At 39.2% G+C, this 72089-nt stretch overlaps 1 protein-coding gene, 1 long non-coding RNA gene and 1 other non-coding gene across 14 annotated transcripts; 1 reads left to right on the top strand and 2 right to left on the bottom strand.

Moving 5' to 3' along the window:
- Positions 1–41620: 41620 nt before the first annotated feature.
- On the bottom strand, positions 41621–42181 carry LOC145013959 (histone H4). Its single transcript, XM_078972312.1, has one exon. The coding sequence runs from the start codon at positions 42096–42098 to the stop codon at positions 41787–41789; it is 312 nt and encodes a 103-aa protein (XP_078828438.1). The 5' UTR covers positions 42099–42181; the 3' UTR covers positions 41621–41786.
- A 552-nt stretch (positions 42182–42733) lies between these two features.
- On the top strand, positions 42734–46525 carry LOC145015574 (uncharacterized). Of its 12 annotated transcripts, none has more exons than XR_013665950.1 (10): positions 42734–43351; positions 43486–43574; positions 43821–43920; positions 44369–44420; positions 44813–44902; positions 44985–45110; positions 45193–45270; positions 45365–45454; positions 45842–45971; positions 46052–46525. It is a non-coding gene; the product is annotated as an uncharacterized LOC145015574 (long non-coding RNA). The 12 variants fall into 12 exon arrangements; XR_013665949.1 differs by having other exon boundaries at positions 44809–44902; XR_013665947.1 differs by having other exon boundaries at positions 42735–43031; positions 43247–43351; positions 44369–44902; positions 45020–45110.
- A 12098-nt stretch (positions 46526–58623) lies between these two features.
- Positions 58624–58730, bottom strand: LOC145019013 (small nucleolar RNA R71). Its single transcript, XR_013667333.1, has one exon. It is a non-coding gene; the product is annotated as a small nucleolar RNA R71 (small nucleolar RNA).
- Between the last annotated feature and the right edge of the window lie 13359 nt (positions 58731–72089).

The following is a 72089-nucleotide window of genomic DNA, read 5'->3' as shown; positions in this document are numbered from 1 at the left end:
CTTCCTGTAATGCAAATAAGACTGAGTGGGTCGGGCTTAGGAGCCTGGTGAGCATATAGGGTTTTCAACCTACAATAAATAATTATATTTAATTTCACCAACCAACATTAACCCGATTACCCATTCCCGTTATCCTCACTTTATGTCCCTAAAACAACATCTATCTCAAGGGATCGAATCTAGGATTTTCATCGGGACGGACATTATTGCTAAGGGGTTTCCTCAACAATAGATATCCTAAAGGCAACCATGAGGGGGATAGAGTACACCGGTGAACACATCGTTCACAACACCTACAGGTTATGAACCTGCTAGCGTTCCACAAGACTGTCTAGAAAGAGTCTGTGGTCCTTATCCATACTCCGCTAGATGACTAGGTCAACAACAACAACATCGAGGCCTCTCATCTGTTTATCACACATCAACTATCTACCCATGTTCTACCCAACATATTAGTAGATAAAAATATATATTTTTATACATAGTTTAAAACCTGTATAGCATGTTCAATCAATACATATTCCACATAATAGATGAGGCACACACACATAACACATATTTCACAGAGAATAAATCGAATCCATGAGATAGAAGAAGGTGAATATACATTCACGCATATAACAACCAAATATACATATAACATGTATTTCGTATAAAATACTTCATAATTATGCGTTAGAAGAAGGTAACTATACACTCATTTGATTAGAAGATGATCGGACATCACTATGACTTGTAGAAGTAGTATTCTTTAGTAGATCTGGAAGATCTTCACAAAAATCGGGCTTCTCGCGAGCAGAGCTTCGGCTCGGGAATTGCACTTCTCGGGATCTTCGGGGCTTCGAAACTTGCTTCGGGGCTCGGGAATAATACCAGGGCTTCAGGATACTTCTGGTACGCAAAACGATGCAAAAAGGTAGAAAGAAAAGAGAATTTGGCAAAAGAATAAGGTTGCCCTCGCATGCCCTTTTATAGGAGGCTAAGGCCTCGCAGTACGTTGGGCGTACTGCTTTACGCGGGGCGTACGCCTCAGATCGTCACTGCATGCGTCATCGGAGCACTTGAGTCCGAGGCGGTGCATGCATCGGGGTACGCTGGGCATACTCAACTATGCTGGGCGTAGTTCGGATCGGATCGATGACTCCCCCCTTCCTTTGGATAATATTGGAATTTAATAATTAAATTTAAATTTTAATTATTTAATAAACTTCGAAAATTCATATCTTCTTCATACGAACTCCGTTTTCGATGTTCTTTATATCCACGCGTAGGTGAGACCATAATCTACAACTTTTCTTTAGACTCCGTTGGCTAATTTTGACTTTATTTTAATTATTTATTTTTAGTAGGTCGGGACAGAAAAACTCTGTTATAAAATCATAACTTCTTCATCCGACGTTCGTTTTCGTATGACTTTTCACCAATGCCCTACTATCAACGAGATCTTCGATTCTTGTTTAGATTGTTTTAACCAACAATCACTCGATCTCGAATCGAGTATTCGGGTTGCATACTGTTAAGTCGAAACTTCAGAAAATCATAACTTCCTCATACGAAGTCAGATTTGGGCGTTCTTTTTATGCACGCTGTCGGTTTAACGAACTCTACAAATTTCATTTAGATTACTAAGGCTAAATATCGCTCTAACATAAATTTTACTTTTTACGTCATTCAGCGTTGTCGGTTTTGTCGCAAAACTTTGACATGTCATAACTTATTCATTATAACTCGGATTTCGGCATTCTTTATATATTCGGAAACCTCAATTCAACTACTACAACATTATCCATAGATATCGGCTTTATCTAACATTTCATTTTGGCGTTTATTTTTATTCTTAATTAAATTAAGACACACAATTAAACACAAAACACATAATACACAAATAATACACTTCTATTATTTCAAAACGGGTTACAAAGGTTAACCTAGACTATTATATTAACATTAATGACAAGCCCAGAAACACAGGCATTACACTCAGCATCTGTACTTGGACTTTGAGTCTTACTCAATTTGGTATTGTTTTGGATTGGTAATTCCCCTTTCTTGGAATTTTCTATGCTAAAACGTTTCAACACTTTATCCAAGTAAGTACTTTAACTAAGTTGTACTAGTCTTTTACTCCTATTTCTTAATATCCTTATCCCCATAATATAAGCATCTTCTCCGAGGTCCTTCATAGCGAAGCACTTTCCAATCCAGGACTTAACCTCCTGCAAGGTTGGGACGTCATTTCCGATGAGAAGTATGTTATCCACATACAATACGAGAAAGCTAATTATACTCCCACTGGCCTTGACATATACACAGGACTCATCCTTGCTTCTCGAAAAAACAAACTCTTTGACCTTCTCATCGATACAAAGATTCCATCTGCGAGACGTTTGTTTCAATCCGTAGATGGATTTCTCAAGCTTACACACTCTATTAGGGTGCTTCACATCAACAAAACCCTTTGGCTGAAAATGTACAAGGTCGTAAGACGCTCGGGTTGAGTGCCAGTGTTAGAGGTTCCTTCATCGCTTGATTCTTGAAGCACTTCAAGATCCATTTGCCTCCAATTGTCCTCTTGGCATATGAGTTCTCTCTCTTTGAAAACCCTTCTCCTCGTAACGAAGACAACATTATCACTCAGTCTATAGAATAGATATCCAAAGGACTTATGCGGGCAGCCGATGAAAATACATCACTCACTATGAGGTTCGCGCTTGTCGTGAGTATCTCGTCTTAAAAAAGCCTCACAACCCCAAACCTTGATATGTGCCAACGAGGTAACCTTCCCTGTCCATATCTCGTGAGGGGTTTTGGAAACCTTCTAAGTTGGGACTTGATTAAGGATATGGGCGGAAGTCTCTAAGGTAGAACCCCTGAATGAGATAGGTAACGAAGCTCGACTCATCATGGAACGAACCATGTCCAACAAGGTTCGATTGTGCCTCTCAGCCACACCATTCAACTGCCGTGTCCTAGGTGGCTTCAATTATGAAACAATTCCATATTCCTTAAGATATTCGTGGAACTTGATACTAAGATACCCTCCTCCTCAATCGGATCGAAGCATCTTTATCTTCCTAACCATTTGCTTCTCCACTTCTTGTTTAAACTCCTTGAACTTTTCAAATGTTTCTGACTTATGCTTGATTAAGTAGATATACCCATATCTGCTCTAATCATTGGTAAAAGTCACATAGAAGCGGTTCGCATCTCTTTTGGTGGATCTAAAGGGCCTACATACATCCGTATGTATGAGATCCAATAAACCCTCACCTCTTTCACAAGTACCATTGAAGGGTGACTTGGTCATCTTTCCAAGAAAACAAGATTTGCACGTGTCATCGGACCTAAGGTCAAATGACTCCAAGACTCAATCATTTTGGAGTTGGGCTATGTGCTTCTTGTTAACATGTCCAAGACGACAATGCCACAAGCATGCTTTGTCCAAACCATTAGACGAATCGATTTTCAACACATTATTTCCTAATTCATCTACAACCATCATAGTTTCATATATACCATTACAAGGCAATCGATTTGCAGGTTCACTTCGAGATTTTGGCAGTCCCTACAAAAAGCTCTTGGAATTAAACTGGATATGAGTACAGCTTATTATTCTCAGACAGATGGACAGAGTGAGAGAACCATCCAGACCTTGGAAGACATGTTGAGAGCATGTGTCATTGACTTCGATAAATCGTAGGATACCCATTTTCCCTTGGTTGAATTTTCCTACAACAGTAGTTATCATACCAGTATCAGGGTTGCGCCTTTCGAAGCCCTCTATGGCCGCAAGTGCAGATCCCCTCTGTGTTGGGCTGAGGTGGGTGACACGCAGCTAGCCAAGGGGCAAGTCCCTGATAGCACTCTCACTAGTCTAGAAATCATCCACGAAACTACTAAAAAGATCATACAAATCCGGGAACGACTAAAGGCTTCACGAGATCGACAAAAGAGCTACACCGATAAACGATGAAAACCCTTGGGATTCCAGGTCGGAGACCGTGTTCTGCTAAAGGTCTCGCCTTGGAAAGGCATGATACGCTTTGGAAAATGTGGAAATCTAAATTTGAGGTACATAGGACCATTTGAAATCCTTCCTAGGATGGATCCGTAGCCTACAAACTTCGTTTACCGCATGAACTTAGCAACATTCACCCTGTCTTCCACGTTTCGAATCTCAGGAAATGCCTATCTAACGAAACCCTTGCGGTCCCTCTTGAAAAAATTGAAATCAACAAAAACCTAAACTTTGTTGAAGAACCAATCGAAATCATGGACCGGGGGGTCAAAAGAACAAAGCAAAGCTGCATCCCGATAGTGAAGGTTCGCTGGAATGCCAAGAGAGGACATGAATTCACTTGGGAACGCAAGGATTTAATGAAACAGAAGTACCTCATCTTTTTCCAAATCCATGATATGTATCTTTATTCTTGAGTTTCGGGACGAAATTCCCTCTAACGGGGGGATGATATGACAACCTGAAACTTTCATTCTATACAATTGGTCAATTTTTATCAATGTTCGATTTGATTTCGTCATTTTTTAACGCCATTTATGGGTTCGTTTAAGTGTTCTAAGCCTGAGTACAACCGGGAACTAGATTAGGAATGAGTCAGCATGTCGTAAAGAAGCAAAATCAGGCCATACACCCTCTAGAGAGGAGTGTATGGCTGCACACCCGTCCCCATCCGAACACTCCCCTCTATATATAGAGGGTAACCCCCTTAATTTATTCTTTTCTTTTGGCTGCACTCTACTTTCTCTCTCTAAAAATCTTACCCAAGAACACTCCAAAGGCTTCAAAAACGTGAAGAACTCCATGATTTAGCTTGTTAATCAGGTAAAACACCTAAAACTAAGCCATAAACTCTTCATGTTCTTCGTGTTCTTCATCACTTGAAGGTGTACGGCCGCACACCTTCATAAGGTGGCCGTACACACCCTAAAAACCCTCCAAAATGATACTTTTGGCCCTTTATCTCCAAGTTGGACTTGGTTTGAGCCTTGAAACACTTGAAAATTGACTTTTGGAGCATAAAGAAGAGTGTACGGCCGCACACCCACCCTGTACGGCCGCACACACACCCTGGCCGCACACCCACTCTGTACGGCCGCACACTCACCTTTATGGTCATACACCCACTTTAATGCTCATATTTGGCCTTAAACTTCCAAAGATCACTAAATATGGGACCTAGAGCACTTAGTACAAGCATTTCCAAGACCTTAGGGTGGTTTTCCATCCTGAATTGTCATGAAATACCCTAATCTAATACGTATATGTGTTACCATATGATTAATAGGGTCCACTTGCGTACGAAACATCAGTTGAAACTCAACACTCATATTGATCATGCACTCGAATCCTACGTTAAACTTTGAGTTCATACCCCTACACTTTTCCGAGTTTTTCATGTTTTTAAAGTGGGGGGGGGGGGTGGATACAAGCTAAACATAAAAGTGTACATAATTTAAAACCTAATGCAATTACAATGATTTATCTATCAAACAAATAGATATTTTGTCCCTTTTGTAATATTCGGAGCATAAGGGACGTTTTCTAATCGTAATTGCATAGTTTTCAAAACAATACATGAACGTAACAAACCATTCAAACTATAATAGGTATAGTTTGGGATTTCATTTCCAGCCTTATAGATTCAAACTTCATGCATAGTCAAACATATAAACTAGGTTAGATTTAATTTATCCATTACTACGAATACAAACTAGAGTATCTTGCTAAATAATTATTTTGTGTATAATTATTTATACTCTATGTCGTTACCAACGATTCGAACTCGAGAAAAACCGAACAACACATAAACTAGTTAATACAGGATTGTGAGACTTATCTTCGGCATGCCCCTCGAGGTACCAATAAATCCTCTCTTGTAGTATAACCAGAGTCTCGTGCAGGGAGAGGATGAAATTTGAGAATAGATCTATTCGGGACCGACAATCCCACACCTGAACTGTTAGCTATAGTTAGGCGGACATGCATGGGGTGACAAATTTTGTAATCGTACGACGCCTGAAGAAACATCAAGGAGGTCACCGGTCATATTAGTATGGTTATACGGCTCACAATGTGTATAAACTAACCTTTGTTTACGGGATTTCTTTCTTCTATAGTTTTATTTTAGGTAATAAAACTACTATACTTATTGGTGATAGCCTGGGTTTTCGAACAGATCTTACATACTGGTGGTAACCAGGGTTTTTGAACGAAACGATACTTTTCATACAGAAACCAACAAACATGTTAGAAAATATTGGATTTTCTTGGAAAACATGCATACATATTTCAGAACTTGATAACCATGGTTTTCGATATAATCGACATTTTACTTATAATGGAAAGAAACCATTTATACAAACTCAGTGACTAGTTTTCAATACACAAAAACATGCTTATGAACTCACCAGCTTTATGTTGATATGTTTTCAAAACTGCTTGTATTCTCATGACAACGATAGATAGGTACCTTGCCAACTTTTGGAAAAGACAGAGCATTTTTAGAGTCTCATCTTTATCTTTTGCTATATACTATTATACTATTATGTACAAACTATGTTCTCAAAGCAGGTGTAAATATTCATATTGTAATGTAATGGTTGTGTTTACTTTGATTGCTATGATACAATTATTGTGATACTACGTATGATGTGACCCACCCTCGGACGTTTCCGTCGTTTCTTTTCTGACGGTTCGGGGGTGTGACAATGTAAATACATGCGAAGGTGGGCTTTATCTTCCCATCCTTGATGTCTTGTAGATACTTCGGGCACCTTTGTTTTCAATGCCCTTTGTCATGATAGTGGAAGCACTCTGCGTCCTTTGGATTGGAATAGCGGGCAGCAGAACCAGCTTTGGTCCCACTAGAAGAGAATCCATCATGGGACTTTCCCTTGTGTCTCTTATAAGGAGCCTTCATCTTCTTCCCTTTCCCTTGACCAATAGCCAAGATAGGAGCAGTAACAGTAGGAGTAGATGCAAAAGATTTGCCTTTTAGAATACTCTTAGCACTCCTTAGTAGGCCTTGAAGATTTCTCAGACTGACATCCTCCTTGTTCATATGATAGGTCATACAAAACTGGTCATAACAAAGAGGCAACGAGTCTAGAATAATATCTATGGCCAGCTCTTCATCGAAGTTGACATTCAACTTTAGCAAGCGGTCCACAAACCTTTGCATTTTCTACAATTAGGCCATGATGGACTCTCCATCCTTCATTTTGGTAGTGATCATCGAGACGATGATCTCGTACCTCTCCTGCCTAGCACTTTGATGGTATATTTCCATCAAATCTTGGTGAATCTCGTATGGGAAGTAGTCCTCATAGGAATTTTGGAGTTCAACAGTCGTTGTACCAAGTATGATGCAATGGACCTTTGTTGCATCCCTTTCATGAGCCTCTTAGGCATCAATTTGCTCGGGAGTAGCAGTATTTTGGTCAATCTCTTTCAGCTCCTTGTCGAGAACATACTCTTTGTCCTCGTAACGTGTGAACATGCGAATGTTGCAGATCCAATCATTAAAATTGGATCCATCGAAGATCACCTTCCCACACAAGTTCATGAGTGAGAATGAGCCAGAAGGGGTCGAGCCAGAAGCGTTGTTGTTTGGACTAGACATCTGAAAAAGAAAAGGAACAATGTTTAGATTAGAAAAGAATCCCCAATTAAACAACCAAATGGGAAATTAGGGCTAGGACCCACCACAATTATTTACAATTAGGAAGAGGGATGTCGTAATCCAATTGAAAATAATATGAAGGTAGGTAAATGATGATTTAGCAATTTCCATCACGAAAAACAAAAACAATTTTAAGTTTTAAATGAATTGAAATTCCTAGATTCTATTGAGATTCATTGAACTTTTCAATGGCATGTTTAAATCTTGATTATGCCATTCGAATTTGTGACTTGGATACCGAGGATCACAAACAACGTGTGAATAACCATGAAAATGTGCTTGGTACTCTCGATATCATTTATCACCTAATCAATGTGTTAGTTAACCACACACGCTCCATTAATCAATGATAAACATCGAGCTACCCTTTGCCACATTTTCTAGTCTCAAATTAGTAAAACCATAAGTATCATTCATCATATAAAAATCATAAATCGTGTATCATAACATCTTTCAATTATATCAGAGTATAACATCCCAGGCTAAACAAATGGTGTCTGCATTGCAATCATCACGAGCTCCTCTTTTGAAAACGGAAGTACCTGAAACCAAAACTGAAAACTATAAGCATGAAGCTTAGTGAGTCTTCCCAAATTACCGCATACCATACACATAACATGAAAATAGGATATACGGGCCCCGCCCATTCTCATGGAGATTCGGGCCTCGCCCACACCCCGATGTCTAGGAGATTCGGTCCCCACCCACACTCTGTTGTTTAGGAGATTCGGGCCCCGCCCAGACTCAGCTGTCTAGGAGATTTGGTCCCCGCCCACACTCCGTTACTATCATACATACAAGTATCACAAAGAAAACAAGTATATATATTTGTAACAAGCAATCACATATCTATACTCAAATAATACTACAACATTCGGGCCCCGCCCACACTCGACTACTATGAGATTTGTGTTGGATAAGGTGTCTGAGTCCATAACTTATTTGGTATATACTTGACCCGACCCGGCATGGTCCATTTGGGTTAAATTTCATCCAAACTATTTATGGTTAATTTTATGAGAGTTATACACATATGATTATTAATATATTATAAGTTATAATATATTAATATGAAGTCATGTTATTTAATTAGTCTTAGTCTTAAATTAATTATGAATTAATTTAGAGATTAAAAGGAAGACTAATTAGATTGTGGGCTATTGGTTTTATATGGTGTGGGCTAACACCCATTTGTTAATGGGCTAGGCTTGTATGGAAGTCCATGGATGATCCATGGAGCTTTTAACCCATGGATCCTTGGAAAAGGAAAGGCCATGGGTTATTAGGGTTTCACCCTAATCATGTACACTATATAAGCATGCTTAAGTTGCATGAAATAGCCACTAGTGTGTGTGTTTGTGTGTGGCCGAAAATTGTAGTGTGTTTACACTCTCTCAAAGTTTTCCAAGAGTTTGTGGTGATTTGTGATTCCATTTGAGGCATTCACACTATTGGTGCTTGGCCCTCGAACTCCTTAAGAATCAAACTCATCAAAAAGGTATGTAATCTCATCTAACTCTTTTATGTTTAAAAGTACCACATGCCATGTTAGATAGGTTATGAACCTTGGAAAATTATTATTTTGCATGTATTTAGACAAACATAGATCCAAGGTTTATTAGGGTTGCATGCACACTTAGGAAGTGTTAGATTGCTCAAAACCCAACAGTGGTATTAGAGCCTAGGCTTGCTTGTTTGATACTTAATGCAAAATAGTGAAAAAAGTCGAAATTTTTGCTGTCTGCATGATGGACTCGTCGAGGCCATGGGGGGACTCGACGAGTCCAAGGCAAAGTTCAACCTACTCGGCGAGTAGATTCGTGCACTCGGCGAGTAGAAGGTTCAGAATGCAGATTTTCGACTTTTGCTGCTGGAAATGGACTAGAAACTTTACCCCAAACTGTTTTGATGTTTTAAAACTTATTTTGGTTGGTGTAATGGTTGTTCTAATCCATTTACAATAGCATATATCAAAATTTCATGCTTTGTATGTGTTCATATAATTTTGAATCTTTGATAATCATGTTCATGTTCTTATGAATTTAGAAGATGATAGGAATTATTTGCTGAATTGTTTAGGATTAATTCTTGATCATTTATGTGTTTTAATGGAGTCCATAATTTGTCCTCAAGTTAAGGATATCCAAAGGTCACATTTCTTTAACACACATTAAAAACACATAAGTTACATAAAATGAAGAGTCTTCATTTTATGAACCTTTAATTCATAAGTTATGAAATGAAAAGTTTTGAAGAGTTACAAAACTTGCCCTCAAGTTTTGGAATTTGGAAAAGTTTCACACACTTTAATAAACTTTAATTCCAACACTTAGAATTTTAAAAGTTAAAATTCAACACCTATACTATTTATAACATTAATGGTTAATTATTATATATATATATATATATATATATATATATATATATATATATATATATATATATATATATATATATATATATAAGAACAAGTCGTTTTACCGTTAGTAGGTCTCATTCACGAAACCGGTCTATAAGGTGGGTATAAGGTTGTTGCCTATAAAATGGAGACTTAATAGGTGTATACTCTCACCCACCGCTTGCTTGACTGGTGGAGGGTCGTTAGCTGAACGGGTAAGATAAAGACTTATAAATTCTCATTAAGTATGATGAATATTATAAAGTAACTAAATCTTTTATTTAATTCCCAATCTTAGTTACTTTAGGAAAAATGTGAACATGGTGCTAATCCATGGAATTCACACTTTGTACCTTACCAAGTCGGTGGTGGAGCGTGTGTGGTTAACCGACACACTAACTTGGACTAGTAAGGATCACGAAGGGTGACTTAATGTTTGTCATAGATCAATGGAGCGTGTGTGGTTAACCGGCACATTGATTAGGTGATAATATTAAGGGTACCAAGTGAATTGGCATGGTTATTCACACCTTGTTTTGTGATCCTCGGCATCCCAGTCACAAAACTTGAAGGGCACAATCGAGATTGAAACATGCCATTGAAAAGTTCAATGAATCTCAAAAGAATCTAGGAATTTCAAATCCAATTAAAACCTAATAAATCATTTCGTTTTCGTGGTGGAAATTGGTTAATCGTCATTCACCTACCTTTCAAATATATTATTACTTAGATTACGGCATCCCTCTTCTAAGTATAATATATTGTGATTGGATCCTAGCCTTAATATTACATTTGGGTGTCTTATTAAGGACTCTATATATCTAATCTAAACTTACTTTCTTCTTTTAGATGTGTTCCAACACTAATGCTTCGGGCTCTAACCTAACTGGTTCTTTCTCTCTCATGAATCTTTGTGGGAGAGTCATCTTTGATGGTTCCAACTTTATGGACTGGATAAGGAACATCAGGATGGTAACTCGTTATGAGGACAAGGAATATGTCCTCGATAAGGAGTTAAAAGAGCTTGATGAGTCTACTGCTACTCCTGAGGAGATCGCTGAATTCATGACACATGAGAGAGATGCTACTAAGGTGGCATGCATCATGATGGCCACGATGACAGTCGAGCTCCAAAAGTCCTATGCGGACTTCTACCCTTTTGAGATGCACCAAGACCTGATGGAAAGGTACCATCAGAGTGCTCGTCACGAGCGGTATAAAATAATCTCCTCCATAATAACAACCCGCATGAAGGACGGTGAATCCGTCACAGCCCACATGCAAAAGATGCAAAGGTATGTGGACCGTTTGCTGAAGCTGGATGTAAACTTCCCTGAGGAGTTGGCAATTGACATCATTTTGCACTCCTTACCTTCTTGTTATGACCATTTTCCTATGAAATATCATATGAACAAGGAGGAAGTTACCCTTAGCAAGCTTCAAGGACTCTTGAAAACCGCTGAAACCGGTCTTAAGGGCAAGTCGGTTGTTACCTCTACTACTCCTACTCCAACATCTACCCTTGTTCTGGCTATCGGGCAAAGCAAAGGGAAAAAGAGGAAGCACCCTTCGAAGGGTACCAAGGGAAAGTCTCTTGAAGGCTCCTCATCAAGGACCAAGAGCGGTTCTGCCACTCCTTCTGCCATTCCCAAGGATGCTGATTGCTACTATTTCCAGGACAAGGGGCACTGAAAGCAAAACTGCTCTAAATACTTGCAGGATCTGAAGGATGGGAAAGTGAAACCCACCCACGCAGGTATTTACACAATATTGTCTAATAACTCACCATATTCTAACTCTTGGGTGCTTGATACAGGATGTGGTATTCATATATGTTCTGATTTGCAGGGCCTAAGAAGAAGTGAGGATGTGGAGCACGGGAAGATAAACTTGATCATGGGGAATAGGAAGGCTTCACCTGTTTCCAAGATTGGAGTTTATACTTTGTTGCTGAATAATGGGTTAAAATTAGATTTGAATAAATATGTGTACTCGTCTGAAATGGAGAGGAATATTATTTCCTTTCATGCTTTGTACAAACAAGGTTTTACCTTTTCGTTTGATAATGAATGTGGTGGTATTAATGCTTTCTTTAAAAATGTGTTTTATTTTAAAGCATTACCTTGTGATGGTGTGTATGAAACTGTGTCGATTGTAGACAACTTAGGAAATAATGTGTTGTATATTGATTCTTCTACTAGCCTAGATAAGGCATCATTATGGCATTGTCTTCTTGGACATGTAAACAAGAAACGCATAAGCCAACTCCAAAAGAGTGGAGTCTTGGAATCATTCGACCTTAAATCAGATGATAGTTGTGAATCTTGTCTACTTGGAAAGATGACAAAATCACCCTTCACTGGAACTTGTGAAAAGGGTGAGGGTTTGTTGGACCTAATACATACTGATGTATGTGGACCATTCAAAACCGCCACAAGGGATGTTAATCGGTATTATGTGACTTTTATTGATGATTTTAGTAGATATAGGTATGTCTACTTAATCAAACATAAGTTAGAAACCTTTGAAAGGTTTAAGGAATTCAAACAGGAAGTAGAAAATCAATTGGGCAGGAACATTAAGATGCTTCGATCTGATCAAGGTGGTGAGTATCTTAGTACCGAGTTCCTTGACTATCTTAAGGAGTGTGGGATTGTCTCACAATTGACTCCTCCCAGGACACCACAGCTAAATGGTGTAGCTGAGAGGCGTAATCGAACCTTGTTAGACATGGTTTGCTCCATGATGAGTCGAGTTTTGCAATCAATCTCTTTTTGGGGGTATGCCTTAGAGACTGCCGCCCATATCCTCAATCTAGTCCCTACAAAGAAAGTTACCAAAACACCTCATGAGATGTGGACTGGGAAGGTTCCCAATTTGGACCACATCAAAATTTGGGGTTGCGAAGCTTTCGTGAGGCGTGAAACTCATGATAAGCTTGAACCCCGAAGTGAAAGGTGTATTTTCATCGGCTACCCACAAAAATCCTTCGGTTACCTCTTCTACAGACCCAGTGAGAATGTGGTCTTTGTAGAACGAAGAGGGGTATTTCGTGAGAGAGAATTTATAAGCCAAGGAGACAGTGGGAGGCAAATTCATCTTGAAGAAATTCAAGAATCAATTGGTGAAGGAACCTCAGACACTAGCAATCAACCTGAAGAGGAAACTCCTATTGATCCAGCTGACGAGTCTGTACCTCCGAGGCGTTCCACACGGGTTAGGAACACACCTGCGTTTTATTATGGTTTTCATATTACTACGGAAGGTGATACATTTATCAGTGATAGTACACTGGTAAATTTGGATGAAACTAGCAGTGTTAAGGAAGCCATGGCAGGCCCGGAGTCTGCTAAATGGAAGGAGGCTATGGACAGCGAGATACAGTCCATGTATGACAATCAAGTTTGGAACTTGGTTGACAATATACCAGGCCGTAAAACAGTCGGGTGCAAATGGATCTTCAAGAAGAAGACCGACATGGAAGGAAAAGTGCATACTTATAAGGCTCGACTGGTTGCGAAGGGTTTTACTCAGACTCAGGGTATTGATTATGATGAAACCTTCTCGCCGGTAGCAAAGATTAAGTTTATTAGGGCTATGCTAGCCATTGCTGCATTTCATGATTATGAAATATGGCAAATGGATGTCAAAACCGCTTTTCTTAATGGAAAGTTGGCTGAGGATGTGTACATGAATCAGCCAGAGGGTTTTGTCAGTGCAGAGTACCCTAATAGAGTATGCAAGCTTGAGAAATCCATTTGTGGATTAAAACAAGCATCTCGTAGCTGGAATCTTTGTTTCGATGAGAAGGTCAAAGAGTTTGGCTTCCTGAGAAGTGAAGATGAGTCTTGCGTGTATGTCAGAGCTAGTGGGACTATAATTAGCTTCTTGGTACTGTATGTGGATGGCATACTACTTATAGGAAATGACATCCCAACCTTGCAGCAGGTTAAGTCCTGGCTTGGTATGTGCTTTGCTATGAAGGACCTAGGGGAAGCTGCCTACATCCTAGGGATAAGGATATTAAGAGAAAGGAGTAAAAGACTAATTGGACTTAGTCAGAGTACCTACTTGGATAAGGTGTTGAAAAGGTTCAACATGCAGAATTCGAAGAAAGGAGATTTACCGATCCAAAGCAACACCAAGCTGAGTAAGACTCAAAGTCCGAGTACAGAGGCAGAGATAGCTGAGATGAGCCAATTACCGTATGCTTCTGCTGTTGGCTCGATCATGTATGCTATGAATTGTACCCGCCCTGATGTGGCCTTTGCTTTGAGCATGGTCAGCAGGTATCAAGGGAACCTGGTAAAGCTCATTGGACTGCGGTAAAGAACATTCTCAAGTACCTGCGGAGGACTAAGGATTGGATTCTTACCCTTGGTGGGAGTGATGAATTGAGAGTATTAGGGTATAGTGATGCTAGTTTTAAGACTGATAGGGATAATTTTCGCTCTCAGTCGGGCTGGGTCTTTACCTTAAATGGAGGGGCAATCTCTTGGAAGAGTTCCAAGCAGGAGACGGTGGCTGATTCGAATTGTGAATCAGAGTATATAGCAGCGAGTGAAGCAGCGAAGAAGGCGATATGGCTGAAGAACTTCATCGGAGACCTTGGAGTTGTGCCAGCTATTAAGGAGCCTATGGAAATTTTCTGTGACAACAATAGTGCGGTTGCTTTAGCTAAAGAACCAAGAGATCATGGGAGATCCTGACACATTGACAAAAAATATCACTTCATAAGACACAAGATAGAAATAGGACTCCTCGTGGCAAAGAGGATATCGTCAGATGAGAACCCTGCGGAACCCCTTACAAAGGGACTGACGAGGGCTAAGCATTTTCAGCATGCGAGGCGCATCGGGCTGAGGGACGATATTAGTTTTACAGATTAGATAGATTCTCTGAAACTTGTAAAATGTAATCGACATTTGATGTTGAATAAAATTGTGATTTATTTATGAGTAAGGAGTTGCTATCATTGTCAATTATTTATAATTGTTTCAGCATTGCATGTTTTGACTTCCAGAATAATCAATTTATTCAAACCTCCACAATCGGTCATACGTCGGAAGTAGGTATGAATCAAGATTGTCATGAATTGGGTTTGTAGATGGCTAAAGGTGTTTAGACATGGCAATGGTTGCTACAACGTTCATGAGTACTCATAAGTTATGAGTATTGGAATAAACCCACGCTCACTTGTATCACTTCATGGAATTTATCTCGAGTGATCATGAGATGGTAATATCATATAAATCTTCAAACCTAGAGATATGAGTTGTTACCTATGAGTTGGTTGTGCATTGATTGCACGTAAATGCATCAGTAACTTGATGTTATAAAATGTGCCTTTGTGTACAATTCAACAAGTAGTAGAACAAGTATATGAGTCGAAGTTTATCTGTTCCTTCTAGAAATAGAAGCGATATCTGGGCCCCTCGATGATTTTGTGTTGACCCATGTACCGGGCCCGGTCAGAACTAAATTGATGTGTTCAGTTGAGTTCTTTGTCAAACAAATCAGCAATCGAGAAACAACTGCCAGACAATAAGCAAGGCATAGTTACATGTGTTTGTCCGGCTGATATCATGAGAACAGAGGATTATATGATCACTTATCTTAAAATGGCGCTTCATAGTTCAACAGAGTTTTCGAGAGCTACGATTGCTGGTTGGTTCCTGAAGTAATAGGCAAATACAGTTATTAGACTTATCCAAGTAGGAGTCTGTTGGATAAGGTGTCTAAGTCCATAACTTATTTGGTATATACTTGACCCGACCCGACATGGTCCATTTGGGTTGCATTTCATCCAAACTATTTATGGTTAATTTTATGAGAGTTATACACATATGATTATTAATATATTATAAGTTATAATATATTAATATGAAGTCATGTTATTTAATTAGTCTTAGTCTTAAATTAATTATGAATTAATTTAGAGATTAAAAGGAAGACTAATTAGATTGTGGGCTATTGGTTTTATATGGTGTGGGCTAACACCCATTTGTTAATGGGCTAGGCTTGTATGGAAGTCCATGGATGATCCATGGAGCTTTTAACCCATGGATCCTTGGAAAAGGAAAGGTCATGGGTTATTAGGGTTTCACCCTAATCATGTACACTATATAAGCATGCTTATGTTGAATGAAATAGCCACTAGTGTGTGTGTTTGTGTGTGGCCGAAAATTGTAGTGTGTGTACACTCTCTCAAAGTTTTCCAAGAGTTTGTGGTGATTTGTGATTCCATTTGAGGCATTCACACTATTGGTGCTTGGCCCTCAAACTCCTTAAGAATCAAACTCATCAAAAAGGTATGTAATCTCATCTAACTCTTTTATGTTTAAAAGTACCACATGCCATGTTAGATAGGTTATGAACCTTGGAAAATTATTATTTTTCATGTATTTAGACAAACATAGATCCAAGGTTTATTAGGGTTGCATGCACACTTAGGAAGTGTTAGATTGCTCAAAACCCAACAATTTGGGCCCCACCCACACTCGAGTACTGTGAGATCCAGGCCCAGCCTACACTCAGCTACTAACATGCACACAAGTATCACAAATATAACAAGTATATATATCAAGGAATCACTTAACTATACTCAAATAATACTATTATATTCGGGCCCCGCCCACACTCGATTGAATAAATCTCAATATACCTCACATATACTAACATAATACTAACATATCACATATACGGGCTGGCCTTGGTGCCTTAGACCCGTTATTAATGGAAGGGAACTTACCTCGCACTGCTGGAGTCCCGTGAATAAATCTTTGGCTGCTAGCTTACAGATCCCTAGGCTATCAACATCAACATAAAACCCAATGAACCATTTGGGTTTCCATTGCATAACTCTAAAATACACACTTGGGGTAAAAGGACCATTTACCCATAATATAGCTTGGTCCAAGACCAAGGACCAACTCATACTCGGGAGGCCCAAAATACCAACAGTCAACCAAGGCCCAACTATGGCTCAATTTTCCAAATTAGGCCCAAACCTCTACATGGTTTTGCCTTAGGGCCTTATTCTTGGTCCAACACTTGACATTCTGATGGTCCAATATCTCATAATCATAAAGGACCAATTATGGCCCATCTATGGTCTAATTTTCCAAATTGGGTCCAAACCTTTCCAATGGTCCTTATCGTAAAGTCCAATTCAATATTATAGTCCATACTTGTTCTTGGATGGCCCATCAATAGTCCAAACATCTAGGCCCAACAAAAAAGGTCCAACTCAAAACCCAATACAATTAGGGTTTTCACATGCAATGATGATTAGGGTTAAATGTTCTCACTTAACCCATTAAGTACATTATTCCACTAAGTCATCATACAATGGAATCGACATAGGTCATAACTCCAGTCAACTGGTCTAAACGAGGGTCCCGGCAACCCAAAACTAACATTTTCTAAAATTAGGGTTTTCTAAACCCTAATTAGAGTTTCTAACCCAAACACAAACCAAATAAGTCCAATTCAAGCTATTCGACCAATTATGGTTCCACTAGTCCCATTAGGATTTTATTAGGTCGAACACCACCCATCGCCACCCGAGCGGTGGTGGTCAACAACGGCACACAACAGCAGCCACCACCTCACGGTCTTGGTGGTTCTTTTCCTTGACTATGGTGGTTCTTTTCCTTGACTAATCCATCCAAAATAATACATACACTTTTCACTTCATAAAATACACTCACACACACAACCACCCTTCACCGTGGCTGGTGGTGGCAAAAAGCAGCAGAAAGGGAGGCAGCCACCATGGTTGGCTGCCATGGTGGTTGTTTGCGATTTCCGGCAGACTATACACATTCTGAATTACAGTAGTGACACACACACCCACATGGGGGCACGAACACCCACTGGAACACACCAATCGACCATTCTCATGGTGGCAATCAGTGGTCGAAAAGCTACAACAAGAGGGAAACGTTGCATAGCGGCGATTGCGACACATGGGACAATAGAAGATGTGGAGACGGTGAAAGGGGAGGATACCTATACCGAATGTAGACAGCATCGGCAATGATCTCGGCTCATACGACTTCTCATCGTCCCGATGATAACTCGTCGGCCACTGCTTACGTCAGCAGCAGTAGTGGTGGTATCGACTCGGGTTTACGATCTTGATGGGGGAGGTAATAGCGGATAGAGGAGTGGAGGAACAAGGGTGGCGGCTGAAGAATTAATTTAGGGTTAGGGCTTCCCAATAGTATATCTTGAAACAGGAATAAAAGGGAGCACCGGTGCTTAACTCGTGTTCTTTTAAACATTATTCACCTTTTTCCAAGTTTGACCCCTACTCACAATATTGTTTTCAGTTTAACTCCAAAACTTACACTTTAGCCCCTGACTCCAAAAAATCTTTTCAAATTTAATCCATTATTTACCATTCAACCCCTTCCTTCAAGATTTTATTTCAATTTAAATTCAGAATTTACCAAACCAACCTCAACCTGGAAAATTCTTTACAAACTATTTCGGGAATTACATATTAACCCCCAATAATAACGCCTTGCTAAATTATCCCGCATTTAGGGTCGCTATTAGTTCATCACTTTTATCTATTTATTTATTTAACAAACGGGGTGTTACAACTCTCCCCCACTTAAATTAGATTTCATCCTCGACATCATTCCTTACCTTCCCTTACACGCCCGATAACTTGAACGAAATGGCCACAATCCCAAGCATAACCCCAGCCTTCCCAAGGCAAATCAAGCTAACCCTCACAGGGTTCTATAATCCAAAAATGCACAAATTCTTGGCATTATGATTACACTACTCAATCTGAAATTTGAAGTCTCAATATGGTCTGACTCCCTAACAAACCGTCCGTACTGAATCATTATCGTTGGATCCCGTTCACGCGGCTCTTAACTGACTATTCAACTTCTGATAACTAGAGGTTCCCACTATGAGTGACTTAGCATAACCCAAGCAGTTGGTTACTCATCCATACCTGAAATCCATTAACGCTAGTACCAATACTGGCCGAAATAATGTAATTGCCTGAAGCAACATACTGCCCACATGGCTGTTTTCCAAAATCTACCGAGACCTTCCTGGTCTCAATCTAATTGCCAATCATCTAAAATACTGGGTTCCAGCCCGGTTGCGGAGCCAAAGGACTCCCAAATAGTCGCCTCACACAACTTCCAAGCGAAATCCTCTTCTGTAACTAGTTACCACTAGTTTTCTTACCACGATGGCTCTAACAACCTCCTGGTCCAACCGATCGGGTCCATGCATCGAATCCTGATGTTTCCAAATCCAAGGATAAGATTGATTACTACATGACCAATGGTAGCCTTGTATCACAAACGACCTTAAGCAGTTCATTGCTTCCTTAATCTCATATCCGTAGTGGCATTCTAACGGTCGAATAGTTGGCTCAACCAGATCTAACTCATCTGGGTAATTTTGTAATACATAATTTAATCCGTGGATTTTCCACGCCCTCACTTTTGACATCCCCAAAATCTCGGCCAGAAAAGACCGATTTTCATTTATGCTTTTAAAATAATTTCAGAGTAAATCCATTTGATTTGAAAGAATTGCGGAATTTGTTCCCAAAAACAAAACATGATAAAACAATGTTTACCAAAGCATTTCATAAAAGAAATGTATTTTTCATTATATAATCAAAACTCGGGGTGTCATGTTCCGATATAGACCAACAAGCATAAACGATAACATTACAAGTCATTCAAAAAATATTTACATATACAGACTTGTAAACAAAACAACTTGATGGTTCATCCATCTTACGCCCTTGCGCCACTTCCTGTAATACAAATAAAACTGAGTGGGTCAGGCTTTGGAGCCTGGTGAGCATATAGGGTTTTCAACCCACAATAAATAATTAAATTAATTATTATCAACTAACAATAACCCAGTTACCCATTCCCGTTATTCTCACTTTACGTCTCTAAAATAACTAACACAAGGGACCTAATCTAAGAATATTTTCATCGGGGTGACAACACATGCTGCGGGGGTTCCTCAGCAATATAAGTCAAATAAGGCAACCATGAGGGGGATGGAATACAGCGAATGAACACCCAAGTTCATTAACACCTACAGGTTATGAGCCTGCTAGCGTTCCACTGGACTGTCTAGAAAAGTCTGTGGTCGTCATCTAAATTCCGCTAGATGACTGGATCAAAACAACAGCGAGGCCTCTCATCTGTTTATTACACACCAACTATCTACCCATGTTCTACCCAACATATTAGTAGATAAAAACATACATTTTTATACATATTTTCAAAACCTGTATAACATGCTTGATCAATACATTTTCCATATAACAGATGAGGCACACACACATAAAACGTATTTCATATAGAAATAATCATATCTGTAAGATAGAAGAAAGTGAATATACATTCACACACATAACAAAAAATATACACATAACACGTATCTCGTATAAAATACTTCATAGTTATACGTTAGGAGAAAGTAACAACGCCTTCGCACGTATAAACGGCGATAAACTTAATACACTCAAACCATACTTGTATTATTATTGCGTTTATGAAAGGTAGTATACACTCACTTGATCAGAAGATGATCGGACAGCACTACGACTTGCAGAAGTCGTAATCCTCAGCAGATCTGGAAGATCTCTACGAAAATCGAACTTCTCGCGGGCAGAGCTTCGGCTAGGAAACCGCACTTCTCGGGATCTTCGGGATCTCGGGACTCGCTTCAGGACTCGGGAATATTACCGGGGCTTCGGGATGGCTTCGGGGGTAAAAACGCAGAGCTTCAGCACAAAAACGAGAGGAAATTAGCAATTAAACCCGGACCCCTCGCATCCTATTTATAGGAGGCTGGAAACCTCAATTACGCGGGGCGTACTGCAGTACGCAGCGCGTACTGCTTCCGAAATCGTCACTGCATGCGTCATCCGAAGTGTCGACACTCTTCGGAGTACGCGGGGCATACTCACTTACGCGGCGCGTAAGTTGGATCAGATTTGTGACTCGTCTTCGGATAATGCTTCCGAATTTTCAATTAAAAATAAATACAAATTATTGAATAAGCTTCGGAAATTCATATCTTCATCATACGAACTCCGTTTTCGACATTCTTTATATCCACGGAAAGGTGAGGCTACGCTCTACAACTTTCGTTTAGACTCCGTCGGCTAATTTTGACTTGATTTTTATTATTTATTTTTAATAGGCCGCGACAGAAATTTTCGTTATAAATTCATAACTTCTTCGTTTGACGTCCGTTCTTGCCTAACTTTTTATCGTTTCGATACAAACAATGAGATCTTCGATTCTCATTTAGATCACTAAGGCTAAATATCGCTCTAACGTAGATTTCACTTTTTACGTCATTCAACGTTGCCGGTTCTGTCGCGAAACTTCGACAGGTCATAACTTCCTCGTTATAACTCGGATTTCGGCATTCTTTATATCTTCGGAAACCTTGTTTCAACTACTACAACATTATCTAAAGATATCAAGTTTATTTTACACTTAAATTTTGACGCTTATTTTTATTCTTAATTAATCAAACCACATAATTAAGCAATTAAGCACAAAACACATAATACTCAAATAATACAATCTTATTATTTCAAAACGGGTTACAAAGGTTAACCTAGACCATTACATTGCTAAAAATGGCAAGCCCAAAAACACATGCGTTACATCACTGCTTCACCCCAACTGGTGGGTAGCACTGTTTCTTCTGCATTCTAACAACACGCTCATGCTATCTAGTAACCTAGTGAATGTTACGGCTACACTCGCAGACTTAGAACACTCTAGCACAATCTTCCAACATTGTGAATGTTACAGCTACACCCGCAGACTTACAACACTTTTAGCACTATCTGACTACCAGTGAATGCTTCGGCTACACCCGTAGACTTACAACACCTTCTCACACTATATGGATGCTAGTGAATGCTACGGATACACCCGTAGACGTACAACACTTTCTCACACTATCTGGTTGCTAGTGAATGTTATGGCTACACCCATAGACTTAAAACACTCTAACACTATCTAGCTGCTAGATAATGCTATGGCTACACTCGCAGACTTACAACACTCTAACACTATCTAGCTACTAGTGAATGCTACGGCTAAACCTGCAAACTTACAACACTTTCTCACACTATCTCAGTCATTGATTACTAATCTGAACACATCCAACGTCTAGCATACACACAACCTATCATCCCAAACTAAACTCATGTCCTGACTCGAATCCCCAACCTGATTCCCTAAGGCCTGCTATCATGTGACCCCGTTGCATCAGTATCGCACCCATGCCCATGATCGAAGCATCATAGTAAACCACAAAATCATCTACACCCTCTAGAAGGGTGAGAATCGGTGCCCACAATCACTGTCTGAGAGTCTCGAACGCAGCAGGCCCCCTGCAAAAGGCCATCGACTTCTTGGTCAGTCAGGTCAGGGAACTGCAATCTTGGAGAAGTCCTGAATAAACCTCCGGTAATAACCTGCTAGACCCAGGAAACTTTGAATCTCAGTTGGAGACCTTGGAATCTCCCACTGCATCACGGCCTCTATCTTGGTCAGATCGACCAATATACCCTTCTGGTTGCCAAGGTTCCCAAGAAATTACGCATCGCGCAACCAGAATTCACATTTGGAGAACTTTGGAAAAAGTATCTCCCTCGTATGAGTCTCTAGCACCTCACTCAGGTGCTCCTCGTGCCACTCCTCGGTCTTGGAATAAACCAAGATAACATTGTACTCTACCATAATACGCAATCAGGGAAATGATCTTTCGCTATCCGCTAATAATTCTCGGCATGCAATTGGGATATGACATCTCTTGAAAACATAATCCATCGTGTAGTTTCTCGCACGTGCTATACTGAATTTGACCCTTCTAATCTCTCAAAAGTTGATCTGAAATCTAGGGTCTCCTCCCGAGACCCCTCAATATAAACAACTGATCTATTTCCCTCTTCCCAATGTGCTCCAAGTCAATATCCCATTCTCGGGCTATAGAAGTCTTATCATTCAGGGTCTCACACCCTGAGATACTTACGATCTCCCAGCTATCATTCTACAGTATGTCCTGATACTTTATATTCTTCAATTCCTCATTTGCTTCATACTATGGTACCAACTAAGCTTTCTCCCGAGACCTGGCAGTGATCTCTATCACAGTCTCAGTAATCTTGCGGAGATCTAACAACTCTCACGCCAAGTGTTGTGCCTCAATCGCCTGGGCATACTCTGCCCGAAATCTGGTCGAAAAGTCATCCCATGACATATCATCAACCACATAATCACCTAACTTACTACCAACCTCTTCCCATCAAGCACGTGCCCTGTTCTTCAGGAAAAAGGAAGTAAATCGGACTTTTTCCCGCTCGTGTAACGGTTGGTACGAAAAGCGTTGGTGACACCTGCCAACCATCTGCTACTAGCAATGGGGTCCCTTACCCCCATGATAATCTGGAGTTTCCCAAGCTTTGAATTCCCAAAACATCAATGTACGCGCCCTTATCATGACTATTATCTCAGTGCAGAATGCACACAGTTACTCATCAAAAATTCTAAAATTCTATCATTGATCATATAGAAGATCACAGGAATCTAATAAGTGATGTTGTGTGTACTCTCAGATGGAATGAACTCCCTCATCTGATTATCAAGCTGCTCGGCTCTAGAGTCTGAGCCTGATCCCTCATCAACACCAGAACTACCATCTGGTCCACCACGTAGCGTCACTATACTCAGAAATATATCATCACAATCACTATAATAATCGTCGTAACTCGAGGGATCTCGCACACCACAAGTTCCATGGATCCATCTCAGTCTCCCTTGATTCGAGTACGGATCCTCTACTTTCAGTAGTACGGGCCCATACTACCTTCTACATTTATCCATACTTTCCTCAAGAACTGCCTTGACTCCAACAAATCCCTTCTACTGGTACTGCTCTTCTGCTACTCTCATCCTAGGCTTGCCCTAGGGTAATCACCAATCCACTGTCTGCCATCAGATGCATAAGAAGTTCCTGCTATCTTCCCCTAACTAGTTAGCGAATACTATTACATATCACTAAGACTAGATAATTCTTCGAATGAGAGATCCTACCCTAAAACGGTGGGACCCAAACAAGAGCTACGAAAATAGAGCTAGAACTAACCTTCTGAAATTATTTAGTCCTCGCAATATGTAACTTAACATATTCGTTTACTCATTAGTAAAAGACAACTAGAACTCCTAAAAGCACAAACCAAGCAGCATTTGAGCATTGAGTAAACATAATCAAGCATATACTAATCAGGCCATCATACTGACTAATTTGGACTAGCATGCAGTTCATAAAGCTGATACACATATAACAGGAACATAAGGCATCCTTCCTAGATCCTTAGTCCCATTCTAGCATGCAGTTCTCATAATATATCATAACATAAACTTGTATGGGTAATTTGGGAGTACTTACTTGAGCTCGGCTGATTGCATGCACCACACCCTTTTCTCTTTTCAAAGTTCTTTTTGATTTTTCAAAAATTCTTTTCTTTTCTATTTCTCAAAATCATTTTTTTATAAAAAGTTTATCCTTTTGAAATTTTCTATACCAATTCCTTAGTTTGAGTTCAAACACACCCAAAATTGTGGCCGAATCCCTCAAACCAAGGCTCTGATACCAACTTGAAATATCCCAAAATCACAGACCAAAAAATTCGTTTTAAAGTCATTAATAAAACCATATGTATTATTCATCATATAAAAATCATAAGTGGTGTATCATAACATCTGTTAATTATATCAGAGTATAAACAATCAAGGCTGAACAAATGGTGTGTACACTGCAATCATCCCAAGCTCCTCTTTTGAAAACCGAAGTACCTGAAACCAAAACTGAAAACTATAAGCGCGAAGCATAGTAAGTCTCCCCAAACAACCACATATCATACACATAACATGAAAATAGGAGATACAGGCCCACCTATTTTCATGGAGATTCAGGCCCCGCCCATACCCTGCTATCTAGGAGATTCGGGCCCCGCCTACACTCCGTTGTCTAGGAGATTTGGGCCCCGCCCACACTCCGCTGTCTAGGATATTCGGGCCCCGCCCACACTCCGCTACTATCATGCATACGAGTATCACAAAGACAACAAGTATATATATATATATATATATATATATATATATATATATATATATATATATATTGAAACGACCCAAAAATTTCTTTAAAAACCTTACTAAAATCATATTTATAAAAACTGTACCATAAGTCTAACATAAATTCTCGAGTATTAATTCAAAACATAATATCATTATCAGAGTCAAACATTCCCAGGCCAACTGACTATGGTGTGTGCACTGCAATCTTCCTGAGCTCCTCTTTTGAAAACTGAGTACCTGAAACCAAAACTGAAAACCGTAAGCACGAAGCTTAGTGAGCTCCCCCAATCAAACACATACCATGCAATAACATATAAAGCACATACTGGGCCTTGCCCACTGCATCAAACCAATGTCCGGACTAACTGGGGCCTTGCCCCCTACATCGGACCGAAGTCCGGAAACTGACTGGGACCTTGTCCCCTGCATCGGACCGAAGTCCGGACTAACTGGGGCCTTGACCCCTACATCGGACCGAAGTCCGGAAACTGACTGGGACCTTGTCCCCTGCATTGGACCGAAGTCCGGACTAACTGGGGCCTTGCCCCCTACATCGGATCAAAGTCCGGAAACCGACTGAACATAGCATAGCATAACATATCAACTAGCATGAACACATATATTGCATACTACATCGGGCCGTAGCCCGGAACACATAACACATAGCACATAACACATAAATCCCGTCTGAGCCACGAAGTCATCAAACATACTAACTACTGCATCGGATCAAATTCCGGAAACTACTGCTAACTGAACGGGCCGGCATTGTGGCCTTAGGCCCGTCTCTACTAGAAGGAAACTCACCTGATGCTGCTAAACTGCTGCTGCTAATCCTTTTGACTGCTACCTGACCTCTGACTTCGACTGCTGCTCCACTAGCTCCTCGAGCTACCAATATCAATATAACACTTAGTCGAACTGACCTCCAAAGGTCACTAGGTCAATTCTGGTCAAAGTCAAAATCCTGGTCAAAGTCAACCTTCCGGGTCAACCCTACTCACCGAGTCTACCTACTGACTCGCCGAGTTCATATGCTCTGGGTCTTTCTTATTCACGACTCGACTCGCCGAGTCAGTCCATGACTCGCCGAGTCCAACTAGTTCCAAGTCCTGTCCTGTCCAACTCGCTGAGTCATCATCCGACTCACTGATTCGAGCCCCAACTTGAAGGGTTTAGGGTTTCGCGATCTGACTCGCCGAGTCCAAGAACAGACTCGTCGAGTCCTAGACAATCTTCAACCAACTCGTCGAGTTGCTCATCCAACTCACCGAGTCCATGCCTAACTTCATCCGACTCGACGAGTTGTTCATCCTACTCATTGAGTTCCTCCTCATCTTCAAGCTACTCGCCGAGTCCACTCGAAGGACTCGCCGAGTCTATCCAGTCCTCAATCCATGCAGTGGCTTTTCGAGCCAAACAGAGTTTCCAACTCATAGATCCATACTTCTAGGGACTATCCCCCACGTAAAGTGGCAAACTTTACGTGTAGATTAAGAGATCTAGGCTCAAAACACCCTAAACTAGGGTTTATGGTAAACATACTTCTTCAACATACCAAGGGCTGATACTTTAGGGGATTCAAGACCAAAACAAACATGGATCTGAGGTAGCAACCTCAGATCTGAACCTCCAACTCGGATTGGTTACATATCATACTAAAAATGACCAAAACTCACATATAAGAATAGATCTAGGTGCAAAGGGAGTCCAAGCAACAGCTTATTACCTCCAACTGGTCTGAAATGTCTTCTCAATCTTGGATCTACAGTCCCTTCTTGCACCTCCAAGGCTTTTCTTCCTTCTCCAAGCTTTAGTGCACTCTACAAGGCAAGATCTAGCTCAAAAACGGATATGGCGGCTAGGGTTTGGTGTTCTAGGGTAGAGAGGCAGTAAAGGAACCCTAGGAAAGAGAATAAGACGCTTAAATAGGCTCCAAATCCTGGATTTAGGGTTTTTCCTCGCTCAGACCCAACTCGTCGAGTCTCCTTGGCCGACTCGCCGAGTCGGTCGCTTACACCACAACCCGGATCCCGCTCAGACTCGCCGAGTCCCTCCATGGACTCGTCGAGTCTCCCCTTAAACTTGAGGTTTTTCTTTCTTTTCTTGGCTTTCCAAACTTTGGGGTGTTACAACTCTACCCCACTTAAACTAAACTTCGTCCTCGAAGTTTGCTATGACCAACTGCCTGCAAACTGCCTCCAACTCTTTGTCTGGGAAATCTAACACCCTATTTGTCCTTCACTCCAGCCATTCACAATGCCGATCACTACCGTTGGTACATACTGAATCCTTTTCTTTTCCATAATTTCCTCAATGTTACTTCCTCCGACTGAAAATCCTGTTGCCCCTCATCTGCCTACTGGATGCACTGAGACTACCCTTGTTCAACTATTCTGCCAATATCTGAGTTACCGAACTCCCACCGGTCACTACACTCCATCACAATCTCCTAGCCGCTCCCAGCGACTCTGGAAGATACCTCGACTGTCTATAACTGTTCTATCCATTCTGCCATCCATACTGAATCGATGCTGCTGGAACCAGCTTGCTTATCTCTCCCTGATTACTCAACTCCTACTAATGCGAACCTTTCATCCTGAAGAAAAGCTACCTGCCTAGCTATCCTTACATATCACTTATACTCGGCCGACGGCTCAACTGATCCTACTCAGAGAGACTTGCCATTTCCAAATCAACCAACTATACCGCCAGCACTTGCATTCCAATGCAAATACTAATATTGATCATGCCTGAAACTCTAAACTGCCTGAGACACTGAACTGACTGAAACACTGAATTCCGACTCAAACGCGGAATTAAGGACTCCTCATTAAGTCGCTTCCACGACTTCTGAATGAAATCTTTCTCTGGAACTAGTTTCCACTAGTTATCCTGTCGTTGTGGCTCTAACAACCTACCGATCCAACCGATCGGGTCCATACATCACATCCTGACATCATCCATTCCATGGCTAACAACATGATGGTTCCCAGACTGACGGTAGCCCTTAACATACCCGAACCCCAACGGTCCACTGCTACTCTGATCTCATAACTGATGTGACGATCTATAGCCAAAATTTGCTGACTTAGCCATAACTGAACCATTTGGGAAATCCGAATCTAACCCGTGGATTCCCATATTCCCACTGCTGCACCCGAACGGGTGGGAATTACTACGTTCCTGCGTTCAACAACGCGCTCATGCTGCTACCAATCTGATAAAAGCCACGGCTACACCCGCGGACTCACAACTCTCAAATACTATCTGGCTGCTAATGAACGCTACGGCTACCCCCCCCCCCCCCCCCCCGCAGACTTACAACACTACTACTACTATCTGACTACTAGTGAATGCTACGGCTACCCCCGCAGACTTACAACACTCTACTACTATCTGACTACTAGTGAATGCTACGGCTACCCCCGCAGACTTACAACACTCTACTACTATCTGACTGCTAGTGAATGCTACGGCTACCCCCGCAGACTTACAACACTACTACTACTATCCCGAGGACATCCAGACTATCCCTAGTCCCGCTCGCGAATCCTCATCCTGATTTCTCAAAACCAGCTCTCAGTCCTTGAATTACTGCATCATCCTCGACATCCTATATCCTTGAATGCTCAGCGCTTCGCTGAGGAACTCTTCGGCTTGGTTCCCGAACGAACCGTCTACTAATCCAGATATAAGAAGCTATTGTTGGGAAGTTTCCAAATTCCCAACTCCTGAATCCACATAATCCTGCATGCTGGCTCTGCCACTGGCTACTAATACGAAGACATCTCCTGCTAACCGTTTCTCCGGATCCTCATTCCGACTCACTTGAGTCTTTACAGGTGGTCCTCAAATCCTGGATTCCTAACCAACTCCTAACCCTCTCCATTACATGAACTAACTGCTAGGAAAAGTTCTCGAACTCCCAATTCTGAACTTCTCAATCCATCCATCACTGTGCTACTACCACTTCTTCTCAGAGGCCGCACACTCATTCTGGGTCTACGTGACTCTTATCCATGTATACCCGGAGGGTTCTCCCCCACTTCGATCCTGCTTACCCCTTGCTGCTTCACATTTAAAAGAGATCCTGACCTTTACTACCATTCCAAAACATCTACTAGGGAACCCAAGCCCGCCAGGTAGGAATTTAACCAATCCATCCCAAACACTAACCACTCCGAACTAGCGAAACAAACCAAATCTCTCCCAACCATGCTATAGTTACTGCATCCTCCGAGACCTTCTCCATAAGAGCACATCCCCTAACTACCAACCAATTATCTGAGGTATGCAAATGGCATATAACATAATCACAAGCAAGCCACTCCATAACACAACACTTATACCACAATTGATGTAGAACCATAACAATATAATCATAACATAAGCTGATAGAAAAAAAACAACGTTACATACCTCCATTACTCAGTGTTGTTCGAATCCCTGCTGAAATCTACCGGAGAAACACGGCTCCGAGCCGTAGGCACCCTTACCTGGCCTTGACAACCACTGACGGTACTTGAAGTCCCAAGGGCAGGAGCTGGCGCCTGCCCTGCTGAATACAAACTCGGACAGTGGGCCTTCTTGTGGCCCCTCTGACTGCAATGGAAATATATCGGATCAAGTCCCTGGGTGGTGGTAATAATGCAATCCCTGCTAAAATGGCCAATCTGGCTACACTTGAAACATCCGGCATCGCCACCACTCCTACGCCTGCACACACCCATGTGCGTCCTTCCGCACTTCCCGCATCGACTGCGGCTCTGGTAGTTCCTCGTCCTCAAATCCGAACCCTTGGGCCTCTTACCCGAACCTGTGACTACCTGAGTCTCATCCATTTTCCTCTTCCTTTCCGACCCCTTGCCCGGCTCTCGCTCCTGCGTTACCCCAACGGAAACGCCTGCCGACTGAACAGCAGTTGTCTGATCCTGGAGCCTCGCTATCAATCTATTAGTGGTCCTCACAACCATGTCGGGCAGATCCTCACGAATGGCCCGCGAAACTTCCTCAACTATCCAATCATGCAAAGGTCTCTCTTGGAGACAGAATGCCCCACTCACCCCTGCCCCCTGATGGCAGGAACTAGAAATAGGATCTCCCTCCCTGATGGATCCCTGAACTCCAAAAGATTCGGGACCTAGACGAGCCCCAATCTGTCCTGAAACCATCCCGACCTTAAAGGCCTCAAGATGACTGTCCATGAGCTCCACAATGGCCTCTCTAACTGAATCGAAGATCACTGGAGTCTGATCAATGATGTTGCGCATAATCTCTGCGGAAATGAAATCCCTCATCTGATCATCAAGCTGTCCGGCTCTAAAGCCCAAGCCAGACCCCTCCCCTGCACCTGAACTGCTAATTGATATCTCGTGCAACGTCACCATGCTGAAAATGTAACAATTCCTGATCAATTTACACACTACCGCTGAGGGATCTTTCACACACTCTACTAGTTCCTTGGTTTTGCCTCGGCCCCTCTTGAATCGAGTACGGATCCTCTGCTTTCAGTAGTATGGGCCCCTACTACCTTCCACATCTACCCGTACTTTCCTCAAGAGTTACCTCAACTCCACCAAGTCCCCTTTACTCTTCTACTGATCTCTGCTACTCTCATCCTAGCTTGCCCTAGGGAACCTATGACTCTACCCAAACAGTCCTCAGCTGCTGAAGGCCTCCTTGTAATGCCAATTAGCCACCACCTGAATACCATCACATGTCATGAGGCTTGGATAATCCTTCGAGTAAAAGTCTCGTCCCTACAACGGTTGGACTCAGACGAGAGCTGCGCAGTAGGGCCAAATCTAGCACTCTTAGATTATCCAACCCTGATCACATGTGATGTGACGCATTCACCTAATGGCTAACTCCCATCACTCAGAGTCCCACAAAGCACAAAGAAAGCAGCATTAGGATAAAGGAAACATACTCAGGCAAAACAATTCTCATAACAAGAAACTGCACTAGCATACAATGCTAAACTCATGCTATCAGGCATAACCTACACAGGCTATCCTACTATTGTCTACTCAATACCAGCATGCAATTCTTATCAAGCTGAAACACATAAAACAGGCACATAAGGCATCATCCTAGATCCTTAGTCCTATTCTAGCATGCTGTTCTACTGAAGCTGAAACTGAAACTGAAGCTGATAATGATAATCATAACATAACTTGTATGGGTAAATTGGGAGTACTTACTTGAGCTCGGCTGATTGCATGCACCACACTTTTTTTTCAAAGTTCCTTCTTTCTGAATTCTTTTTACTTTTCTAAAACCGTTTTCTTTCTCAAAACTCTCTTTTTACAAAACCGACTTTTCATTTTTTTTTTAAATCTTTATACCAATCCCTCAGTTTGAGTCCAGACACGCTCGAGAGCATGTCCAAATCCCTCAAACCAAGGCTCTGATACCAACTTGAAACGACCCAAAAATACAACCCAAAAATTTCTTTAAAAACCTTACTAAAATCATATTTATAAAAACTGTACCATAAGTCATAACATAAATTCTCGAGTATTAATTCAAAACATAATATCATTATCAGAGTCAAACATTCCCAGGCTAACTGACTATGGTGTGTGCACTGCAATCTTCCCGAGCTCCTCTTTTGAAAACTGAGTACCTGAAACCAAAACTGAAAACCGTAAGCACGAAGCTTAGTGAGCTCCCCCAATCAAACACATACCATGCAATAACATATAAAGCACATACTGGGCCTTGCCCACTGCATCAAACCAATGTCCGGACTAACTGGGGCCTTGCCCCCTACATCGGACCGAAGTCCGGAAACTGACTGGGACCTTGTCCCCTGCATCGGACCGAAGTCCGGACTAACTGGGGCCTTGCCCCTACATCGGATCGAAGTCCGGAAACTGACTGGGACCTTGTCCCCTGCATCGGACCGAAGTCCGGACTAACTGGGGCCTTGCCCCCTACATCGGAACGAAGTCCGGAAACTGACTGAACATAGCATAGCATAACATATCAACTAGCATGAACACATATATTGCATACTACATCGGGCCGTAGCCCGGAACACATAACACATAGCACATAACACATAAATCCTGTCTGAGCCACGAAGGCATCAAACATACTAACTACTGCATCGGATCGAATTCCGGAAACTACTGCTAACTGAACGGGCCGGCATTGTGGCCTTAGGCCCGTCTCTACTGGAAGGAAACTCACCTGATGCTGCTGAACTGCTGCTGCTAATCCTTTTGACTGCTACCTGACCTCTGACTTCGATTGCTGCTCCACTAGCTCCTCGAGCTACCAATATCAATATAACACTTAGTCGAACTGACCTCCAAAGGTCACTAGGTTAATTCTGGTCAAAGTCAAAATCCTGGTCAAAGTCAACCTTCCGGGTCAACCCTACTCGCCGAGTCTACCTACTGACTCACCGAGTTCATATGCTCTGGGTCTTTCTTATTCGCGACTCGACTCGCCGAGTCAGTCCATGACTCGCCGAGTCCAACTAGTTCCAAGTCCTGTCCTGTCCAACTCGCTGAGTCAACATCCGACTCACTGATTCGAGCCCCAACTCGAAGGGTTTAGGGTTTCGCGATCTGACTCGCCGAGTCCAAGAACAGACTCGTCGAGTCCTAGACAATCTTCAACCAACTCGTCGAGTTGCTCATCCAACTCGCCGATTCCATGCCTAACTTCATCCGACTCGACGGGTTGTTCATCCTACTCATTGAGTTCCTCCTCATCTTCAAGCTACTCGCCGAGTCCACTCGAAGGACTCGCCGAGTCTATCCAGTCCTCAATCCATGCAGTGGCTTTTCGAGCCAAACAGAGTTTCCAACTCATAGATCCATACTTCTAGGGACTATCCCCCACGTAAAGTGGCAAACTTTACGTGTAGATTAAGAGATCTAGGCTCAAAACACCCTAAACTAGGGTTTATGGCAAACATACTTCTTCAACATACCAAGGGCTGATACTTTAAGGGATTCAAGACCAAAACAAACATGGATCTGAGGTAGCAACCTCAGATCTGAACCTCCAACTCGGATTGGTTACATATCATACTAATAATGACCAAAACTCACATATAAGAATAGATCTAGGTGCAAAGGGAGTCCAAGCAACAGCTTATTACCTCCAACTGGTCTGAAATGTCTTCTCAATCTTGGATCTACAGTCCCTTCTTGCACCTCCAAGGCTTTTCTTCCTTCTCCAAGCTTTAGTGCACTCTACAAGGCAAGATCTAGCTCAAAAACGGATATGGCGGCTAGGGTTTGGTGTTCTAGGGTAGAGATGCAGTAAAGGAACCCTAGGAAAGAGAATGAGACGCTTAAATAGGCTCCAAATCCTGGATTTAGGGTTTTTCCTCGCTCAGACCCAACTCGTCGAGTCTCCTTGGCCGACTCGCTGAGTCGGTCGCTTACACCACAACCCGGATCCCGCTCGGACTCGCCGAGTCCCTCCATGGACTCGTCGAGTCTCCCCTTAAACTTGAGGTTTTTCTTTCTTTTCTTGGCTCTCCAAACTTTGGGGTGTTACATATATATATATATATATATATATATATATATATATATATATATATATATATATATATATATATTCGTAACAAGCAATCACATATATATATATATATATATATACTCAAATAATACTACGAGATTCGGGCCCCGCCCACACTTAGTTGCTAACATGCATACAAGTATCACAAAGACAACAAGTATATCTATCAAGCAATCACTTAACTATACTCAAATAATACTATGAGATTCGGGCCCCACCTATACTCAGCTACAAACGTATCACATATACGGGCTGTCCTTGGTGCCTTAGACCTGTTCCTACTGGAAGGGAACTCACCTCGCACTGTTGGAGTCCCGTAAATAAATCTTTGGCTGCTAGCTGACAGATCCTTAGGCTGTCAACATCAAAATAAAACCCAATTAACCATTTGGGTTTCCAGTGCATAACTCTAAAATACACACTTGGGTTAAAAGGACCGTTTACCCCTAACATAGCTTGGTCTAAGACCAAGGCCCAACTCATACTATGGAGGCCCAAAATACCAATAGTCAACCATGGCCCAACTAAAGCCCAATTTTCTAAATTGAGCCCACACCTCTACATGGTCTTGCCTTAAGGCCCAGCCATTTATTCTTGGTCAAACACTTGACATTCTGATGGTGCAATATCTCATAATCATCAAGGCCCAATTATGGCCCATCTATGGCCTAATTTTCCAAATTGGGCACAAACCTTTCCAATGGGCCTTACCCTAAAGCCCAATTCAATATTCTAGTCCATACTTGTTCTTGGATGGCCCATCAATATCCAAACATCTAGGCTTGAAAAAAGGCCCAACTCAAAACCCAATACAATTAGGGTTTTCACATTAAATAATGACTAAGATTAAGTGTTCTCACTTAACCCATTAAGGACTCAACCCATTAAGTCCATTATTCCACTAATCCATCATACAATGGAATCGACATAGGTCATAACTCTAGTCCATTGGTCCAAACGCGGGTCCCGGCAATCCAAAACTAACATTTTCTAAAATTAGGGTTTTCTAAACCCTAATTAGGGTTCTAACCCAAACACAAACCAACTAAGTCCAATTCAAGCTATTAGGCCAATTAGGCTTCCACTAGGACCAGTAGAGTTTTATTAGGTCAAACACCACCCATCACCACCTCGGGCGGTGGTGGTCGATGGCGGCACACGGTAGCAGCCACCACCTCATGGTGATGGTGGTTCTTTTCCTTGATTAATCCATCCAAAGTAATACATACACTTCTCACTTCATAAAATACACTCACACAAAATAAACACACACAGCCACCCTTCACGGTGGCTGGTGGTGGAAAAAAGCAGCGGAAGGGGTGGCAGCCACCATGGTTGGCTTCCATGGTCGTTGCTTGCGATTTTTGGCAGCCTATACACATTCTGAATTGCAGCAGTAACACACACACACACACCCGCATGGAGGCACAAACACCCACTGGAAAAAACCAATCGGCCATTCTCGTGGTGGCAATCGGTGGTTGGAAAGCTACAGCGAGAGGGAAAAGGTGCATGTCGACGACTGCGACGCATAGGACGACAGAAGAGGTGAAGACGCTGAAAGGGGAAGGTACCTATACCGAAGGGAGATAGCATCCGCAACGAGCTCGGCTCATACGACTTCTCATCACCATGATGATGACTCGTCGGCCGCTGCTTACGCCGCCAACAGCAGCTGTGGTATCGACTTGGGTTTACGATCTCGACGGATGAGTTAATGACGGCTGGAGGGGTATAAGAACAGGGGTGGCAGCTGAAGAATTAAGTTAGGGTTAGGGTTTCCGGATAGTGTATCTTGAAACGGGAATGGAAGGGAGCACCAGGTCTAAACCCATGTTCTTTTAGACATTATTCACCTTTTTGCAAGATTGACCCCTCCTCACAATATGTTTACAACAGAACTACAAAACTTGCACTTTAGCCCCTGTCTCCATAAAAGCTTTTCAACTTTAATCTAATATTTACCATTCAACCCCTTCCTTCAAGATTTTATTTCAATTTAAATTCAAAATTTACCAAACCAACCTCAACCTCGAAAATTCTTTACAAACTATTTCGGGAATTACATATTAACCCCCAATAATAACACCTTGTTAAATTATCCCACATTTAGGGTCACTATTCGTTCATCACTTTTATCTATTTATTTACTTAACAAACTGGGTGTTACAATATTATAATAGTATAAGGATTGAATTTTAAACTTTTAAAACTTTAGGGTTTAGAATTTAAATATTTCAAAATTAAAACTTTTTAATTAAAATTTAAATTCCAAAATTTGAGGGTACGTTTTGAAACATTTCAAAACCTTCTAGATCAAATTAAATAATATAATTAATCAAATAATTTTTCATTATCTAAATTTGACCTAATTCAATTTATGGTAAGATAATTCACATCAAAAAAATACAAATAAATATATTTATCATATAAACTAATAATTATCTTTTGGATTGACAATTATATTCTAATTGGATTAAGATATGCATTACCATAACAGGTAAAAACAAATTTTAACTAGAAAAACAATTTATGGTAATTATCCAAATCCAAACTTAGCCAAAATCCCGAAAAATGCACTTTAACCCGCCACCATGTTGTGGCAACATATGTCACATTATAGTTATCACGCAGATGCAAAAACGAAAAACTTTTGCTTTGAATAATTAAGCATAGCATCAAATACAATAGAAAAAACAGCCTAAGCTCTTATATACCACTGTTGGTTTTTGAGCATAACAACAATCCTATGGTGAACATGCAAACTTTAAAGCTTTGGATCTAGTTTTTCTAAATGTATATGCAATAATCATCCAAATCTTTTGAACCCCATGTCTAGCATGCTTATTTCAAAATTAACATAATAAACAAGTTAGAATGATACCTTTCAACTGTAGCTAGAAAATCTTCAACCTTTGAGCGCTTTAGTATCACAAGTGTAATACCTCTAATCGATCACAAACATCAAGTGCAAGTTGGAGGAATATGAGAAAGAGAGGAGGGATACTAGTTTTCAGTTGGACCTATTCTAAGGGTTTCTAGTGGTCGAAAATATGATGCCCATAGGTTCCTTATACAGCTGAAGAATTAGGGTTTCAGTCAAATACCTAATTCGGTTGATTAAGCCCTAAGCAGCCCATAGGATCCTTCCAGAACCTTATCCTTAGATGAAATCCTTAAGGGCTTCCATAAGATTTCGTCCATCCCTTAACTTAGGGATCATCATCCCATTTTGCAATTATCTTATAATTACAATATCAGTCCCCTTAATTTAATTAATCTCTTTTGATCACAAAATTAATTATTGACCAATATTAATTAAATAATATGATTTCTATTTTAATATATTATTCCTATAATATATTAATAAATCATAATTAACCTCTTTCTCTATAATTCATCTAGTCAAGTTGCAATGGTGAAGGCAACCCAAAAGGACCATGCTAATTTGGGGTCAAGTACATACCAATTATAGTTATGGGCTTAGACACCAAATCCAACAGACATTTCCAATGACCAACAACTCATTCAACTGACATCACCATCTTCGTGCTACCGCTCATCTCCTAACAACGGTAGTGATTGAACCCAAAGGTTCTTCCATAGACAAGTGTCGATCATACCATAACAGGTGATAAAACCATTGAACCCTAACTAAGATCCTCCAAGCAATACCCCAGTAACCAACTATATAGTATTATCATCTAATGAGTTATAGTATATTAGTTGTTAGAGTATATTAGCTATAGTTATCACGAATAATGATAAGTCATCTGTTGAATCATCAAATCTTCCTATTTTCAATTAGGCCATTGAAATCCATTGTAAAGATTATAGATTAATCAAAGAAAAATAAATGGACCTAACCCATTGAATAATTACTATATTCGTTATTCTGATATTCAAATTCAATAGAGATGAAATTGGAACAAGTTAACCTTTTATTTATTTTCTTTGGACTCCGCAAGAATTTGTCGATATTCCCAATTCAATCGTCTTATTCCTAGATGTTCTATAGGAATAAATTGTCATTTGGTTCCTTCATGGAGAACCCGTTATTCAAAGTCAAAAGATAAGAAATTTTGTCACTATCTTTCTTTGATTATAGGATCAAAATTAATTTATATCAATATAATATTTCTATCTTTAGATTTATAGCTATGAGATCGTAGCTTGATAAAAAATTCCATTCGTTGCATCCAAGATTTTTGTTCTGACAATCGTATCAAGAATGGATGCGAGAAAAAAACTCTCATTCCCATTTCCTATTTATTTTATTGAATATTGTTATTGTATTGTGTATTGAAGTGAAGTAAAAAACTGGAAACTCTCCCTTATCCAATAGAGAAAAAGAAATAGAAAAAGATTAGTAATTTAGGTGTTGTTTGTTTTTTTGAAGCGAAAATTCATTAAGGTTGCAGACCACCTCTACAATCCTCTGTAGCAGAAGAGGTGGAACAAATGGCTGCAGCCTATAATAAGAAGCATATTTGTTTTTTAACATCTGCAGACTACTACAATAAACTAATTTTATAAATTGAAAATAGTTCTCAACACTGAAAACTTAATAATTCTAGTCTTAAACATTGAAATAATAATAACAAGAACATGTAAAAAAAATAAAAAAAATAAAAAAAATAAAAAAAAACCTTAAAAAACTTAAAAAAAACGTAAAAGAAGCTAATAGTTTTATTCTAGAAAAAAAAAAACTAATTTTAAAAAACATTAAAAAAGAAAATAATAAAAAAAATTAAGAAAGTATTACAAACGTTATCTACAAAGTTCGTAAAAAATTACACACGTTAAAAAAGATGTAACTAAAATTGAAAATATTATTAATAAAACGTTAAAAAAAAAAAATCAAGTTAAAAAAATCGTGGAAATTATAAAAATAAATTTTATCACATCCGTAAATAAAAATTTTAGAAAATCAAAGTTTTAAAAAAAAATTAAAAAAGTTATACAAAAATTCTTAAAAAAACACCTAGAAAAAATGAAAGTTGAAGAGGTTAAAAGAGGCAAGTCAAGTGTTGCATCACGCAGCACACGCGCAGAGGTTTTGTAGTCTGAAGTCTTCCAAAAAACAAACTGTTGCGAGAGAGAAAGTGTTGCGTGTGTGCTGCGCCGCGCAGCAATAAGTGATTTGAAGAGGTTTTTATAGAAAAACAAACAACACCTTACTATACATAACATAAAATTAGAAGAATTTAGAAAGAGAGTTCTTTTTCTTAATCTCATGAACAAGATCTAAGAATCCATTTAGTTGATAAGAAGGGAGGGGGGGGGGGGGGGGGGGGAGGCCTAATGATCAACTGGTGATGGGTAAGGAGGTTGCTTTTTCCTTGAACAGTTCTTTCAAAAAACGAATCTATCTGATTGATTACCACTCTGAGTAAGGGAATTTATTTTTTAGTGCGTGTTAAAAACAACTTAACCACCAGCTTTAAGATATGTTTCACTTAATTCAAACCAGATATCAGAAGCAATTTCATTACAAGCATGATTGGCGTACAAAGACTCAAAAATAAAACCAAGACTCCAAGAACATACCACAACATTAACACGATCCCGTTTTCTAATTTTAGTTTTATCTTGAGATGGGTTAGGAAAAGTTTTATCAATAAACCCTAACTTATTTATTCTTTTTAAGGCCCTAGTCATTAAACTTGCCAAATTCTAGAATTTCAATATCATTCAATTTAAAACTAATAATGGACACCACACCATTATCAAACGGATGTAAAAACAATTATCAAACGGATGTAAAAACAATGGATCATCAAAATCATAATGATATGGACTCTTGAAACCAGAAGCAGAAGCTAGAGTTTCTCCAACAATGATTGATACACCTTATAGAACAATTAAACTGTGTTCTCTTGGCAAACCCAACGATTGTACTAAACCGAATTTAACCACCTTTCTTGGGGAGGACAAGTTTGTACGACCACAAGACCACAGTCCTTTGTTATCAAGAAGTTGTAAGAGTCACAAAAACAAATGTAAAATTAAAACAAACAAATATACACTCAAGCAACATAAAAGCACCCAATATTTAAATTAAAAAAAAAAAAAAAAAAAAAAAGGCGTGTGAAAACCTTACAGTGATCCACTAAAATAATGTTCAACAAGCAGCAAAGTAGTTTACCGTTAGATCTATACGTAACAGACTCTAGCAGCAAAATAGTTTACCGTAAGATCTGTACGTAGCAGACTCTAACACTGAAGGCATTCAGATGCCAGAAACCACCAAATCACTCAGATTGCACTGTTTGCAACATTGACGTTAACCGTTGCTTAACACTTGTCGTTAAAGAGTAAGACAATTAGATCTAACGGCAATAGTCAAGCGAAAGTTTACTCTCTAGATCGACAGTGTCTAAGATAGTTTATCAACATAGAACAAAACAGATCGAATGGAGATCTGAACAAAAAACAAAGATCAAACAGATCGATAAATGATCGGAACAAGTAAACCTATCAAACACAAAAGACAACCAAAAACCCTAACTTGAGAAACATATAATCAAACAAAAACGAAGCAATAACAAATCTACTCTGATACCATGTTAAAATTGTAGAGAACAACTCAAAATGACATCGACAGATCTTTTATTATGAATATAAGATCCAGTTGGTTTTCACTTTTCAGATACTTACAACCGAAATCTCATCTAAAAGAATCAATCTTACTCAAACAATAATGGAAAATAAAGAATAAGTACAAACTACAAACCAGATTTTAGTAAACCAAAAAAAAAAACTCTATTATGAAGAGAAACCCTAAAGACTAAGAAGATTAGAGAACCAAAGAAGCTTGAGAAAAAAACGAGAGTTTTACAATCTAAATAATAAGACCTTCAAGATTGAATCACTCTATATACACCGGGTCAGAAACATGGATAAGTCTGACTTTACCCGAACCAAATCCATCGAGTTAGATCCGCATGTTTTCAACATTTAAATAAAAATGAGCCACGATCCCTGCAAAATAACAATAATGCAAAACAAGCCCAAACAAACATAAAAACTCACACTTCATTCAGAACTCACCTTTTTTCATGTTTACAGATCATACCCAAATTCCAGTCTTAATCTCAATGTTAATCTTGAAATAACTTAATTATATTTTTGGAGAGGAATTTTATACGGGTTTCTGATATCAAATTCAAAATCGATTTGAGTGAGGGATTTGATATGGATTTATGGATTCTATCAATTTCCTGATGTGGCGGCAAGATTGTCTTCTCCGGCGAGACTGTAAAGAAAAGCGGGGGACCATCAATGCTATCGCTAAACTGATTCTCGTGGTGGTTGTCGGTACTGGTGATTCTAGGTTAGTTTTTGGGAGCCGATTCTAATGTTTTTAATCTGCCGATTCTAATGCCTAATTCCAATGTCGCCTGATTTGTTGTCCTCGATGGCAGCTTGATCACGATCGGATTATCATCTTCCTCAGCAGCTCCGTCCATAAAAAGGAGGAACAATGTTCGCTTCTACATTCATTTAGTTAAGACAGGAAAAGTTTTATTGAAAGCTTGCATAGAGTAGTACACTATAAAAAGACAAGTTTTGGTTACTATACCCTCAAATTAACATGTGTGAGAGTGACGAATTCTAAATCCCACAAAAAATCACTAAATTTAATTCGTAAAAGGAAGTGGAAATTTGGGTTTTTGATAGTCTATAAATTATATACTTCACAGAAAAAATAGCACAGCAACGACAATCGATTTTTGGATGGAACAAGGCGATTGTATAACAATATTCAGCTAATCAAATAAAAGTTTATGCCAGAATCAAAACAAAGGCAGTAGATTAAATTCATATTGTCCTTTTTAAGGATTGAAGCAATCGATTTACATAAAGCTACTAGATCTAAAAAATGGAAATTTTGTAGATAGAACCACTAGCAAAACGAAAGGAGAATAGAACAGTGAGGGTACGAAGAACCATTTATGGATCTCAGCCTCCAAATCCGTAAAGAGTCCTTCCTTGCCTCTTCAAAGCGTAGACAACATCCATTGCAGTTACAGTCTTCCTTCGAGCATGCTCAGTGTATGTAACCGCATCACGAATCACATTTTCCAAAAAGATTTTCAGTACGCCTCTGGTTTCTTCATAGATCAGACCACTGATTCTCTTTACACCTCCCCTCCTCGCTAACCTCCTGATAGCTGGCTTTGTGATTCCCTGAATGTTATCACGGAGAACTTTCCGATGACGCTTTGCTCCTCCCTTGCCAAGGCCCTTTCCACCCTTTCCACGTCCTGACATTGTTGGAATAATCACTAGGCAAACTGAAAAAGCTTCGGATTTCTGTAGAGAGATGAATATGATTTGAATGTCGGAAAACGAGATTGGTGTGATTTATAAACGGAGGGAGAAATTTGGGGATTTTGAGTTTGAAGCGGAAGCGGGATGGTTTTGTTGGATAAGATCGACGGTGGAGATACCGATCCGCGTGCTTCACCTGTTTTGTTTTGTTACCGTTGATGAAGTTATAATCAATGGTTATAAATCGTTTAGCTAGAATAAGGGATTGATGACGTGGGATGCTAGTTGCTGTTCAGCCTGTTTGTGACGATCATAATGTATAGTATATTGTTTTGATTGATATATTATGCTTTAAAAACAAAATCAATTCTAAGTTATTCATGTAAATCAATCTAATGTTTTTATACCGACCAATATTTTACACATCACATACAAAGTTCATCGATTATAATATTTATTTCTAATAATCTAAAAAAAATAAAATCTAAATCGATTTAAGACTTTTTACTAATATGACCTACGAGTTATATAGAAATGCTAGTGTGGCATCCAAGTTTTATGAAAAATATGGCATTGACGTCCAAGTTTTACTCATGCATACTTCAATAAGAAAGTTTAATGAAATGGCATGGCTAATTATAGTATAGAAATGCTAGTGATTTTATCCCCACACCAATCGATCCATCTAGTTTCTTCCTTCCACCGCTTCTTATCCAAACCTTCGGTTCTCTTTCTTCCTTCCTTCTTACACCGATTTCATCCCCCTGATTTCGTCTCCTTCCTACTTCCGGTTACAGTACCTGACTAGGGTACTGTTAATCGGTTAGTTAGTCCACCAAGGTCACCGCCTCCTTCAATTACCCTTCTGTTCTCACTTTGCGTTCTGACCTCCACCGCCTCCTCTCACTTCCGATGTCGTGCTTTGGAAATCCGGTGGGTAATCTTATCGGTCTCCTCTATCCTTCATTCACACCCATCTCCACCGCCTCATAGTAGTTGGCTGGCCGAGGAAGTAGTGAAGCGGAGGAGATGGCCCTGTCTGTAACACCGGTGGCCATGTTGCCACCTCTCCCCTCTTCTACAATACCTTATTGGCCCATTCGATTCAGAAAGAACGAATGAGACGTTTTATTTAACTGTGTTTTTAGGTGACCGCCTCAAACTGAGTAATTTTGTTCTTCAAGATTGTCTATATTTTGAACAACCGGACAAGAACACCCAAGATGAGAAACTGGACATTATCAACCAATGAGGTACCCTCGCTGCTCTCTTTGTCGCTTCCTGTTCCTGCTACTTCCCCTAATTGTACCCTATAGGTATGATTTGATTGTTTCTAATGTTATCTATGTTCCAAACTCGATTTTCCTCGATGTTACGTCTTCCACAGATCCTCCAAATTCTTTCGACGACAACAACTCAGTCTGTGGAACTCCTTAGGCATATGAGTTCGAGTCAGGTGGGGAAGCAACGCATCAGGTATGTGGGAAGATCCTCCAACCATTTCAATTTTTCTACATACGATACACTTAAATTGGAAGTCAATTTTTTAAAGTGTGGTTTAGGTTAAATCGGTTGTGCCCCCAAAGATTTCATGAAGACTAAGATTGATGAAATGAATCTTCTGATTACTTCAATTCGAACCCAATTTCTTAAAATCTCAAAGTAATTTCTAACTTTTATTGAATGCACATCCTTTATCTAATCTTTACTCAATTTTTTTAGGTTTTCTACAACAAGTTGTCTTACTGTCGATGGATTGAAATGGTTATCGAGGCTTTCTCATGAAGTTGAATATGATGATTCTTTTCCTATATAAAGAAAGGTAAAATACCCTTCCTAACCCCAACCTTGCATAGTAACTAAACTAACTTGAATCTTTGATGAAAAAAGGTTACAAATTGAACAAATGATAAAAGGTGAAACATGGAAAACGATAATACAAATTGTTATATAGATTCAATATTCTGATGATTTCAAAAAGAGTACTTCCACTTCAAAAGGGGGTATCGGAATCAGTTATAACATTACAAGATGAAGTTTTCAAATGCTCATTCAACTTTGCTTTCTATCCATCATGTGCTCCGGAATGGAAATTCTAAAAATGAAAATTATGGCCTTTTGACGATTTTGTCAAAATAATATCTTTAAGATAATTTTAACAATTATGCCCTTTTCACAAATTTGACAGATTATTATAAAATCATTATGTTGATGTGTTACTGAATGTAAATTATCGATTTAAATCTTGCTATGTGTTATGGAAATGGCAGACTCAATAACCATGAGGAAAAGGCTGATATGGTTAATGGAGTTAAAAGAATGGTAACTCTTTCTTTAATGGCTTTCTTTTCCATGATATATGTATATATGTACAATTTTAGTTCTTATCAAGTAACATGCGTAAATGACACATTCATCTTTCACTTCCAAATTATATGACACCAAAGTAGACTCTTACTGGGGACAAAATGTTTGTGCTTTGGTTGAAGAATGCTTTTCAACTTCAAGTTTTATGTTTTTTCTTCTAATTTTATTTGGATACAAATAGATGTAAAATGTCTTTGGATCCTAATTCTTTTGGGTTTATCATTACTCCTTCGTTTCAGATGATCAGGTTTGATTCGTTTGAAATGATCAAAGCACACTTCCAATATATTATATTTTTTGTTAGTGAATTTTCTTGGCTTATTATTTGTTGTTTTTCTTATAGGTAGAAATGGAGCTTATTTCCTCTTTTGTACATCTTTCAACTTCAAAGATGTTAACATCAATATATCTAGCAGAAAGATTCAAATGAATACCGCGTATGTAATCCAAAACATTGTTGTTATTTGGAAAAGTTTTGCCTTTGTTTTACTAAATATGTTCTATTTTTGTCTCACCAAGTTTCTATTCGGTTACATTATTCGGAATCAACTCAGCACTACTCATCATGGATATGGTTTGTCTCACCTTCAAGAAACTATACAAATGAAGGAAGGGATAATAGAGACAATAATATTAGAAAACAAGGTATTTACTCAGTATTTCTATTTCACACAATATTGTTTTCAAAATGTATGTGTTTTTATTTCCTTGATTTATATTTTATCAGGCCTTGCATTCTGAAGTCGGGATGTTAGTAGTTACTGTTAAGAAAATTCAAGATATTATGACACGAATGGAGGAAGATGTAAGAGAAAATGTTGATTATAATCACTTAATATTCAGTTTTATAAAATTATAAATTCATCAACAATTTATAAAATTTGTCCATTTCATTGCAGGATAGAGCCGCTTTGCGTGTAATGGTGGCAAACCAAGAAAAAAATGTTACAAATTCTCATCACAATGATTCTAGGGCAACTGTATCAGAGGCAAGTAGAATACTCCATATCTTATTATAGATTTTTATAACCATTTTATCCATTTAGCTATTGAAATGTTGTTTTTAAGGAATAAATGCAGGAAATAGCAATATGCTTTCATTTATTTGTGTATTACAGTTTACAGCATCCTACTTTCAATTATTTTCTTATTAATCATTGTATTTTAATAAGATTCGAAAAATACAGTATTGTAGTTTTAATTTGTGAAAAGATGTATCCAATTATAGAAGTTAAAAGTGTTTCACATTTTGGATTACGTTACTATGATTGGGTATATTCTCAAAGTATAATGTTGTAATTGGGAGAATGAAAGTGATTATTATGTATGATTCCCACAAATCTTAAAACTCTAATTTTAATATGTTATTACAACAGGTAGATTCAGAATGCTCAACCACACAATGAGAAATTTGTACATAATGGAGAACCAACATACATTGTATCGGTTGAATGTGATGAATGATTTGTTACATCCACCGGCATCTCCAACTTCCGTTGAATCCAGGTTCCGATCGAATCCTCTCTACTTCTCCAATTAATTACTTTTAATTTTTCATTATTTAATCTTTTTTTTTTCATTTGCAGATGTATTACCTCCTATTTATGACTCCATGCTACATAACTTCCACGACTATGCAACCAATGATCCAAAATTTCACGTTCTTATTCCAGAATTTGTGCATGTTTCCTTAATTTATATATTATTTTCTATGACTAGATGGGCATTTTCGTCGTTTGCACAAACAAGAAATCAAAAGCAAATCACTCTCTTACCTTTTTTAAGTGGGGATGAGATATTTCATATTTCCAGCTGTGTTTTTTATTCATCCATATGAAAAAAGATGTTTTTGACTTTTATACCCCTCATTTTAATTGAAGAGACAGACAAAAATGAGTTGGTACTTTTTTTTTCAAGAATGTGCTTCCAAGGTTATGAATTTTTGAAGCTCATGGTGTGTAAGCCTTTCTAGAATGTTTTTGGTTCTTTGTAATTCTCTTTTGTTCGATGTATTTTTTATTTTATTTATTACCAAGATTAATTGGGTATTTTTCTTAATACGGGAAGATATTCTTAATATGGAAAATTCTTTTAATTTTCTTATAAGTGATTGTGGTTTTAGTTGATGTAAAGTTTTGATATGCTACTTTTATATGCAAGCAAATATGTTTTTTGACATTGCTAAAAAGTAGGTTGTTATCTATAGCCTAATGTGTATCCTTGAGAAAATGAAACATTTCTTAATGTGATTACTTTACTCTTTCTAACAATATGGGCAACATACTTTATTTTCCCTCAAATATGAGGTTCAACTTGCTGACAAATTACATTGCCCGACTTTCCCCGACCCGTAGCGAAGCGAGGGCACACCTCTAGTTGTTAGATTAAATTTTACTATTGTGGACGACATGTTAACATTTAATGAATATTATGTTTAATGACTTTGATGGATCCAAACTTGAAACAATATTCTTTGCAACTAAAAGAATCTTCTTGATCTTCAAGCTTCATCAAAATATGACCAAGAGAGGAGATATGAAAGGGGATGAGCTCAAATATTGAAGAGGTAGATGAGGGTTGCTCCTATGGGGTTCTAAATGTGATGGATGCCAAGAAAAATACACCAAAATATGAGAGATGAGAGGGGAGGAGCTCAAATCGAAAAGTATGTTTGCATACAGATTGTTAATTAGGTACGTACCAGTGACCACAATTTCGTCGCGGATAGCATCCTTTTATCCTATGGAAAATTCCCTTTGGCATTTCCTTCTCGCCCCTTCAACTTCAGTTAGCCTCTCTTATAATGCCCTACCTCCCCCACATTCATAACAATCTCTGCTTTCTGCTGCTGTTGCGGCTCCTTGGTTTCTCACGGGTGTTGGTTAAGCACCTTTGAGTAAGGTGGCCCTTCCTGTCATATTTGTTACATATCCAACAAGCATCGTTGTGATGATACCCGCATTGATTACAATTTGGACCACATCCTGCATACTGCTACGGGGTGGTAGTCTCAGTTGATGTTGTTGTAGTCATATATACTTGAACCACTTCAGGTTTTTTTTTTCGATGGCTGCCTAGTCTTTCCCTGGAAATCTCTTCCAGACTTCTTTTGTTAAACCTTTCCTTTAGAAGATCAACCTTTATGGACCATGGCATCACAACGTATTTCTCGGTTCGCCAGGCTGAAAGCTAACCTTTTAGCACTATCATATGTAGTCGGATTAGATGCAGTAACCTTTTGGCACTATCATATTCACCCAACACTCAGAGCCTGAAAGATACTCACCTCATTTTGAGGCCCTAAAAGAACTTAATCAACGTCCCACACAACACCAAACAAGCACAAAAAAGTTGTAACCCTACCACACACGATTCATGTTTTACAAAACAAATATGCTATCCAAGCGAAACCTTACAAAATCATCGTCGCACACGACCCGAAGATAGGATAATGATCGAACCCTTTATCCAATTCGGAGGCTATAACCCAACCAAACTGTAACACCGTAAATTTTCAAACAAAATTTTCGTTTTAAAACGCAATGAAACACATGTCACATTCCTTCCAAATACCACAAGTATTAATTTATCAACACATTTAAAAAGCTGTTCATCGCAAATCCTGGATCTCAAACATAACTTTGTTCTCTTGTGTGTACAATCAAATCGGTGCCTTCCTGCGATCCTGATAAGAACCTGAAACACATAGCACATAACATGGTAAGCACGAAGCTCAGTGGGTTCCCAAAATACCACATATAACACATTAGCCTCTCGAAGCTATAACTCTGTAAGACCCTCTAGTCTATGTGTCTCAGTGGGACCCTCCAGTCTCACAGCTAGTTGGACCCTCTACCCCGGTCTCAATAAGGACCCTCTGGTCCGGTCTCAGTAACGCATAACATAACATATATCACACTGACAAAATACATAACTCAAGTAAGCACATAATACCCTCTGGTCACACATAAACACCACTCTAAGTAAAGTATAGTGAGAAGACTCACCTCGAAAGCAAATGAGCAAATGACCTCGTACTCGAATCTCGAACTAGCCTCCGCCTAACACAAATGATGGGTATCTCTAATTAATACTCTTTTCAAGAATAAAAAAAAACGAAGGCTACTCTTTCTCTCTCTAAATCTTGCAGTGGATAAAAGACCATTTTACCCCTCTATGGTCTCCATTACTCATGTTTGACCAAACCCTCAAGTCAACAGAAGTCAAACTCTAGTCAATAGTCCATGTGTGACCCGACTCGTCGAGTGCACCCATGTGACTCGTCGAGTCCACTCTTTTTCTCAGAAGTCTCATGAAGGTCCAGCTCAGTTCGTCAAGTTGAACCCCAACCTGCCGAGTTATCGCATGATCAAGCTCATCGGGACAAACCCTCACCGACTTGTCGAGTCAGCTCATTGACTCGGCGAGTACATTCAAACTCAATCCTCATTAAGACGATTCTAAGAAGATCTACTGTCACACCCCCAAACCAGAACGGCGGAAACGTTCGGGGGCGGAGGACATCATATTCAGTATCATAACAGTTCATAGAAAGGAAAGTACACACCACCATACATATATAAAGGTTTTAAAAATGTTTACATAATTGTATTCATTACATGTTCAAAAGATAAATACATAAACATCTTTCAAAAAGAAGTAATTAACGCCAGCGCATCAATCCCAAAAGTTGATTTCCAAACTTGCTTAGCGGTTCCCTGAGAATACAAGTTATTTCAAGGAGAAAGTGTCAACAATTAAGTTGGTGAGTTCATGAGTAGTGTTTTGAGAAAATGTACGCCATTCGAAAGTTCGTGTATGTTTTCCAGAAAACGCAGTATTTCAAATGTAAAGAGTTATGGTTTCTTGTGTTGTAAATGAATGTATTAGATCCAGAAAATCCCATATTTTCCCTAATGGTTGAGATATGAATTGTTGTGTTTTCCAAAAAAATCCCTTATTTTCTTATAAAAGTATGAAATGCATATGAATGTTCGTGTTATAAGTTGTAAATAATTGCACCAGGAAAATCCCTTATTTTCATATTAGTTGTTTGGTTTGTATACAGGAAAAACCCTTATTTTCCTAACATAACTGGCAGTCTCTAAGACCGAAAATCGCAAGCAACTGACGTTCTTAAAAGTTGTGTCATAGTTTTATATAATAAAGCTATACGAAGATCGCATTTGTTAGATGAAGAATAGTTTTAATAGCTACTCGTTCATAAAAGCATAATACCATAATAATTGTATATCCGGTGAGTTTTATAACCATACTAAACATAATATGCCTGTAACGACGTTCTTCAGGCATCGCAGCGTTATGACAACTGTCACCCCAAAGGACGGACTGTAGCTAACAGTCAGGGCGCGGGATCATGACTTCCCGTATAGATCTATACACATTTGACACGTTCTCCTAACGGGAGACTCTGGTTATAGACAGGACTTGCAGCATTACTTTCTAATAAGAAAGTAGTGTTTGAAGATATACACGTCTCATGGATTCTCAACTAAGTCTGTATTAAAGTGATAGTTTTGTATGCAAAGTTTATCCTTTTTCACAATGTTTGACAAAGCATAAATCATAATTTTTAGAATGTATAAAACGACTTAGCAACGAAAGGTACTTTGAAATCACTATATACTTTGTATAAGTCTAATGCACGCAAAGTATGACAAGAGTTTTCCATAGTAGTAAGGAATTACAAGTGATTTATTCAATAAAAACAAGTGAAGTGAAACTTTATAAAATACACGATAATAACCGTATGTTTACTTGTATTCCCCCCCCCCCCCCCCCTATAGAGTATAAAAGCATTTAAAATGTATTTAAAGTGTGTTTGAAAGGGGTATGAACTCACTTGATCGATTGAAGAAAGCGTGACGAAAACCGAGCAGAACTTCTACTCGAGAAAGCGGATATCTCGAGATTCTCGGGAAATCTCGGGAGTCTCGGGAGTGTAAAACTTTCTTCCCACCTTGGATATGAAAACCGGGCCTTTGGGATGATTCCGAGGGTTGAAACACAGAGCTTCGGCGCGAGAAAGGAAGGAAATTAGCAATTTTGGCCGGCACCCTCGCATCTCTATTTATAGGGGTCTGAGAGGTTGCGTTACGCGGGGCGTACTAGAGTACGTGTTGCGTACTCATGCGTCATGCATGAGCGCATCCTCGGTCGAAACATTGGAGCAACATGGACGAACCGGAGCCTAGCATCCAAGTACGTTGGGCGTACGAGGGATCGGACCGCTGACTCGTTCTTCGGATAGTACCGGGTTTTAATTAAATTTATATTTTAATTAATTAGCAAACTTCAAAAATTCATATCTTTCTCATACGAACTCCGTTTTCGACGTTCTTTATATCCACACGAAGGTGAGACTACGATCTACAACTTTCATTTAGACTCCATCGGCTATTTTTGACTTTATTTTTAATATTATATTTTTAATAGGTCGGGACAGGAAAAGTCCGTTAAAGTTCCATAACTTCTTCATCCGACGTCCGTTTTCGTCAGACTTTTTACCGTTGCGCTAGTATTGTTGAACCCTTCGATTCTCATTTAGATTGTGTTGGCTAAAAGTCTCTCGATCTCTATTTCGAGTTTTTAGCTGTCTACTGTTATATCTGTAACTTAGAAAAATCACAACTTCCTCATACGAAGTCAGATTTGGACGTTCTATTTATGTACATTTACGGTTTGATGATATATAAAATTTTGATTTAGATACCTAAGGCCAAAAACTATTGTATTGAAACTTCGCGTTTTACGTTTATCAGTATTGTCGGTTTTGCCGAGAATATTCGATTGGCCATAACTTCTTCGTTATAACTTAGATTTTAGGGTTCTTCATATGTATGAAAACCTTGACACGATTCCTACTACTTTATTTAACCCATATAAGGTTTTAGGAAAGTTTAATTTTTACCTATATTTGACTAATGTTATATTTCATTGTCTCGAAATATCGGGTTGTCACATCTACAACCCCACACTCCAGATCTATCAATTCAAGGCTCGAACAGCACGTCAATCTGCTAGCTTTACGTTCGTTCATACATGGAATATAAGGCTCATAATTCCAATACATGCACCAATAAGGGCTAGAAGCACAAGAGCTTGCCTCCAGCTCAATAAAGCTCGAGTCTTCGGACTTACATGGCAACTTATAGTCCAGATCCGAGGTTCCAACCTCAATCCATGAACCAATCACTCCATGACACAAGATAGATGGAAGAAAACCCTAAAAATTCCTTAAACAAGATCTCATAAGGAAATGATCAAGCTAGCATCTTTTTACCTCCAATTGAAGCAAAACTCTGAAGAATCTTTGGATCCAAAAGCCTCTTCTTGATCCAAACTTTGATGCTCTCCACTTCTTCCTCTAAAAGGTCACAACATGCCCAAAATTATGTCTTTTCTCTCTTTTAGTTGCTTCTAAGCGATTAGGGTTTCTCTCTAGAAGTAAGGAGGTTGATGAGGCGACTTAAGGTCCTTTAACCCAACCCTCAGAAATTAAGGTTTCTCTGCCCAACACCTACTCGATGAGTCGGCTCTCTGACTTGGCGAATCCATTCGTTATTGTCACGCGGACAACTCGACTTTACTCGATGAGTTGGGCTCACAACTCGCCGAGTCACTCCACAAATCTCAAAGTTAAACATCTTAATGCACTTGAAAGTCTGGATGTTACAATTCTCCCCCACTTGAATTAGATTTCGCCCTCAAAATCCATTCTCAAGAACACATAGATCGAACCCAATAACCCTAGAAGCATCACCGAAAGGATCCCATACCACACAACTATCTTTCTCGCTAGACACCTGAATCCGAACAGGAACTTCCAAACCCATAAAAGGTTATGTCCCTCTACCGTCGTGATCCCCCTTCTGACTATCCAGAATCTGGAAACCCTAGTGGTCCGTCTCACTGCCAGACCGCCCTCTCAAGACATCACCATGTTATTCGCTCCACGAATAACAGACCCCAATAACTCACTGCCCCTCTGATTCTTTCGTTGCGATTGATAAAACAAGTCAATGTCTGAAAATTGGCTACCGATAACGTATCCCAGATATATTAAACAATCCAGATCCTACTCCAAGGATTTAAAGGATCACATCACTCCAGGGAACTCACCAACTGCAAACAAAACCCATCTGAATAGTGAACTCTCAACACATTGTCCTCAGACACAAGAAAATGGTCATGCTCGCTCAAAAGTATCCTGTGACATCTCATAAGCCTCAAATTCCTCTCCAATATTCCATTCAACACTTGAGCACCAATTCAACTCCCGACCCAACAGTTGATCCTTCAAAGGGTACCTGAAGCATACCCAAAACATCTCACTAACATCCTTCTCACAATAACTATCTCAGCCCACTCTGACACACGAGTTACGAAGTTCGCTTTACCCCAAGCAAAAACTAAAATCCCAACTGAAATCGTCTCACCCTCAATCTTTGTTGTCTTTTATTCATTAGTTCTATGCATCTCTTTGTCCCTTCCATACCAACGAACTGACCCACTTAGGACTGAGACGTCGGATGACAAACAATACCCCTCAAAATGAGACCTATTTCTGAATCCGAAATTCTCATTTCGCCTACTCAATACACCACTAGAGCCAAACTCAAACTCGAGAGTCTGATCCGACACAAAATTCGAACCACTCGTCTGTAACACCAACAAAAACTAGGTCAAAAATAAATTATTCAGTAACCATAATTGGGATGTTCCAAGTGGTAGATATCGTAAAAAGGTTTTCATAAATATAAAGAACACTGAAATCTGAGTTATAACGAATAAGTTATGACCAATTTAAGATTCGTAGTAAAACCAGTAAAACGTTGTTAAGCATAAAATGCAAAGTTTTAATAATATACTTTTCAACCTTAGGTATCTAGATGAAAGTTGTAGATATCATTAAACCATAAACGTAGACAAAAAGAACGCCCAAATCTGACTTCATATGAGGAAGTTATGATTTTTCGAAGTTTCAGACATAGTAGTAGATATCTAAAAACTCGAAATAGAGATCGGGCGACTTTTAGCCAACGCAACCTAAACGAGAATCGAAGATCTCGACAATAGTAGTACAACGGTAAAAAGACAGATGAAAACGGACATTGGATGAAGAAGTTGTGGATTTTTAACGGATTTTTCTTGTCCTGGCCTATTAAAAATGTAATATTAAAAATAAAGTTAAAATTAGCCAACGAAGTCTAAACGAGAGTTGTAAAGCATAATCTCAACTACGCGTGCATATAAAGAACGTCAAAATTGGAGCTTGTATGCGAGGGATATGAATTTCTGAAGTTCATGACACAAGATCTGAGGCTGTCAAGCAGCCCACGACGTGAGAATTTGATTGATGGGTTCCAGGCCTAGCCAACAGACGTCGCTTTCAAGGAAGATATAAGATCAAGCTTCACGACGTGGGAGAGATTTTCACGATGTGGACTCCTTCAGGTTTACGACGTGGGAGAGATTTTCATGACGTGGACTCCTTTGGGTTCACGATGTGAAGCCTGAATCATGCCTATAAATAGAACTCAAGGGTGTTCCGGGTTTAGTTGCCCAATTATTCTCATTCACGTGCTTTTTTTTTGCATTAACCCCTCGAAGCCATCCCGAAGCCCCATTTTTCATATCAAAGTTCTGAAGGAAGTTTTACGCTCCCGAGATTCCCGAGAATCACGAGAAATCAACTTTCTCCAGTCGAAGTTCTGCTCGATTTTTGTCTCGCCTTCTTCAAGCTACCAGGTGATTTCATACCCAAATTTCTACGCTTTTAACTTATTTTAAATACTTTTGAACACTTTACGAGAGGGGAGGGGGATACAAGTAAACACACGGTAATCCCGTGTGAAAACATCAATCTTTTGTTATACATTTCATGTTGTTTTTATAAGTATCATATGGATTTTGTTAACATGCAAACATCTTACACCACTTTACCCTCTCGGGATGAAACATAATTATAAACATTATAAGTTTTATTTATATGTTTGCATCATATCAAGGGTAACCATTATTATGCCTTTATCAACACTGTAAAAAAGAGTAATTATTTCAGAGACAAACATATTCATTTCTAATACATGACTTAATTGAGAATCCGTGAGTCATTTGTCTTCACTATACCAATCAAGGTACCGCTAAAAAGTCATGTTTTATAACAAGAATCTTCCACCCGGAGAACGTGACAAGTGTGTATAGATCTATACGGGACTAATGATCTCACACCCTGACTGTTAGCTATAGTCCGCGGGGTGACAAGTGTCATAACATTATGATGCCTGAAGAACATTGCTACAGGCAAATTATGATAGTACGGTTATGAAAACCCATTGGATAGACAATTATTATGGTATTATGTTTTCACGGGTAAAAGTGACTATTACAGTTATTTTTCATATACAAATACGATCTTCTTGTAGTTTTGTTTTATAATACGACTATGCATCATCATTTTAAGCATGACATATTGCTTACAAGTCACAGTCTTGGTCATTTAAGACTATTTTTCATTTTTAGGAAAATATGGGATTTTCCTGGCTCAATACATTCATTTCATGCAAACAACGATTCATAAGTCATTTCATATACTTATAAGAAAATATCAAATTTTATGGAGAACATACACAAACTTTTGAATGACATACGTTTACTCAAATCACTACTTATAAACTCACCAACTTAATTGTTGACATTTTTTTCTTGAAATAACTTGTATTCTCAGGAAACCTCTAATCAGGGTTAGTGGCTACTTTTGCGGATTAACGCTCTGGCTTTAACATCATCTTTTGGAATTCATCATGATGTAATTGACTTTTAAACATGTAATCGATACAATCATGTAAAATTTTCAAATATATGTTATGGTGGTGTGTACTTTCTCTTAATATTCAATTGTTATGTTACTGAATATGACGTCTTCCACCTCCGAACGTTTCTGCCGTTCAGTTTTGGGGGTGTGACAGATTGGTATCAGAGCATTGTTTATAGTGAACTAAGTATATCAAAACCATTTTTGATATACAGCTATAAACACAATTGTGCAAAAGCACTCTGATTAAGAGTTATACTTTTTAAAATAGAACTTTTACAAAAGTATAGGTGGAGTTGCGAACAGGGTCAACCCCCTCCGTACAATGGAGACCGGAGCTTCTACAATCTGAGCGAGGGAGGCTCGGCAGACACAGTCCTTCCTATACTGGTTCACCAGATTGCTCGGAATGGTGAGCAAGGAAGGGCAACTATCCAACGAACTGAGGAGAATGATGCAAACACCAGAGTCAATACAGTTCACATCCGATAGTTAGAATCAACTAATAGAAGAACCATAAATCAAAATAAAGCTTTGCAGAGAGAGCTGATTGCAACTCAAACTGAAGTCGGGGAACTTCGAGCACGCCAGGCAAGGCATGAATTGTGTATGCTAGAGATGGAGCGTCAATTGGTAGAACCCAATGCTTCTCTGATCAGTTCCCGTCGCAAGTAAAGGATACACCACTCACTCCACCCTTGGGTGGTGAAATAACGTTAGTATGTACTCTAAGTAGTACTTTTTTCATGTAAATATCCCTGTCTAGTAAGTATTGTTTCGTTAGATCTTTGTGTTGTCAAGTTTCTCTATGTGGTATATTTTAGACCTACACCAAGGTCAAGTTTTCCGAACTCTATGTAACTTTTATACACACTATTATAACAGACCTCTTGTTTCCTGTAAAGATCATCGCTATCAATTCATACTTTGTCTATGTAAACAGTTTGTTTCATAAATTATTATAGCAACTCACTACACTATCCCTGTCAATCTCATCTATTGTAGCTCAATGTTAATGAACTCAACATCATTGGCGAAGTCATGTCACCTGATATTGCCATATTTATACATATTTTAGGCAATATTTATTTACATTTCTATTAGTATTTTGGTTATTTTCATAGAATTATGGTACTTATAAGAGTGAATTGTTATTTGCAGCCAAAGTAGAAACATTTTCGAAGAAAGGGACCAAAATTGACAATAATTGGAACTTTGGAGACTTGAAGGCTTAAAAGACAAGAAACCCACGAAATTGCAATATTCACGACGTGAGTAATTTGATATTGATGACGTGAGATGAGTGTTACAGAAGATAAACATTCGGGTGAAAGAGTCCTTGTCATATACTCTTTTCCTATATTCACGACGTGAGCCTTATCGGGTCACAACGTGAACTCGAAAAATCAGATATTATAAATTCTCTTGCTCATTACGACTTAAAAGACTTTTGGATGGAGAAAAGGGTTTTAGAAGACGAATTTTGGCAGAAGAAAAGTATTGGAAGAAGGTTGTCAACACCAAAAGAGTAGACATTCATAATTAGTGTTGATACTTGAACATGTCTTATAGTTTGAATTATTTTTGCTTGATTGTTGCTGTGAGCAATTGAATCTAGCTACTATTGTTCAGCTAGATGAAGCTTCTGACTTTTGGATTAGTTTATCGATAAAGGATTTTCTTAATTGGTAAATTGCTTGTGTTTGATTTGTTACTACCTAGCATGTTAATATTTGTTTCTTTAGTTACTTGAATTCATGTTCTGTGTAGCTTAGTGACCATTAAACTGCATGAACTTGTTTACCAAGTGATTTAGTGAACATTGAATTGATAGAGCTAGGATTGACCAAAATCCTAGTTAGTAAGTGAAGTAAATAAGTTTAGTTGTGCTAGAGAACATAAATTATGACCACAATTGTGTTTACATGATCTTACATAACATATTCTTCATTATAGCCAATCTTGTGTTTAATTGTGTGATCATGCATAATTTTACATGAATTAGTTAACTATTGGTAAATTTAGACCTAAATTACTAATACAATATAAATTAGATAGCTAAATTTGATTATCCATGATTGTTAACTAACCATAAAGAAGAAGTGGATTCGAACTAAACGATAGTGTTTTTAGTAATTGATTGAAATTGATTTAAGTTCGTCTGATCTTGCAAAAGTAGATAAGACCCCTCACTTTGTTAGTAATTAGGTAAATTTAAGGATAAATAGATTAATTAGTTAGCACCGTTCCCTGTGATCGACACCCAGCTTACCCAACTATTCTATAAATCGATTAGGTACACTGCCTAAGTGCAATTTAGTTAGTAAGGAAGTTAGGTTATAAATATTAAAATTAGGTATAGCTTATTGCACGCATCAAGTTTTTGGCACCGTTGCTGGGGAACGACTTAGTTAATTATTAGTTTGTTCGCTTTAGTTTAATCGATCCTTTTTGTAGGGTAAACCCTGCAATAAGTTATTTTTTTGTTTCATTTATTTTTCTTCATTACAGAACTCATGACGTGAGCTTTATTGTTCACGACGTGAGAACTAGTATTTTTAGTTCTATTTGTTTTTTTAGTTTATCTTTCTTAGTTCAGTTTTACATTTTTATTTTGTTTTATTTCAAGAGTTCATGACCAGAGGCTCTAACACACCTTTGGTGCCACCACTTGAAGATCCTGAGTCCGCAATTCACAAAAAGAAGGATAACAACGTGAAAGAAGATCAAACACCAAAGAAAACGAATTTACAAGAATTCAAGTCAGTGTTATCAAATAATTTGGTGAAGAAAACGGGGGAGTCAAGTTCATCTTCAAAGAACAAGAGCAAGGTTGAAAACTTAGATCAAATACCTATCCAAACCGAATCTGAATACGATACTGAGCCTAAATTTGAACTGCGTACAAGTGAACCCGAGAACGAGCCAATGAACGAGATGGCAAACATTGAAGAAATGTCCATGGGAGCTTATAGAAAAAGAATTCGAGATGATGTTGGTCCAGTCTTGGTACAACCTGTCATTCCTGCCACTGGCACATTCGAGCTGAAAGGACATATCCTTTCTGCACTGAAAGATATCCCATTCTATGGAAAATATCATGAGGATGCGTTTAAGCACTTAGATGAAGTTAACGACATTGCTGATTACTTTAATGTCCCGAATGTTAACAGAGATACCATCTTGCTAAGGATGCTTCCCGTTACTTTTAAAGGAGCTGCTAAGGATTGGTTAAAAGCACTTCCACCTGGCACAATCACTACTTGGGCTCAAATGCATGTGCAATTTCTAGACCAATTATGTCCACCATCCAAGATAGTTAAACTCAAGAAGGCAATAGCTAACTTTGAGCAAAACTTGGGGGAGTCACTTTACGAAGCATGGGAGCGTTACTATGGGTTGTTAAGGAATTGTCCTCAACATGACCTTAACATTCAACAATAAGCGTATATATTCTATGATGGGGTCAATGTCATGACAAGGCAACTCCTTGATTCTCAAGGACCACTTATAAAGAAAAATCTGGTCGAAGTTAGTGAATTAGTTGAAGAATTAGCAAAACATTCTCATGAATACCACAATCCAAGGAATGAAAGCGTGAAAGGAGTTGGGAGTGCACATTCTGACGAAATGGTTGCTATGATGGCAATGCTAAATACTATGGACCGGAGATTAACCCAAATGGACTAATCAATTAATGCAATTAGAGTTGGTTATGAACGATGTCATGGGCCACACTTGACTAAAGATTGCCATTTGGATGAATATGGGAACAAGAAGGCTCAAGTTTGCTATTCAAGTGTAGATAAATACGATGAGGACTGAAGAAAACCAAAGAAAGAGTGGCTACCATACGAAGAATACAAGAAGAAAACAGAAGAGAAATATAAGCAGACAGGCTGAGGCTTCTACCAAAAAGAGCAGCCACCAACCGAGAAGAAAGTAGACTTAGAACACATGTTAACCCGATTCATGGAAGCATCTGAGAGAAGACATGATGATACCGATGCAGTGCTAAAGGAACACATGAATACGATGAAAGAATAGAACAAAATGACGATTGACCAGAAAGCTTCATTAAGAAATCATCAAGCATTGATTCAAAGTTTCAAAGTCCAAGTTGGTCAACTCACTACTTTGGTTAGTAACAAATTATCTTCACAACTTCTCGAAAAGAAAGCTCGAACTCATGTTATAGCTATTTATACAAAATAAGAGGCAATCTCTGAGTTCTTGGAGGCACTAGAAGTGGAACCAAAGCAGCCCGATCTAGAGCCAAAGAAGCCGAAGCTCGAAAATGAAGACATTGCTGAAACACCAGGATCACGTCGCGAGTCTGCTATGCTCACATAGTGGGCTCGGTCTGAACAGAAAAAGTCAGAATTCATTCCTTCTTATCGACCGCCTTTACCATTCCTGTCTCGAGCTAATCCTAGTTCACTGGAAAGGGAACATCTAGGGTTTATTCAGCTAATAATGGATATTCCAATTAATACCCCTTTTATCGATTCACTTTCGAAAATTTTAGCATACGCGAAGCTCCTACAAGATCTTGTAGACACCCGTCAGCAGTTGAAAAAGAATTATAAGGTCATTCTTAGTGAAAGAAGCTCAAGAGTTGTATTGGGAGAGTTGCCTAAGAAGATGGGAGATCCTGGACGCCTCACTCTTCCATGTGAGTTTGGGAATAATATGAAGATTTATGCTTTAGCCGATTCTGGGGCTAGCATAAATTTAATGCCTTTTTCATTTTAATAAAAGTTGAACATTCAAAAAATGAAGGCTACAAGGATGACTATTCACATGGCAAACTGTTCAGTGACACAACCCGAGGGCATTGTGGAAGATATTCTTGTAAAAAATGGGAAATTCGTTTTTCCAATAGATTTTGTGGTTTTAGATATGAAAGAAGATCCCGATGTTCCGATTATTCTTGGTCGACCGTTACTAAATATTGTTGGGGCTTTGGTTGATATACGCGAATCCAAGCTCACTTTAAGAGTTGCAGATGATAAGGAAATTTTTGGAATGGAAGATGGATTTCAAGGATATGATGTTAAGGGTGAAGTGTTCAATATTGATGAAGACAATGAACTTGAAGAATTAGAAAAGCTTATGGAAGAAGAAATCAAGACAATTGATCAATTCAAACGCACTAAACCAAGAGCATCCGTTCCATTTTTCGTTGAAGTCATTACTTATACAAAACCAACATCTTTGATAAGTGAGGAAAGTGATGAGATGTCAAGTGATGAGGACGAGGTTACTTATAAGGAAACGGTTCCAATGGTGAAAGAAGAGAAGGACCGTATTGAGCTAAAGAAGACTGAAGAAAAATTGGAAACAAAAGGGACCAAAAGGAAGTTTGACAGAAACGAGGCGAAAGCTAAAAAGGAAAATTCGAAAAAGGGGTACATTAGACGAGTCCAAGCATACAAGAGGTGGTGGAAGGATCAGAAAATCTAGCTGGTGATGGACTCATCTGAAGATTCAACGTAGGAGGCACGGAGTCCAGCTCAAGACTCCTAGAAAAGAAGCGCTTCTTGGGAGGCAACCCGAGTTTGGTTTGTGTTTTCTTTCTTTTTCTTTTTAGTTTTTGCGTTTTTAGTTGTAGGGAAATAGATCATATCATCAAAATCACTTTATACACAATATAACATTGAGTGTGGGGTCCCTAAAAATTAATTGGTACTAATTAAAAATCTAGTTAATAGACAAATTTGGAGTTTATAATTAATTTCATGGTCGGATAGTATTCACGACGTGAATCATTATGATTAACGACGCGAGTCCAAGTTGAACGGACAATATATTCCTTAGCACATTATTAGTCCAACCCACTCCGTGTTACAATTTTATATTATTAAATGACCCAATTGTACAGCCCAAACGGACTCATGACGTGAACCCTTTAAGATTCACGACGTGAATCTTGAAACACTCGGGACCACAGATTTAAGATAGAAAACTCATTGACCTACTTCATTCTTTATTTCCCACGAAGTGAGAAGTTGTTTCTGGTCCCCTCTTCGTGATTGCGGCCGATTCCGTCATTTAGTCACTTGTTGCTTACGTAATCCTCCAAAATTAGGTAATTTAATCTTCTGTACATTGTCTATTATTGATTTAATTGCTAGATTTAGGGGTTAGGATTTGTTTTTCATTATATTATCAACATCCATCCCGTAAAAGTTTGAATTTGTTACTACATGCTCCTAGAATTTGCTTAGAAATGTTATGACAATAAACCCCAAGCATTGTGTTAGCCCGATGTGTACACAGCCTAGGAGTTTCTCAGTTATGTTTACGAGTTCATGACGTGAACATTTATGGATTCACGACGTGAATCCTGGAACTTGACAATTTTTGTTCTGTTTACTTCTAATCTGTTGGGGTGTTTTTGTTGGCTATGTTTTATGATTATTTATGCAGAAATGGCTCCTAGGAGGGAAGCATCAACTGAAGTAGTGAGTTTACATCCGTTCTACAATTTCCCAACAATAATGCCCCGAGAAATTTTGACTCGCTGGAACAACCATTTAGGGTGGCTTTACAATAAGGAGATTGACGTTGCACCCACCACAAATTGGACTCGTTTAAGGGAAGTTGGACTTGTGGATAGGTTGTCCCCATTTCTTACAAAAAATGTTTATTGGAGGTGGTTTTTTGTTTACTTGTTCGGGGTGGCTTAATCTTTCCCGCATTCAAGAGAGGGTTTATAAGGAATTTTGTGTGGAGTTCTTCTCGACAGTGACATTCCAAGAGAATGTCCAAGACCCTCATTTCAGCAAGCTTTGGTATTCCATCTTGGGGGAGAGTACCACAAATGCACCCTCGTGGAGTTTTCTTGGAGGGTGGGGATTTGTAATCCCCAAGAGGCAATCACTCCTGAGTTGGGCATGTTTTATGTAGATGGTGCTACTAGGTTTGGTTTCTATCATAATATTGCCTCCGGGACATTCAATTCCGGAGTGTCTCCTGAGAGCAGCATTCGGTACCCTATCCATCGATTACACCACCGATTTATCATGTTTCCATCAACCACAGAAGGCATGGGGATAAAGTAACAAAGAAAAATTTGTTCTTCTTATGGTGTATCTTACACGCGGGAGTGTGTTGCAACATTCCTTACTTCTTGGCACGCTTTCTGGTTGATTATGTTGCTAGTTGTCGTCATGGGAGCCCTATCTGTGGAGGGAAATTCATTACACGTTTGGCTCGATCATATGGTTTGCTTGTTCCTGATATCAATCGTTCCATGACTTGCATGGATGGGAATGAGTTTAGCATGGGTTATTTGGATACAATGCGGTTTGTTAGGAACTTTGGATCTCACTGGGGTATTTTGGCATCAGATGATGAGGGTGGTGAGCAGTCAGGTGATGAACCCGAGCAGCAACCATGGCCAAAGCGAAGGAATGTGAGAGGGAGAGGTGAACGAGGACAACCGGTGCACCAACAACCACCCATTGGAGGACCCAATTTTGGGGATGATATGTCCAAATATTTTTATCAACTTTCGCTTAGTGTCAATTGGATTGGCGGGACTGTCGAAAATATGGTGCAACATTTGCATGTGGAGCAACCTCCTCACCTTGGGTATCATTACCCCATTTGCTCTAGGTGGACTGAGTATCGAGGACAAGGGGGAGATGGAGCTGGTACAAGTGGAGTTCATGATGATGATGAGGATGATTGATTTGATGTTTTTATTTAGTTTTCAGTTTCTTGTTTGTTTGGTTTTAATTTGTTTGATAACTTTGAAACACTTGTTGGTTTATTATTATGTTACTTTATTTTCTTTTGGTTGTTTGATTACAGCTTGCTAAGGAGTTTTGGGAAGGGAGTGAAGTCGAGTTAAGAGTCGTGTTCATTTAGACAAGTGTCGTTAGAGTTTAAGAAGTTAAGAGTCGAGACCCACAATTAAACATAAGTGTGAGGTGAGTCGAGAAAAAAGGATGAAATTAGCAAGGATTCATAGAAATTCTACATTCAGAAGTGCCTTATTAATTTAGATATTGGAATGGAATGCCAAAAATAATAAGAAGAATGGGAAGTTTTACTCTACAGTTGCCCAGTATTCACGTCGTGAGCCTATAATACTCACGTCGTGAGTTGGGATACAAGGGATTTCAGAATCTGCATTCCTGCGACTTCACATAATGAAACTATATTACTCACGTCGTGAGTTTTCTATTTTCACTACATTTGGAGTTTTTATCTTGAGCATTATGGCCATTCCCTCTATTATACACTGTGGCGTATGCTCTCCCACATTATTTCTATACGTTTTGGAAGACTTACACTACTCTTATGGGATATTGAATTCTCGACTCATTGCTTGTTCGCTTGTTGGCTCATTTCACGAGATCAAGATCCACGTTCCTGTTTAGAAGAAGTTCCATATTCAAGATGCTTATTTTTCGACCGCGCGTTTAGAGTTTGATGTTGCCACGTCTATCCCCATGGAGTCTGTTCCTTTTTATCCCTTTTATTGTTTTTAATTTAGTTTATGCATACAATGAGGGCATTGTATGTAATACGTGTGGGGTAGGGGGTAGAAAAAGTAAATTGCTAGAATTTAGTAAATCTTGAAAAATTTAGAAATAGATTTGAAATAATAATCTAAATAAAAATTCTAGTAAAATGATAATCTAAACTTAAGTTGTTAGCGTTGTATGGGGTAATCCGATGACAGCTCAAATGTTTAGTTGAGCCGATACACGTTTTAGTGCATTTTGACCTCCTTTATTCTAGTGAAGTCATGGGACAAAAACACAACCTCGCTTAGTTTAAGGAATGCAACATGTTTAGCAGCATGTACTAGAATGTATCCAGGAAAACTACTAACTTAACCAGTAAGGGTTGAAGTTAAGCGCCCCTGCTTAAGCATGTAAGGGTTTGAGTGAAAAAAAGTAAGTACATGTAGAGAGAGAGAGAGAGAGATTACCAAAAAGTGAAAAAGTTGAAGACATTTTGGAGTTATAAAAGTTTGAAGATCAAAAGATCAAGAATGATGAAAAATCACAAGTCAAATATACCAAAAATCACACAAGAAGGTGGTGAAATTGAAGAAATCAAACAAGAAGTGAAGAATTCACGAGCTCCGTAGTATGGTATATTAAAAGTTGTAATTATCTAGTTTATGTATGCTTGGGTAGATTTAAAAAAATACCTTGAGGTTAAGAAAGTTTTCTGCGGATGGATTCGGAGGGATGCATAAAACGAGAATCGTTCAAAAGAAGTGGGCGCGTGTTTATGAGGATTGTGAGTATTTAGAATTGAGGGGGGTTGCTTAGGAAACATTTTAGAGACGAATGCATACGTTGAGGTCTTGGCATAATGGCTGAGCTAGAATTGGATTGTTTTATGTGATGCTAGTAGTGAAGGTTTAAGTTTGAACTCATTAGATTTGCTTGAGGGAAATCAAAGCACAAGTGTGGGGTAATTTGATATTGCCATATTTATACATATTTTAGGCAATATTTATTTACATTTCTATTAATATTTTGGTTATTTGAATAGAATTATGGTATTTATAAGGATGAATTGTTATTTGCAGCCAAAGTAGAAACACTTTCTCAGAAAGGGACCAGAATTGACAATAATTGGAACTTTGGAGACTTGAAGGTTTAAAACACAAGAAAGCCACAAAATTATAATATTCATGACGTGAGTAATTTGATGTTCATGACGTGAGAGGAGTGTTCCAGAAGATAAACATCCGGGTGAAAGAGTCCTTACCGAATACACTTTTCCCATATTCATGACGTGAGCCTTATCGGGTCACGACGTGAACTCGAAAAACCAGATATTATAAATTCTCTTGCTCATTACGTCTTAAAAGAATTTTAGCTGGAGAAAAGGGTTTTAGAGGATGAATTTTGGCAAAAGAAAAGTCTTGGAAGAAGGTTCCCCCCCCCCCTCCCCTCCGACAGGGCGATTCTTCCGCCCATGCTAGAACGGAGCCGAGGCCAAACTTGACCACGGGTCAAGCAGACCAAGGACACTCCGAAAATCCTACTCTGCTTCCATCTTTTCCAGGTGGTTTAAGCACAGTCTGTTCCAAGATTGATGGATTAAAGCAATGGCTTGAGGAAGTCCCGGAGGGTCCTTCCTCAAGAAGGGGAAGTGAAGATCATGTATTGGATCGGATCGCCCAACAATAGCAACAACAGCATCAGCATTGACCGTCTTCCGTTCGAGACTTCAGTGGTAGTTGGGATACGTATCTTCCACTAGCAGAATTTTCGTATAACAATAGTTACCACGCTAGCATTGACCATCCTCCTTTTCGAGATGCTCTACGAAAGGAAGTGCAGGACCCGAATTTGTTGGGGCAAGGTTGGTCAGCGAGTCATCGGGAGCACCGAGGTGGTGCTCAAGACCATAGAGTTGATCCAGGAGGTTCGTAGCAGACTGCAGACTGCACAGAGTAGGCAGAAGAGTTACGCCGGCAAGAGGCATTCGGACTTGGATTTTCAGGTGGGTGATATGGTCCTCCTGAAGGTATCACCCTGGAAGGGTGTTATCAGGTTTCGGAAGAGGGTCAAGTTGGGCCCCATGTTCATTGGTCGTTTTAGGGTTTTGGCTCTGATGGGTCGGGTTGCTTATTGGTTGGATCTTCCAGCAGAGCTTAGCCAGATCCACAACACTTTCCATGTTTCTCAGTTGATAAGGTGTTTGGTGGACGAGTCAGCAGTTGTACCCTTGGAGGATATTCAGGTTAATAGCAGGCTGAATTATATCGAGATACTAGTGGTGATCTTAGATCGAAAGTCGAAGAACTTGAGGAACAAGGTGGTCCAGTTAGTGTAGGTGCAGTGGCAACACCGAATGGGTTTAGAGTGACGTGGGTGTCTGAAGGGGGGGATGAGGTAGCATTATCTAGAATTATTTTCAGATACAACAGCAGACTTCAAGGATGAAGTCTAAGATAACTAGGGGAGAGTTGTAACGCCTCATTTATGGTATGTGATTTAAATAAAGTATTTTCAGTTCTTAAGGGGTACTCAACGAGTCTATAGCCCGACTCGTCGAGTAGAGACGGGATGATCACGAAAATTGAGTTGGCTACTCGACGAGTCCATACGTTGGGACTCTGGGAGTCCGCCTGTCTGGATGAAGCCCTAATATTAAGGGTTTGCACCCTATTTAAACGCATTAATGCGCCCCAACCTCGCCTCCATAACCCTCAGATCATCCTTTACCAAACCCTAGCCCCCTTAAAGAGTGTTTAAGTGATTGTTACTTTGTGAAAGATCTTTTGGAGCAAGTAGAAGAAGGAGAAGGTTGAAGAGTTCAAGGAAGAGGAAGTAGATCCAGAACACACTCATTTGTGGTCATCTTTTTTGGTAATAAAGTCTCCATCTTGCTTATTGATCTAGTAGATTTTGTTTGTTCCCGAATTGTTACTCTTAAGCCCAAAAACTCCAAATCCTTTGTGATAAACCCTTATGATCGGGTTATACTTCAGATCTGGACCCTCATTGCATTCTAGAAGTGTAAAGTTTCATTTGTGGTCGTGATTGTGGTCCCTCTTGAGCTTGGAACCCCATTAAGAGCCTAGATTTGGCATTTGAAGCCTTTAAAGCCATGCATGCATGTAAAGTTTGCAACTTTACATGATAAGCATGCCCTAGAAGCTTGGATCTGTGATTTGGAGCCGCTGCATGGCTCAAATCAAGTCTGTATGGAAAAAGGACTGAATGGACTCGGCGAGTCGCAAGGCTGACTCGGCGACTCATATGAAGATAGTCGTGGACTCGACGAGTTGGATGAGCAACTCGGCGAGTCTGATGAAGATTGCATTAGACTCGATGAGTTGTTCATACAACTCGGCGAGTCGGATGAGTTTTCCTGATTAAAGTAGAGTTTGAGAAAAATAGCTTCATTCCTTCTTAGTTACACGTAAAGTTAGCAACTTTACGTGTTCAGATGGTCCCAGGAGCTTAGATCTGCAAGTTAGATGCTCTGGACTGGATTATAATCGATTGTATGAAATCTGCATGTTAGGACTTGGCAAGTTGTTCCTTGGACTCGACGAGTCGAGTCGCGAGTCCCCCGTCTTTCTTCGATTTGTGAGTTCAGGATGAATCAGTGTGTGGGGAAGGGACTCGGTGAGTTAATGTCAGAGTTAGTAATGGAGGGACTCGGCGAGTCTGCGCCCCGACTCGTCGAGTCCGGTCAATTGGAAGTTGACTTTGACTAGGGAGTCGACTTTGACCAGGGGTAAAACAGTCATTTTACCATGAGAGCATTTACAAGTACCTGATCTAGTGTTTTTGGGATTTGTAGCATGACAGTTCCGAAACAACAATCAGCCACTTTTAGAGTTAGCATCTCAGCAGCCAACATTATGAGGTGAGTTTTCCTTCCAGTAGGAACGAGTCTACGACCATAATGCTGACCCGTTTAGTCAGCAGTAGTTCCGGATGCCGGTCCGATGCAGTAATTAGATTGCTTGATGTCTTTGTGATTCAAGTATGTTTGTGTTATGTGATCCGGATTTCGGTCCGATGCACTATGCAATTTATGTGCTTATGCTAGTTGATATGTTTATGCTATGATATGTTATGCTCAATTAGTTTCTAGACTTTGTTCCGATGCAGGGGACAATGTCCCAGTTAGTTCCGGATTTCGGTCTGATGCTGTTAGTTTTGGACTTCTGTCCGATGCAGTTTCCGGATTTCGGTCCGATGTAGAGGGCAAGGCCCTGGTAAGTTCCGGACTTTGGTCTGATGCAGTTTCCGCATTTCGGTCCGATGCAGTGGGCAAGGCCCAGTATGTGCTTTATATGTTGTTGTATGGTATGTGGTAGTTTGGGGAGATCACTAAGCTTCGTGCTTACAGTTTTCAGATTTGGTTTCACGTACTCCCACTAGCAAAGGGAAGAGCTTGGGTTGATGGCATCGCACACACCACAACTTCAGTTTCTTTTATCCTGGGAGTTTGTTTCAGATACTATGATATGTTGATACAGCTCTCTTATCATGACACATCTATTATAACTTTTTGGGATCTGTGACGTACGGTTTCATTATATATTATGGATGATTGATAGTTTTTAATACTATTTAAACAAAAAAAATTTGGGTCGTATTTTGGGTTGTTACAACATTCCCATCTCTCCCAACTCAAGATTCTTCAAAAATTTTGAACAATTTGACCGCAACCTTCCGGATGATAAGAGGTTTCCATTAGAGTTTAAAAGACACAACAAATTTCATGGTAAGCACATAACTTCAATAGAGAAAATATGGTCAAATGACAGGCCCTCAGCAGTCAAGAATTTTTCAAAATTAATTCTATGAACATGGATGTCTTCTTTCTTCCAATACCAACCACATTTCACAAATTGGTTCTTCCATTTTAAATCAATAATGAAAGAATCACACAAACTTGAATTCTTCTAGAGAGAGAAAGTGATTTTGAATGGGTTTCTAGAGTGAGAAAGCAAAAATCACTTGAATTTTATTGAAGAAAATCGAAATATGAATTGAACCAAGGAATAATTCGATTTCTAGAATCCAAAAACTCTCTAAAACATGAAGATCAAATAACAGTGAAGAATCACCAAATCAAAAATGCCATCACGGATCAATTATTGATCAAATCAAGAACAGTCGCTCTGAGACGAATTGTATTGTGTTAATCATGATGACATATGTGGAATATAAAATGATTTATTGAATCACAGAAGAATCATGAACACGAAAAACAAAAGAGTAAATAAATCTCATTTGAGCTCTCATTAGTTTTTAGAAAGAGTACAAGTGGGTTTGCAATAATTCTCTCTCTAAAGTAACTCTCATAAAGCTCTTCCTTACATAAAATGAGTGTCACTCACTTCCTATAAGGGAAAGACAACTCATTACACACATACAAATGAGTAAGCAAACATGACATCCAAGAGTGACTTTGCACCCTAACAAATATCTATGATAAACAAACGATTTATACATGTTTTACTTGATTTAAACTGTATATGCATTTTTATACCAATAAATATATTGGGTAAATATGGGTAGAAAAAGATGATATGGATGATGAGAGATGAAGGATGATATAGATGTTGAGAGGTGTAAAATGATGAGAAGCCTTGACTTTAAAGTTGATCCAGTCATCTAGTAGAGTATAGATGATGACCACAGACTATTTAGACAGTTCAGTGCAACGCAAGGAGGCTCGCAACATGTAGGTGTTTGTGACGACGTGTTCACCAGATGTACTCTGAAAACCCTAGTGGCCATGGACTTAGTGCCTTATGAATGAACATTGGCGACTCCGGATTTGTTGCCTAGTGGATAACATTAGCAGCTGTGTCTATCGGATAACATCGGCAACTTAGGGCTGTCTCAACCAGTTTGGGGGCTCTAAGCGAACCAAAAGTTGGGGCCCTTACATAAATACAATTAAAATCATTTTAATTTTGTTCATCATTAATTTCAACAGTAGACATAAATTTTCTTTTCCTTTTTAATTAAAGCTCCTTATTCATATTTTCTCTTAGACACAAATTTTCTTTTCCTTTGACAACAACTATCACCAAGACAATAAAAAGCCAACTACAAAGTAAGTAATTCATTAACGGATTATAGATTGAAAATACCTACTTTACCTCGGACTCGATGAGTCTGAGGTATGAAATCTGCACGTTAGGACTCGGCGAGTTGTTCCTCGGACTCGACGAGTCGAGTCGCAAGTCCCCCATCTTTTTCGATTTGTGAGTTCAGGGTGAATCAGTAAGTGGGGAAGGGACTCGGTGAGTTAATGTCAGAGTTAGTAATGGAGGGACTTGGCGAGTCTACTCCCTGACTCGGTGAGTCTGGTCAACTGGAAGTTGACTTTGACTAGGGAGTTGACTTTGACTAGGGTGTTGACTTTGTCTAGGGGTAAAACAGTCATTTTACCCTGAGAGCATTTACAAGTACCTGATATAGTGTTTTTGGGATTCGTAGCTTGACAGTTCCGAAGCAGCTGTCAGCCACTTTTAGAATTAGCATCACAGCAACCAGCATTACGAGGTGAGTTTTTCTTCCAGTAGGAATGGGTCTACGGCCACAATGCCAACCCGTTTAGTCAGCAGTAGTTCCGGACCCCGATCCGATGCAGTAGTTAGATTGCTTTATGTCTTTGTGATGCAAGTATGTTTGGGTTATGTCATCCGGATTTCGATCTGATGCAGTATGCAGTTTATGTGCTTCTGCTAGTTGATATGTTTATGTTATGCTCAGTCGGTTTCCAGACTTCGGTCCAATGCAGGGGACAAGGTACTAGTCAGTTTCGGATTTCGGTCTGATGCAGTTAGTTCCGGACTTCGGTCTGATGCAGGGGACATGGTCCCAGTCAGTTCTGGACTTCGGTCCGATGCAGAGGGCAAGATCCTGGTAACATCCGGGCTTCGGTCTAATTCAATTTCCGGATTTCGGTCTGATGCGGTGGGCATGGCCCAATATGTGCTTTATATGTTATTGTATGGTATGTGGTACTTTGGGGTGCTCACGAAGCTTCATGCTTACAGTTTTCAGTTTTGGTTTCAGGTACTTCCACTAGCAAAGGGAAGAGCTCGGGTTGATGGCATCGCACACACCACAGCTTCAGTTTCTTTTATCCTGGGATTTTGTTTCACATACTATGATATGTTGATACAGTTGTCTTATCATCACACATCTATTATAACTTTTTGGGATCTGTGACGTACGGTTTCGTTATATATTATTGATGATTGTTAGCTTTTACTACTATTTAAACTAAAAAATTTGGATCGTATTTTGGGTTGTTACAACATTCCCATCTCTCCCAACTCAAGATTCTTCACAATTTTTGAACAATTTGACCGCAGCCTTCCGGATGATCAGCGGTTGCCATTTGAGTTTAAAAGAGTCAACAAATTTCATGGTAATCACATAACTTCAATAGAGAAAATATGGTCAAATGACAGGCCCTCAGCAGTCAAGAACTTTTCAAAATTAATTTAATAAACATGGATGTCTTCTTTCTTCCAATACAAACCACATTTTACAAATTAGTTCTTCCATTTTAAATCAATAATGAAAGAATCACACGAGCTTGAATTCTTCTAGAGAGAGAAAATGATTTTGAATGGGTTTCTAGAGTGAGAAAGCAAAAATCACTTGAATTTTAGTGAAGAAAATCGAAATATGAATTGAACCAAGGAATAATTCGATTTCTAGAATCCAAAAACTCTCTAAAACATGAAGATCAAATAATAGTGAAGAATCACCAAATCAAAAATGTCATCACGGATCAATTATTGATCAAATCAAGAACACTCGCTCTGATACCAATTGTATTGTGTTAATCATGATGACACATCCGAAATGTAAAATGATTTAGTGAATCACACAAGAATCATGAACACGAAGAAAAAAAGAGTAAATAAATCTCCTTTAAGCTCTCATTAGTTTTTAGAAAGAGTACAAGTGGGTTTGCAATAATTCTCTCTCTAAACTAACTCTCATAAAGTTCTTCCTTACATAAAATGAGTGTTGCTCACTTCCTATAAAGGAAAGACAACTCATTACACACATAAAAATGAGTAAGCACACATGACATCCAAGAGTGACTTTGTACCCTAACAAATATTTATGCTGGACAAATGAATTATACATGTTTTACTTGATTTAAACTGTATATGTATTTTTATACCCATAAAAATATTGGGTAAATATGGATAGAAGAAAGACAATATGTATGGTGAGAGATGAAAGATGATATAGATGTTGAGAGGTGTAAAATGATGAGAAGCATTGAATTTAAATTTG

This window comes from Lactuca saligna, chromosome 9 (assembly GCF_052625555.1).
Source record: "Lactuca saligna cultivar CGN05327 chromosome 9, ASM5262555v1, whole genome shotgun sequence".
Taxonomy (NCBI): Eukaryota; Viridiplantae; Streptophyta; class Magnoliopsida; order Asterales; family Asteraceae; genus Lactuca; species Lactuca saligna.
Note: the sequence above shows the minus strand (reverse complement) of the source record. Positions and strands in the feature narration are given on the sequence as shown.

Bases quoted from the DNA above. Each gene is read 5' to 3' on its own strand.
- LOC145013959 (XM_078972312.1), bottom strand. From the start codon at position 42,098: ATGTCAGGACGTGGAAAGGGTGGAAAGGGCCTTGGCAAGGGAGGAGCA.